We start from the raw sequence: 62,592 nt of genomic DNA on the forward strand, positions 1-62,592 counted from the left end.
ACAATAAAAAATTCCATAAAAGGAAAAGTTATTGATACAAATATTAAAATATAAATGTACAAATGGATGAATAAATTTATAAATTGATAAAATAGTAAATGAACAAACAAATGCATTCATACAAACATTAAATAAATAAACATCTGTTGATTGAATTAAGTGTTTCAGCTCGCCCTTAGGCCTGTCCACATGGGTTGTGGAAGGAAGCCACACTCCCACATACTACAGAAAAAGCAGAAGAGAGGAAAGTGAAGGGTGATGGCAGGGTCAGAGAAGAAAGGAGAGGCAGGTGTACCCCCAATCTTCTCCAGAAGCCTCATTTCTGTACCTCACTGTCACATCATAAGAAGAGAAAAGGGAAAATGGGAAAATAAAACAAGACTTTTTAAGGGCCTATTATGTGCTAGGCTAAGTGTTAAACACTTTACAAACATTACTTCATTTGATCCTCTGAAGAACCCTGTGAGCCTGATGTTATTATTGGTCTCATTTTACAGTTGAAGCACCTGAGGAAGACAGATGCTAAGTGTCTTGTCTGAGGTCACATAGCTCATGTAACAAATGAAAAGTCTGAGAGACATAATTTCTGGATGAAAAATAACCAATTTATTAACTAGGCAATAACAGAGGTTAATGGTCTACCTGGAAGCCAAAGATGCCTACTAGTGAGCACCGAATGCTTCAAAAGTCTTTGGAAAAGGGAGTGGGCCCAGAGGGTGGAAATCAACTCTGATTGGTTAACAATCAATGAGTGGGTGGACAAGGAGTAGGGCTGAAAGCCTTCAGCTCTACCTGCTGAGGGTGTAATGAGGTTCAGCTGCCTCTAGCTATCTGGACAAAGGTATCCATCTCTACCCAGTCACTGAACAACAACAATGGTGTGGTAAGAATAGCACTTACATAAGATTCTCTTTGTAAGATCTTCTAGTTGGGTGGGGTCCAACTCATGATCAAAAAGCATGCATCCAGAAGACCTGGGCAATCTCGTCTATCAGCAATGTCCTCCAGAGATTGACTGAATAACAGAAGGTCTGGTTTCTGAATGAGGAAATAGGAAGGGTAAGTCTTTATCTGAATTGAATAATTGGTTATTGATATGAGAGAAATAATTATTTATCTCATTAGTAAGTGTCTGAGACTGGATTTTAAGTCATTTCTTACTCTAGGCTCACACCTCTGTGTCCTGTAGCACCACCTAGCTGCCCCTAGAGAGGGAGTGGGGAAGAGGAGCCTCTAACTCTTGAAGGTAGAGATGGAAGTAAATTTCCTTGTCTTTGTGTCCACAGGGCTTCTCAAAGGACCCCGGCTTCCTGGGGCTTGGACCAACCACCATGGCTATGTCCCTCACAGCTGGTCGATTAGAATATGTTCATGACAACTCAACGGAGAGAAGTGCAAATAGGACTTTAGTTCTTCCACAACCTCGAAAATTTTATTTCGATGACTGGATGGTGATCCTCATTCTGCTCATTGCCCTGGTTGGGCTGGGGGGGAACAGCCTCGTCCTGTGGCTCCTGGGCTTCCGCATCCACCTACATCCTCAACCTGGCCGGAGCTGACGCCCTCTTCCTCTGCTGCTCTTTTCTGATCTGCATAAATCACATTTTTTGGTATTTTTATTCTTCTTTAATACACATACTAGAGACCCTTATCCAATTTACATCCTACCTTGTAGGCCTGAGCCTTCTGGCTGCGATCAGCACCGAGCGCTGTGTATCTGTGATCTTACCCATCTGGTACAGATGTCACCGCCCTAAGCACATATCTGCTGCGCTATGCGCTGTTCTCTGGGTTCTGACCAGCCTGATCAGTGTAGTAGTTTACTCGATTTGTTATCATGCGTTTACTCGCCGTTTCTGCGACAAGGTCATCATTATCGAAGCTGTGTGGTTCATCCTCCTCACCCCAGTGCTGTGCGTGTCCAGCCTGACTCTGCTGCTGAGGGTCCAGTGCAGCTCCCAGCGCCGGCAGCCCCCCCCCCCACCTCCTGGTCCTGCTTGCAGTCCTCGTGTTCCTGTTCTTTGGCCTGCCCAAAGGGATGGACTATCTCATAGACCTTGAGGAAAGCTTAGTTTTCATACCGCGTGGGCTCCATATGATCCTGGCCTGTGTGAACAGCAGCTCGAACCCCTTCATTTATTTCTTCCTGGGCAGCCAAAGGCATAAAAGGAGGGAGCCCCTCAGGGTGGTCCTGCAGAGGGCCCTGGGGGATGAGGGGGAGGTAGGAGGTGGGATGAGGGATGCCCCCCACACCAACAGTCTGGAGACATCATTCTGAGGCTAAGAACAAGATGCTCAGACTCCAGGGCCCTTGAAATGAATCCCTGTCCCAGGCCCAGCTGCAGCCCCCTTCCCACCTCCCTGGGAGGGAGGGAAATCAGGCTTTCCCATTCCACCCCGTTTGTTGGTACCTAGGGTTTGAAATCTAAGTGATGAGGAAACATTTTTTAGGTGCCTACTATATGCCAGGCACCCAGACAGTGCAGAGGAAAGATCTCCAGGGCCTGGAATGGGAAGAACTGAAGTGAGATCTGGCCTGAGACACCATCTGTATGACCCTGGGCAAATCATTTGACTGTGTTTGCCTCAATTTCCTTATCTGTAAAATGAGCCAGTCAAAGAAATGGCAAGCCACTTTACCAAGAAAACCCCATATGGGGGCACAGTCACATGACTGAACAAGAAGACTATACCAGGTACTGCGCTAAGTGCTTTACAGACATCTCACTTAATCCTCACAATATCCCTGGGACATAGATGCTCTCATGATCTATCTCCATTTTACACCTGAGGAAACTGAGGCAGGCAAAGGTTCAATGACTTGCCCAGGCTCCCAGAGCAACCATGTATCTGAGACTGGATTTGAACTCAGATCTTCCTGACTCCAAGCCCAATGCTCTGTGCACTTCATAGCTCCCTAGCTTCCTGGAGGCTCCTTTACCTGGGGTGTCATGTCCAGGTGCTCATATCACCAGCCAGGAGGAAGGCTACTCCAAAACAAAGGCCACTGTCCCTTTCTTAAAGAGTACAAGAAGAGGAAATACATCCTCTAAAGCCTCTTGTCTCCTCTCCTCTCCTTGTCAATTTCTGTAAATGAAGGCAGACTCCAGGATCAGACCACTCAGTGTTCTATGGGCCAAGCTCCCCCACTTTGTTTTCTCTCAGGATTGATCCACAAGGTTCCCTAAAGCCTCCTTTCCCTCCTGCCCTAAAAAGGGGAGATTCCAGCTCAGCCATGTCCCCCCTCCATTAATTGCTAGTGTTCCTTTCCCTTTCCCCCTTCCACTCCCATCACAGGACTTGAGACAAATACTTCTCTCCCTCTGAAGGTCAAGGCTGGGGCTCATCCTCTCTTTTTTCCAGTCTATTTCTCCAGGTCTCTATCTCTATGAGTCTCTGTGTTTCTGTTTCTGTGACTCTCTCTATTCCAATCTCTCTTTCACTCTGCATGACCCACTTCCTGGTGAGGGCAGGTATTGAAAGGGTGTTATATGAGAGGGCACACCCTAATGAGACCAATGCAGGGCAAGGGGGACATATCATCTCACGCACATACATATCACACACCCCACACACATGTCACACAACATACATACTCAGCACACATACATCACACACACACACACACACACACACACACAGAACAACAATGGCCTGTGAAATATCCCAACTGTGAGAGCTTCCATTTGATTCCTCCAGTGACAATCACCTTACTCTTTCCTCAGTGGTTTCAGGGCCCATAGTTTAACCTGGTCTAGGCACAGAATGGTGTCATCATATGATTTTTTAAAACTGTTATTATTTATATAATCAATTATGTTAACAGTTTTCTTTATGTTAAACCATCTGTGTATTCCTCATATAAATACCACTTGGTCATAATGTATAATCTTTGTAGCATATTGTTGTCATCTTTTAGTTAATATTTTATTTAAGATTTTTGTGTCCATATTCATCAATGGAATTGATCTATACTTGTCCTCATTTTTATTCTTCATAGTTTATGTATCAATATCGTACCTGTTGCATAAAAGGAGTTTCATAGGATCCCTTCTTTGCCTATTATTCCAAATAATTTATTTAATATTGCAATTAGTTGATCTTTAAATGTTTGATAGGATTCACTTGTAAATCCGTCTAGTCTTGGTGTTTTTTTTTCCTTAGGAAGCTCATTTATACCTGTTCAATTTATTTTTCTAAAACAGGTCTGTTTAAGGGGCAGCTAAGTGGCACAGTGGATAGAGCACTGGCCCTGGAATCAGGAGGAACTGAGTTCAAATCTGACCTCAGACACATAATACGCACTAGCTGTGTGACCCTGGGCAAGTCACTTAACCTCATTGCCTAGCAAAAAAAAAACACACACATAAACAAAATAGGTCTGTTCAGATATTCTATTTCCTCTTCCGCTAAGCTAAGGAATTAAGATTTTTGTCAATATTTTTTAACTTCACTTAAATTATTAAATTTGGTGGTATGTAATTTGGCAAAGTAACTCATCAAAACTTATTTGATCTGGTCTCCATTAGCGGTAGATTCACCATTTTCATTTCTAATACTAGTGATTTGGTTTTCTTCTCTTTTTTTTCTTCTCTCTTTTTAAATCAAATTAATCAATTGTTCGTCCATTTCATTGGTTTTTTAATCAACTCCTAGTTTTATTTATTAATTCAATGGTTTTTTGTATCAATTTTATAAATCTCATCTTTCAATTTTAGGTTTTCCAATTTAGTGTTTGATTGTGGATTTTAGTTTCTTCTTTTTTTCACTTTCTTTATTTGCATACCTATTTTTTCTGCTCTTTATTAATGTAAGTATTTAGAGATATAAATTTTCCTCTAATTCTTGCTTTGCTGTACCCATAGGTTTTGGTATGTTGTTTCATTATTGACACTTTCTTTAATGAACTTTTCAATTGTTTCTATGATTTGTTCTTTAACCCACTCATTCTCTAAGATTAGGTTGTTTAATCTCCAATTAATTTTTAATCTATGTTTTTCTGGTCCCTTATTAAATATAAATTTCATTGCATTATGATATGAAAAGAATACTTTTAATACTTCTGTTTTTCTGCTTTTAAGTATAAAATTTTTATATCCTAATATATGGTCAGTCTTTGTAAAGGTACCATAAACAGCAGGGTAAAAAAGGTATATTTCCTTCTATTTCCATTTGCTTCTCTCCAGATATCTATCATATCTAACTTATCTAAAATTCTGTTCATTTCCTTGACTTCTTTCTTATTTGTTTTTGGTTAATTTGTCAAGTTCTGAAAGGGGAAGATTACAGTCCCCCACTATTATAGTACTACTATCTGTCTCCACCTATAATTCATTTAACCTTTCTTTTTAAAATTTACATGCTATTGTATTTGGTACTTGTAAATTCAGTATGTTACTTCATTATCGATAGTATATTTTATCAATATATAATTACCCTGCTTATCTCTTTTAATTAATTGATTTTAGCCTTATCTTTGCCTGAGATCATGATTCCTACCCCTGCCCTTTTTTTGCCTCAGGTGAAGCATAATAAATTCTATGCCAATCCTCCATTTTAACTTGACATGTATCTCTCTTTTTCAAATGTATTTCTTGTAAATAACATATTGTTGGATTCTGATTTTTAATTCATTCTGCTATCAGTTTTCCATTTTAATTTACCTAGCAAAGTTGAGTAGTGTCTATAATTTTTTTTAAGTGGACACTTAGTGAACTGAAAGACTTTCAGTTTTTTCTGACAAAAAGACCAGAACTAAATAGAAAAATCGATATAGGAGATCCATCATTTCAGAACATCCTTATCTTTCAGCTCTGACTCACATCATGGCTAGAAGCAGACAAAGAGGTCATCATCTCTGAATTACCAAAGTGTTAAGCCAGCACATAGAGAGGAAGGTAGGCAGGGAGGACCACCATGAACATGCTCCATGGAATGACTCAGACAGGAGACAATCAGTCATCAGACAGACAAGTAATCATTTCCTTTGAATCCTGACCAGTATCAGCTGCATCCTCCCCTGACAGAAGAGACAGCATTCCTCCCACAATCCTGGTAGCCTGAGTAGGGGGCTAGAAGTAACCCTGAGGCTGGAGAAAAAGGAGTTTGTTTAGGGAGTGCAGCCTAGGGCCTCCTGTGTTGTCGGCCCAAAGGAGGAAAACAACAAATGGATCCTTTCCCTGTCTGAAGAGAGGAGGAATGTCATCTCTCAAGCCCTTTACTATTCCTGCCCTCTCCTGGTTGATCTCTGCATGTGGAGGGACATGTTGCCCTCAGGCCCACTGCCTTTCTCTCTGCTTTGAAGAGTTTCCAGGTTTCATTCCCAGTGTCTGCTCCACTCCTTTCCTTCAACAACATCTCCACTCTCCTCCATCACAGAAAATGATTCTTTGTGTCTCCTCAGCAACACTGAACTTTGGTGTCCTCTCTCCTTGCTGTTTTCACTCTCCATGACCGAGTTCTAGATCTGATCATTGTACTGTGTTATTCAGATGATATGTGTCAGGTTACCTTATTGCAGCCAAAAAAGGAACTTTTCTCTCTCATGTCCATATGCATGAATCTCCTCTCTCCCTCTCTCTCTCTCTCTCTCTCTCTCTCTCTCTCTCTCTCTCTCTCTCTCTCTCTCTCTCTCTCTCTTTCTCGCACACACACACACACACACACACACACACACTTTCTCTGCCTCACTTTCCTCCCTCCCTCTCACTTTCTTTGTGTGTCTCTCTCTCCCTCCCTCCCTCCCTCTGTCTCTCTCTTTCTCTTCTGTCTCTGTCTCCCTGTCTTTCTCTGTCCCTCTATGTCTCTCTGTCTGTCTGTCTGTCTCTCTCACTTTCTCTGCCTCACTGTCTCTTCCCTTTCCTCCCTCCCTCTCTCTTTCTGTGTGTGTCTCTCTTTCCCTTCCTCCCTCTATCTCTCTCTTTCCCTCTGTCTCTATCTCCCTGTCTTTCTCTGTCCCTCTATGTCTCTCACTTTCTGTGTGTCTCTCTCTGTCTCTCTCTGTCTCTCTCTGCTCTCTCTCTCTCTCTCTCTCTCTCTCTCTCTCTCTCTCTCTCTCTCTCTCTCTCTCTCTCTCTTTCCTGGTTTTACACAGAGAATATAATATGCAGAAGCACAATAACTTAGTTTCACATGCAAGATTGGAATCTGAGTCTTCCTGACTCCCAGACCAGCATTCCATTCACTCGTGTTCAGAAAACATCTGTCAAGTTGTTTGTAATATGTTCTACCATCTGAAGCACCTGGGCTCAACCACCTCATGGGAAGGACACTGAGGTGGCACTAAGAAAAGGAACAGATCAAGAAGATCTGAAACAGAGGCAGTTGGCACAAAGGAGGTCCCTTTTAGAGGAAATATGATATTGAGGGTTCTCCCTGTGAATCTGAAAGTTGGAAATGTGCCAGATATTTGGGAAAAACATCATTGCTAAATTTCTGCCTAAAAAGGCAGTTGAGGTAGTCATCACTGAATGCTGCCTTATGGTTGGCTCTCTTCTCTAGTGGAACCTTTAGGAGAATTTGTACAGACGCATAAGAGCTTCTTCATTTAAAAAAAAAGGCAATAGGAACATCATCTGACAGTATCTTGCCACATTAAGTCAATCACAGCCAGTAGATTAAAAAGGGGGGACTATTAAGCCAGGGAGTAGACTTACTCATTGTGTCACAGGGCAAAAACAACAGAAGGGTGCCCGCACAAATCAGCAGACACAACTCCTTGCTGGAATAGAGGTAATGGGTACTTGATATAGCACTACAGTACACACTGACGTATATTAATTACACTCTACCATTCATCATCCTTCCTAGGCATCCTTCATTCCCTGCCTACCCATGCCTTTCAAGATATTTATACATTATACACCTCCATGCCTTCTATAACCTGAGGGGAAAGAACCCTTTGTTGTTTAGGAAAGAAGAAAGGAAGGAAGGAAAGAAGTAAAGAAGGGAAGGAGGGAGGGAGAAAGTGAAGATGGGAGGAAGAAGAGAAGGGAAGAGAATGGAAAGAAATATTTAGCAAGTGGGTACTCTGTGTCAGACACTATATTAAGAGCTTTATACATATTATCTCCCTTGATCCTCACAGCAACTCTAGAACGAAGTGCTGTCATTATCCCCATTTACAGTTGAGGAAGATAGAAGTCAAGTGAATTTCCTAGGACTGCATAATTGGTTGGTTGTTGGCCTTCTTTTCAAAGAGGACCAAAATGATATCACTATGTCGGAGTCAAGGTACAGTGTATCTGACTGTGACTGATCAGACCAATATGAGCTTAGAAGGCTCTGCCACAACTGGGCCCATATAGCCCATCTGAACATTTGGAGTGGAGTCATCTCAAAGTTTGTGCATCTCACTTTTCTTTTGAGCCACTGCAATTCTGCTTCACTTATAGATCATGGTCCTTCTTTGATGCAGCCATGCCATGCTAGGAAGTCCTTTGCCAAAGTCTCCCATTTTACAAAATTGATTCCAAAGTTCTCCAGCTAGAATTTGACAGTGCCCTTGTATCTCTTCTTATGACTTCCATGTGACTGTTTGCCTTGTGTAAGTTTTCTGTAAAATAGTCTTTTATGCAAATGTATATTTGTCATTCCAACAATGTGGCCAGCCCATCAGATGTGCACTCTCTGCAGCAGAGTTTGAATGCTTGGCAGTTTGGCTCAAGAAAGGACTTGGTGTCTGATACCTTACCAGGGGATCCACATAGCCTTCCTAAGACAATTCAAATGGAAACAATCCAGTTTCCCGGCATGGCGCTGGTACACTATCCAGGTTTCATAGGCATACAACAATGAGGTCAGCACAATGGCTCTGTAGACCTTCAGTTTGGTAGGCATTCTAATGCCTTTTTGCTACCACACTTTACTTAGGACCCTCCCAAATACGGAGCCAGCTCTGGCAAAGTGTGTGTCAACTTCATCATATGTATGGACATACCTGCGAAGTTACTGCCAAAGGAAATTAATTTATGCACAGCATTCAAAACTACTCCATTTGTTGTAACCAGTGGTTCCATGTAGGGACAGTGTGGTGCTGGCTGGTAAAGAACTTGTGTTTTCTTGCTGTTAATTGTCCTGGCAAAATTAGCACAAGCAATAGAGAATTGATCTGTACCTTGTTATATCTCAGTTTCAGAGGCTGCATTGAGTGCACAATCATCTGCAAACAAAAAAATCATGCACCAACACTCCCTCCACTTTAGTCTTGGCTTGTAGCCTTTGCAAGTTGAACAATTTACCATCAGCACAGAAGCTGACCTTGATGCCATTTTGGTCCTCATTGAAGGTGTTTGACAACATGACTGAAAGGACCATGCTAAAAAGCATGGGAGCAAACACACAGCCTTGTTTCACTCCCTTGGTGACTGGGAAAGCACAAGAGCATCTTTCTTTATCCATAACTCAGGCAAGCATGCTGTCATGAAATTGATGTGAAATGCTGCTAAACTCCAGGCAACCAAATTTTGACATAACTTTCTATAACCCTCACAACTGACAGTATCAAAGGCCTTACTCAGACTGATGAAGGTTCTGTACAGACCTCTAGTCTGTTCCTGGCATTTCTCCTGGAGTTGTTGCAACAAACACCATATCAACTGTTCCTTGGCCCTTTCTGAAGCCACACTGGCTCTAAAGTAGATGACCATCTCCCAGGTGAAGGATCAACCTATTTAGGAGGACTGTGGCAACAATCCTGCCAGCAATGACTAAGAGAGAGACCCCCCTGTGATTGTCACAGGACAATCTATTTCCTACTTTTATAGAGATGGACAATGGAGGTGTCCTTGAACTCCTAGGGGATAACCTCCTCTTGCTTCATAACCCAGAAAATTTCAGTCAATGGACACCCCACTTTGTAAATCTCAGCTGGAATAGAATTAGTACCAGGTGCTTTATCACAGCAGAGGAGCTTCATGGCATTCCAAACCTCTTCTTCAGTTGCAAATTTGTCTAGAGAGGGACTGAATTCAATCTGAGGTAAATGATCTATGGCTTCAGCATTGATTGATGGCTGTCTAGAGAACACTAAGGAAGTGTTCAGCCCATCTCTCCAGGATCATGTCCTTATCATTAATCAATACGGTTCCATCAGCACTGAGTAGTGGAGATGCACCATAGGTCTTTGGCCCATAAATAGGCTTCAGGACATCATTAAAGCCTTTTGGATTGTTATTATCAGTGTAATGGTGTGGGTTATATCTTTAGATTTGCACATAAATTGGATTAAAGTGAGGCTGAGTTGCACAAAGTTGTTGGCCTTACTCTCTTCCAGAGTCATCACAGTCCAATAGCTTGACAGAGTCAAGATAGTCAAGGTGATGGCTCGAGATGCAGTGAATGACTTTGATGCATTCCATACCTAACCACACTCTAAGTGCTGTACAGTACCAGCTTCAGCTGCCTTCATGGCCATTGGAACAAATTATTCTTATCTACCCATTCTACCAGGGGAAGTCTTCACATTCATGGGTAAATACCTCCCCTCTAACTCACCAATGGGTTTGAGAGCCCTCAGTTACCCTAAACCTGGGTTAGTCTGTTTGTCAAAACAATTTACTGGGGTGTGGCCAACTGTGCATGTTACAGTTCCTTGGAGCAACAGGTGAGAGTCAGGTGAGTTAGGTAGAAACCAAAGGAGGAGAGCAGCCCTCACACCAGAGGTACTCATCTTCCCTGAACACACCTTACACCCCTAAACAATCTAATCTTATTGCTTTTCCCAAAATGAATTTAACTAATGCAATAAAATGTAAAACTTTTACAACTTTATCACATTGCATTTATCCTATCCCCACTTAGAGGACTTATGTTATCCTTACATCATTCAATTAAGATAAAAAACTTCATGGATATAATCTTGTAAATGAATATATAACTATTATAGTAATTTTATTAATATATGTTATAATATATTAAATGGACATATAGCTATTAAACATAAAAAAAAATTAAGGAGATGGCATTTCTAAGAACTCCTTTGTCTTGGTTGCCTGAGTTGGGAACTTGACAATGACTAGGCCTAAATTCAGAACAAAGCAATAAGGTACTTTATATTAACAGCCCACTATAGTAGTTCAGATATGCTAGAGGACTATAACGTAAGATCCACTATAAAATATTTACAATTCTTCTAAGTTTACTTTGAAGAGAGGAAGGACACAGTTGTAACATGATGAAGACTGATCCCATGTGCTTAAGCCTAAAGTCATAGACTGACCTACCTTAGGTATTCCAGGACAAAATTCCCTTAGCTTTGCTTGATTTTTAAGTAAAAGTCACAGATACCATTTGGAACACCCAATCATGCAGCAGTGTTCCACATTATTCATAGAGCGTCATAGCCAGGCTCAAAATCAACAAGATGAGAAATAGTTCTATTCAAAAAGGAAGTGACACAGAGAGACATTGAGTCAAGAAGCTATTTTCACTACCTTCCTAAGGTCATCTTCTCAATCTTTCCAGATCTTAGATTCACAAATAGCATTTTAGGTTCCCAGGAGTTCTCCTCTGCAAACTTAAAATAATTAATCTCCAAACTCTTTAATAATTCATCTCTAAAACTCCTTAAAATATGCCTCCAAAATCTGCTAAGATGTTTCTTTTCACAGTCCTACAAATTTTGATCATGACTTTATTTCTGTGATTCCAAAGTGGCCAAGGCTGAAAGGATAAAGAAAAGTATCTTTCAGGTTTTTTTTTCCATTTTCTTTCAACCTAAAAGCCTAAAGGAGAAGTCAGTCCTGCTTACTGGGACAATTATTTCAAAAGTGAAACTTCATTAATCTTTCCCAGAATTCTACACTGTTTGGCTGCAGAATTTTAGCAGTTTTTCTAGCTGGCTGCATTTTCCCTTTAAAAATCCTACGAAGACACAATAATACAGATAAAATGATAAAGCATGACATATAAACAGGATATCGAGAAGAAATTCTTTGAGAGGAAGATAGGCAGAAACCATCAAATACAGCAGGCCTGGAAAACCAAAAGTGCATCTAATAAGAAGATTTTTTCAATGAGTAGCCCTAATTTCTTAAATTTGCAACAGTTGAATTAGCTAAAACAAATTATCAGCTGAATCCTCAGGACATACCTTTGGAGGGTACAAATTTGGTTTCCTGCCTCTTTGTTTTCACTCCTCAATTTGTTTCATATTTTTAACAGAGATTAAATTACTTTTGTCTTCTCAGTCAGTGGTTATGAGTAACCATTTATTGAAAACATCCCACTTGGAGCAGCTATGTGGCAAAGTGAACAGAGCACCAGTTCTGGAGTCAGGAACACCCAAGTTCAAATCGGGCTTCAGCCAATTGACACTCACTAGCTATGTGATCCTGGGCAAGTCACTTAACCCCACTGCCTAGCAAAAATATAAAAAAAAAAAAAACACTCAGCATATTTCATTTTCTTGCCAGGTTCATCAAGTCATTTCTTAAGGGAATTTATTTTGCCCCAATCAAAAATATCTCAGGTTGGCCAACAATGGGTTATATTTGGTTAATTTCTGCCAGTTTTCTAAATACATTTTCATTTCTGAGCCATGGAGTATTGACATGTGACCCATAGTTGTCACCTTGGGGGGGGGGGGATGGAATGTTTGATTACCCATGGGAGAAATCAAGAAAACCTAACCAGGAAAATCCATTTCTGCAAATACAGGGTCGGCTAGCCAGGACAGATATTCTGAGGAAATGAAAGTAACCTCCAATTCAATGAAAGCGGAAAAGCTGAGCTAGGCAAAGGCACTTGCTTCACTCATATGGCTTGGATCACCTGAGAGCTCTCTAAATTTCCAGAGGCGGAGATTTTTCTACCCCAATTCTGAGGGGCTTATAAACGTCTTCCCTACTGTCCAAGGTGTTTATAAATTTCCATAGGTGGTGATTTTTTTTGGTCCCCAACACCAAGAGGACTTATGGGTTTCACTTTTAATGAAGAACTCAACCAAAAAGAGAGTTTGAGATTTGAGTGGAGAAGCAGTACTCACCAACCAAAACAACTGGAGAGCAGTTGGATACAAGGGATCCTTGATGGTACCCAGCCTCAGGTTTGAAATGAGGCCAATAGTCTACTCTATCTTTGTCAAATACCACTTCTGGCACTAGAAATGTCCACCACAAAAACCCACCTTCCAGATATAGAGGACTTCTGTTTGTGTCAGGACTAAATTATTTATTAAAGGGGAAAGAAGTTAGACATGCATGCTGGGGCACCTAGGTAATGAAGCCCACACCCTAAGAGATACCAAGGCAATTTATGCTTGAAAACCACAAAGGGGAGGTTCAATGTAGGGTTAGGGTAGAGAGTAGACAATCTTTTCCAGTAACAAGCGGGACACAGAAGCAGCTGGTTTTGCGGTAACAGTTGACCACAAGACTGGTTTAAGGTGGTGTGAAGTGCATAGCATGACAAGCAAGCACCAGCAAAGACATCTGGGAGTAAGCAAGACTTTTGGCCCCTTTTGGCAAACAAGCTTACTCTGTTTCTTCTACCTCTGTATAGTAATGTAGCTGATGGGGAAGAGACATGTTAGTCTCAGGAGTATTTTCACAGCCACTGTTATAACTTTACTACAAAGAAATAAAAGGAAATAGATCTATTTTAATTAGGTTATATATGCATATACAAAATATTTATAACACCTTTCTCTGGTGGTGGCCAAAAATTGGAAACTAAAGAGCTGTCCTCCTACTGAAGAATGACTAAACAGATTGCATTATGTGATTGGTGCAATGGAATATTATGAGGTCATCAGAAATTTTGAAATTTGCACTTTCAGTGGAAAGTGGGAAGACCTCTAAGAACCAAGGCAGATGGAAGTGAGCAGAGCTAGAGGAACAACTTATACAGTGATTACAATGTGGGGCAAAAACAACTTTCAAAGGCTTTGAACTCTAAGCAATGAAATGATAAATCATGGGCAAAGAATGAAGATGAAGCACATCACTAAGAGAGGTGAATATAAAATGAATGTAAAAGGCAAAGAGAGACATACATTTTTAAACATGAAAAATATAGGAATTTGTTTTGCAGGAATATACAGTCACATATCAAGTGCTTCATTCTTCAAGTTTAAAAAAATGTTCAAGAGAAGTCAATGGGAAAACAGAGTAATTTTAAATGCTTGTTAAATAAATTTAAGAAATTTAGAAACATTTTTAAAAGAACTATGAAATATTTCACAAAACTTCATATAATTTATATTTATTATTTGGCTTCAGGTAGAAAAAGTTTTGACTACTTTTAACAACCTGTTCTTTTTAGAATTCTGTTTCTGACTAAATACTTGGCTGTTCCCTGCCAGAAAAATTTCCTGACCCCTTTCTTTCCAGCAGACATCCTCCTCCAGGCTGCTTCCTGTACTTCTTCATCAGGGATCAAAATGCCCTTTGCTGATCTACATTTTGAAGTCTGCTATGTTACTCAAAATCTCTATCTGTCCATGACCCATTCGAACAGCAAAGAATAACAAAGAAGAATGTTGTTATACCTGGGGACTTTGTGGAGGCAGCAAAATTAGCACTGAAAAAAGAGTGAAGGTATGCTTATTTATGTGGCAATATTCTAAAAATTGTCAAGGTGTTAAGATCGTAATTGTGTGACCTCAGTCTTACCCATCTATTAACACTGATTCTAAAACATCAAACTATACAGTTTTGTGAAACCGAAGGAGGAAGAGAGAGATAGAATAAGACAGAGAAATTATAGAGAAATGAAGAAAAACAGTCAAACAAAAGACAGAAGTGTAGAATGGGATCCATAAGAATATACACCACTGGGAAATGTTAACTGTCGGATGAAGATGTTGTTATATAATGTGCAAACTGAACCACAAGGCAGAGGAGACATTAGAAGCATTTGTCATTTTAGGAAAGAAGGTGGCATGGTGGATAGAGTGCTGGGTCCGGAGTCAGGAAGACTCATCTTCTTTAATTGAAATCTGGCCTCAAGACACTTACTAGCTTTGTGACTCTGAGCAAGTCACTTAACCTGGTTTGCCTCAGTTTTCTCATCTGAGACACCTGTTCCCTATACATTAGGCTAAAAGGAATGAGGTCTGCCTCAGGGGGCAAGATCAATGCTTGCTTATGGCTTCAGACTAAACAAGGTCAAAAATTCACTCATGTGTTCCCTCTCACTGGCCACAAGGTAATGACTTCTTCCTTTTCATAAAAGGCTTTGCCAGTGCAAGGCACTTTAGAAGTCTGATTCCCATTAAATAACAAGAATCTGACTCCTCACAGCACTGAGCCAAGGTGATTCCTGAACTATGTGATGTGAAAAAGTCCTCTTCATTGGTGATCCACTGGGATGTGTACCTGTCCTGACAGGAGCTAGGTGAGCAAAGACAGAGTCTTCAACTTCTTTTGTTTTTCCAATGGCCAGAAGGTGTGGAGTGCTAATTGCTAGACTGTCTCGTACACTTTAGCTTCATGATACTGGAGAGATTGGCCGTGACCATCATTGTAACCATCCTATCTCAAACTAAGGGGAAGAGCCAAGGACACCACCACTGAGTATTAGTTAATGAACATGATGTGGCCGAGGAAAGAGGAAGATCAGAGACACTTGCTCCCATTTGAGGGGCTTTGATGCCTGTCAACATTCCCATTCAGTAAACTTCGGAAGGCGCTGCTGATGTCCTGCAGTCCTTCTGAGCCAGGACCAGGGGACGGATGGGACCTGAAAGAAGGTAAGGTCAAGGTCACTAGAGGACTTCAAATGTCAGCAGGATAAACCTTCACACTGGAGATGTTACCGAGAAGATTCTAGTTCTGTGTGTGTGGAAATTAATACTCTGCTCCTGGCTTAGCTTCAATGGAGTGATGACTGTAACTTAACATCTCTATAAAACCTTCCCCAAAAAAATAAAAAATAAAAAAAACCTTCCCCCAATAGAGTGGCCTCATCAGGAATTAAGTCATGCGGAGGAAGAAATTAGAATGTAGAAATGTCACAGAGACAAACATAGAGATTCAGAGACCCTGAAGGGTGAAGAGGTAGAAACCAAGCCTCAGCACTGACTTTTAGAGTCAGGGAAGCATCTAACTTAGCTCCTGTGCTGATACACGGGAGGGTTAAAAAGAAAAGAATGGTGACTGTGAGGGGTGGCTGTGAGGGCTGGTAAAAGGCACACAGCTGAACTAGGGTCTCTGAACATCAGCGGGGAGGATGCCTAACAGAACCTTGCTAGTCAGACAAGCTAGGGCAGCCTGGCCAATAGAAGCTGGGGGAATCTGACCCTTCATCCAACCTGTCATTTATAGAAACTGACAAGAAGAGGGCAGGGAGACCGAGGGCACTGACAGGATGTCCTTCCACTTCTTCTCTCCAGGACAGACACAGTGGACATGTGTTGAAGTTTCACTCCTCTGACTTAATGAAACATAACATCCTGAACCTCACTCTGTAAGCAAAGCCTGGAGCATCCAGTCTTAGGAATATTACTAGCCCCAGAGAGGAGAATTCTGGCTTCTTTGGAGAGGAAGGGAAAGAGTGCCCTGGGGACTGATTAAAGGGCAAAAGGTTCATTTCATGGGTCTACATGAGCATCTTGTTGACAGAATCAAGATGAAGGGCCCATGGTGATCATACGGGGCCTATAGTTCCTCCCATCACCCAGTTCTAAGGCATCCAACAGGGCCCTCTGGAGAAACGCCCCGAGTTTTGTTTCTCCTTCAATGACTGAAATTGCCTAGGAAGAAGTACATGAGCAGTCAGGGCTGCTGATTACGCAGGCCAGGAGAACAAACTGAAGAGGAATGACATGGAATTTCAATTACCTCCTTAAACTTTGGCTCTCCATCCCGGGGCAGGCCTCAGAGCAGTGGCAAGAGAATGGTGAGGGGGAGAGAGCCTGAGGGGCTGCTGGCACTTGGAGCTGCACTGCATCTGAGCAGCAGTCAGACTGGAGCCTCAAAACAGAGAGGGGAGGAGGATGAAACACACCACACCCAACATGTGCAATTGATGACGGATTATATTACTGGATACATACCAAAAAGGGCAGAGCCACCTCATTGGCCACAACTGTCAAAGGCCAGACCAGAGCCCAGACAGTGGCAGGCTATGCTTGGGCCAGTGAAAGTGGTATCAGATGAGGAAAAGGACAGAAAAGGCAGCTCTCGGTGCTGGTAACAGTCAGAAGACTCCAGCGTACAATGTAGGACAAGAGTGTGATGCTGATACCTACCATGTGATAAAATGATAAAAATGTCCAATCATGATTCTTATGTAGAAAATAATGAAGCTGCAAAAAACAAGGAAGTCAATCCCAATCACGCTGAGGATGGAGATGAAGAGCTTCCTCTAGATGTGGCAAACAGGATCCTGCAATCAGCACTGATCCGAACTGGCCCATCCAGGTTGATGAGCACAGAAAGGATCTGTGTCCAAACAAGTTCTAATTTGTGTTATAAGCTCTTTTCCATTCCTCCTCTGTTCTGGTGTATCCACAAGGACTGAAAACTTTTGAAGTAACTGGTAAAGTTTCTTCTAACTAGTTTTTGAATCATGATTTTTTGATATTATCTCATCATACCATTATCCTGCTCTGATTCACTTGTTTTTCTCTTTTCTTTTTTTTAAATTGAATTATGTTTTTAATTTATGGAATAACACAAGAATTTCTATAACATAGTACAAGAAAACAATAACTGCACATCTGCTATGCACAACTTGTAATTTATTTCAAATATACAACAAAATTACCACATAAATTTCTTTTTTCTTCTTCCTTACCCCACATGCCCTAGAGATGTTTACCATTAGATGCAAATAGGTATGTGTGTGTGTGTGTGTGTCTGTATGTGTGTGTATACATATATATGCATATGCATATATTTAGAATTATTCCATATACATATATATACACATATATATATTCATCAGTTCTTTTTTTGAATGCAGATAATGTCTTTTTTCCTATGTCCTTTACAGTTAATTTGAGCATTTATAATAGTCAAAATAACTTATTCATTCAAAGTCATTCTTAAAACTATATTATTGTTACTGTACACAATATTCTCTTGGATCTGTTCATTTTACTCTTCATTGTTTCATCCAAGGCTTTCCATGTTTTTCTAAAATCATTGAGCTCATCATTCCTTATCACAGTAGTATTCCATCACAATCGTATACCATGGCTTGTTCAGCCATTCCCTAACTGATGAGCATCTCTGCAATTTCCAGTTCTTTGCCCCCACAAAGAGAGTTGCTATAAACATTTTAGAATACACATTATTTTTCCTTTTTCCTAATTGTCTTCAGAAATAGGCCAAGTACTATAACTACTGAGTCAAAGGATATAGGTGGTTTAATAATAATTTGGGTATAATTGCAGATTGCTGTCCAGAATAGTTGTATCAATCCATAATTCCACCAACAATGAATGAGTGTTCCAATTTTTCCACAGCCTCTCCAACATTTGTCACTTTCCCTTTCTATCATTGTAGCCAATCTGATAGGTATAAAATATCTCATTTGTTTTAATTTGCATTTCTCTAATCAATAATAATTTAAAACACTTTTTCATATAACTATTAATTGTTTTGATTTTTCATTGGAAAACTGCCTGTTCACACCCTTTGATATGAACATATCAATTAGGGAATGTTTCATATTCTTACAAATTTGACAAAGTTCTTCACATATTTTAGATATGAAACCTTTTTCTGAGAAGCTCTCTGTAAAAAAAAAAATTATTCCCAATTATCTGTTTTCTTTCTAATCTTAGTTATATTTGCACAAAAAAAATTTTAATCTAATGTGATAAAATTACCCATTTTATACCTCACTTTGCCCTTTATCTCTTCATTATTTATAAATTGTTCTCGTATCCATAAGTCTGATAAGTAATATGTTCAAAGTTCTTCTAATTTTCTTTAAAAATCTCTATATCTAGGGCATGTATCTATTTTGACCTCATCTTGGTAAATGGTGAAAGATACTGGTCTATGCCCAGTTTCTGCTACACAGCTTTCCAAAAATTTTTACCAAATAATGAATGCTTATTCCAACATTTTAAGTCTGTATGTGTGTCAAACACATGGTTATTATGTTTATTTACAACTATAAATGTTATATATATTCTATTTCATTGATCTACCTTTCTCTTTTTTAGCCAACACCTGATAGTTTTGATAATTACTGCCTTACAATATAGTCTAAGATCTGATACTGCTAAACCTCCTTTCTTTACACTTTTTTTCATTATTTCAATTTTTATTCTTGATTTTTGTTTTTCCAAACGAATTTTGTCATTTTTTTTCTAATTCAGTAAAAAAAGAATGGTAATTTAGTTGGAATGGCATTGAATATATAGATTAGTTTGAGCAAAATTGTGATTTTATTATGTTGGCACTGCCTACACATGAACAAGCAGTATTCCTTCAGTTATTTAGATTTGATTTTATTTGCATAAAAAAGTTCCTTTTTTTATAATTTTGTTTATATGTTCTTGCGTTTGTTTTGGCGGGTACACTCCCAGGCATTTTATACTGTCTAGAGTTATTTTAAATGGGTTATTTTTTACTGTCTCTTCTTGCAGAGTTTCCTTTGTTACATATAGTAATGCTGATGATTTATGGGCATTTACATTATGTCCTGCTAGTCTGATAAAATTGTTAATTGTTTCAACTAACTTTTTAGTTGAGTATTTGGGATTTTCCAAGTATATCATCCTATTGTCTGCAAAAAGAGATAACTTTATTTCCTCATTCCCTGTTCTGATTCCTTCTATTTCTTTTTTTTCATTGCTATTGCTAGGATTTCCAACAAAATGTTGAATAATATTGGTGACATTGGGCCTCCTTGTTTCACACCTGATCTTACTGGAACAGCTTCTGATTTATCTCTATTACAAAGAATGCTCACTGATGGTTTTACATAAGTTATTAATCAATTTGCAGAAAAATCCATTTATACCAATACTTTCAAGTTTTTTTTAAAATAAATATGAGTGTTGAACTTCAACAAAAGCTTTTCCTACATCTAATGATATAATCATGTGATTTTTGTTTTACTTTTGTTATTGACGCAATCAATTATGTTAATAGTTTTACTTATGGTAAACCATCCCTGACATAAATCTCACTTGCTCATAATATATAATCTTTTTAATATATTATTGCAATCTTGTAGCTAGCATTTTATTTGAGATTTTTGGATTCATATTCATTAAGGAAATTTGTCTATCATTTTCTTCTTCTGTTTCAATCTTCCTCATTTAGGTATCAGCATCATATTTGTTTCATAAAAGGAATTTGGTAAGATCCATACTTTACCTATAATAATTTATTTAATATAGAAATTAGTTGATCTTTAAATGTTTGATAGAATTTACTTGTAAATCATCTGTTCCTGGTGCTTTTCTCTCAGGAAGCTCACTTGTGGCTGTTCATTAAATTGTTAAGTTGATTGGCTTGTAATTGGGCAAGATAACTCCTTATAATTGCTTGAATTTCATGATCTTAATGGTATATTCACCCTTTTCATTTTTGATACTAATGATTTGATCTTCTCTCTTTTTCTTCATCATATTAACCAATTGTTTATTTATTTTCATAAAACCAACCCCTATTATAATTTATTAATTCAATGAGGGTTTTTAATCTCAATAATGTTTACAGCAGCTCTCCTTGTGGTGGCAAAGAACTGGAAATTGGATGGATGCTAATCAATTGAGGGATTGCTGAATAAGTTGTCGTATATGGTTGTGATGGAATACTACTGTGCTGTGAGAAATGATGAGCTGAATGATTTTAGAAAAACATGGAAAGACTTGCACAAAATAATAAAGAGAAAAAATGGGCAGAGCCAAGAGAACGTCGTATACAGTAACAGCAATATAGTTTTAAGAAGGACTGAGCTCATCAAATCTAATCCACAGTTCAGTTCAGTTGCATAGTCAATTCAATGGACCATATTCACAGTCCTTCAGCTATACAAGAAATAGAAATGCATTTTCACCATGCATTTCTGCATGCCAAGCTTGGTCATTACAATTACATAGAACTCAGTTGCTTTTTTTCCCCCCAAGTATGTAGTTATAGTAATTGTATATATTCTTCTCCTGGTCCTACATACTTTGATCTTCTTCCTTTTATCTCTTTTCCCATGCATTGTTGAATCATTTTTTTCCCTTAATTATTAATAAGTCAGTAGCATTTCTCAGGGAGAGGAATAACTTAACTAAGAAATAAGAAGACAAAATATGCAAGATAACTCTGATTATATGAAATTTAAACAAAACACATGGCATATAGTAGGCACTTAATAAATGTTTAATGACAATTTAGAGAAACATGAGAAAACAAACTGATACGAGTTCAAGTGAGGTGCATGGAGAAAGCATGTTCATTTGCAGCAAAAATACAAATAAAAAGGGGCAAAAATAAAGAAAGTGAACATGTATAATTACAATGCACAAGAGACTTGGTCTGAGAATAGAAAGTAACCTTCCTTCTCTTCTTTCCAGAGCTGGGGTGGGGGCGGAGAGTGTTATGTTGTAGTTGTTCATCCATCGTCAGTCCTGTCTGACTCTTTGTGATGTCATTTGGGTTTCTCTTGGCAAAATACTGGAATGGTTTGCCATTTTATTTTCCAGCTCATTTCACAGATGAGGAAACTGAGGCAAATAGGGTTAAGTGACTGAGCCAGGGTCACACAGATAATAAGTGTCTGAGACCAGATTTTAACTCAGGAAGATGACTCCAGGCTCCAGGCTCCATGACTCCAGGCCCAGCACTCTATCCACTTGCACCACCTAAGTGTTGACTAGTTTAGTTGAATTTATTTTTTTTTCCTCTTTCATTTACAATGACTCTCTTGCTGTTTAGGGGAAGGGAAGGGATACTTAAAAATAAAGATGATGTATAAAAAAACCAGAATGTTCATGAAAATATTTTGGGAATAAAATTAAATAAGTTATATTACTAATATAAGAAAAAAGGAAAATCATATTTCACAAATGAATTCGGAGTAATTACAAAACAAAGAAAAAGGAAGGGAAGGAAAGGGAGAGGAAGTCACTTAAGTTCCCCCATTCCTCAGTTTCCTCACCTGTAAAATCAGTGTATTGGACTCGATGGCCTCTTAGGACCCTTTCAGCTCTAAATCTATGTGCCTGTGATGCACTGGAGAAAGGTTTCCTTACGTTAGCTGTAGCTCCTTTTCTAAGCAAAGAGCTCAGACAAAACTGGAGCTCAGGAAAAATTACTGGTGCCTTAGTCACACCTGTTGTATGGAAGAGTTGGTTGGTAAAAATGTTAGATTTTTAGATAACATTAGCCTGAGTGACCACAAAGTTTGGGGATGGGCAGGTCACAAGGCATCAGAGGAAGAGGGGGAGATGAACAGTTAGCAGAGATAGTGAGATATCTCCCCTGAGAGGACATCGTTTAAGATTCCCCAGAGTCTGATTGGCCAGTGATGTTGCACAGGAAATCACAGGATTGTCCAAACTTTTGATAGGTTTGTTCTGTCTCCAAGTCTCATCAGAGTGTTGTGAAGACAAACTCATAGTCAGAGGACAGAAGATTATCTCCCGATCAATCACTGCAGGGAAGTCAATTCTGGTGAGTGATTCTTGACTCGAAGCCTTTTATCCTTTGCCTTTTGGAGTATAGTATTTAAAGCTTTTCACTGCATCTTAGTAGTAATTACTAATTCATGTTTGATCCTGACTGTGTCTCTTTGGTACCTGAATTCTTTCTGACTGTTTGCAACATTTGTTCTCTTTGACCTGGTATCTTTGTGTTCGCCCTGTAATGTTCTTGTGAGGCTTTACTGGGGAGTTTCTTTCAGGAGCTAAACAGTGAATTCCTTTTATTCTCCCTTTTACATTCTCCTAAGAAATCTAGGCAGTTTTCTTTTAAGATTTCATCAGATATTGTGTGTAGGTTCTTTGGTTTTTGGTCAGGGATTTCAGGCAATCCAGTGATTTTCACTATATGTTTTCTCGGTCAGCTGTTTTTGCTATGATATAACTTATATTGTCTTAGATTTTTTAAACGCTTTTTTCCTGTGGTTATTGAGTGCGGTGCTAAGCAGGAACAGTTCACATTGGGGGAATACAAGCTATCAGGGCTCCCACAGCGGCCTGAAACAGGGCGAAATCTAATCACTGGCCTGCTGGTCTGAGGTCTTCAAGTTCCCAGTTGGGTTTGGATGACAGCAAACGAGACAACTAGGTGGCCCAATAGACACAGTGTCACACCTGGAGTCAGGAAAATGAATTCAAAATCTGGCCGCAAATCAAACAATCCTGTTATGCCAAGACCCGATGCCCTTCACCACCCTCTTCACCCTCTTGAGTGGCAATGACAAGGCTCAAGAACTCATCTCTCACAGCCTGGACGTCTAACATTGGGAAGTCAAAACAACTGTTACTTATGTTGGTTTGTTAAAGAGCTAGCAAGATGCAATTTGGGGGGTTGTTTTGCTTTGTTTTGTTTTCCCAGCAAGAAGTCACCAACCCTCTGTGTGACATTGGGCCAATCACTTTGCATCTCTGGGGCTCCGTTTATTCAACTGTAAATGGAAAAGTTCTCTAGAAATTCTCTAAAGCAGAATACAGCCCCAAATCCTACAATTCCATAAATGTATCCAGATTCCTTGTAGGTAAATGCTCTTCAATAGTGACTAGGCCCCAAAGTCAGTGGTGGCCAGGCAAAGTCGTACAGATTGAACAAAAGGCTAAATATCTGCCATGGGGAAAAGACCAGCTTCCAATCAACCTGTACCCTGGCCCCCCAGGCGTATTCAATTCAATGCAGTGAACATCTATTAAGTACCTACTGTGTTCTGGGCAATACACCATTTCCTTCTACAACTCATTTTACAAATGAGGAAACTAAGGAAAATGAGATTAAATGACTTACCTGGAGTCACGCAGCTAGTAGGCGTCAGTCCAGAAGTGAACTCACAAAGGTGAGGCCGTACACTCTATGCACTATGTCGTCTAGCTTCCTACCACTACCACCACCTCCAAAAAAAACAGCACTTATTTAATCCTCAAAAACTTGTTTTCATCAACCCCCTCTCCACTAAGTTTCTCTGCCCAAGGAAGAGAAAAGGAAACTCACCAAGAGTTTCCTGCAATCCCCCAAAGATGGCAGGATTCAGACCTCTTCCTCTCCTGCTTCCCTGCCTGACATTAGAGTGAGCCTAACTCCATCCATGGGCTTTGGGGATCCAGGAAGTCCTGCTGGTCCTGCCCTTACCTTCTCAATTAGGTTGCTTTCTCATGAGCCCTGAAGTTCCTCCTCCACATAGCTCTGATGAGGCAGGAAGGGCTCTTGGCTACCAATTCCCCTCTTCTATGGAAGCCTGAGTCTAAATGACTCATAAATACATTAAACAAATTAACATCCTGTCACCGATCATTACAGTCTATGTCAAGTGAGCTGGGAAGTGGGAAGAGTAGAATAAATCCTGATTATATGGAATTAAAGGAAGACCAAGTGGACAAAGTTTTGTTTGTCTTCTAATCCTTGATGATAGTTTCCGTTACCCCTAAATTTTCTCTCTTCCAGATGAAACAACCACAATTTCTTCAAAAACTCCTGATATGCTAAGATCCAAAGCCTTTCACCATCCTCATCACCTTCCTGGGTGGCAATAACAAGGCTCAAGAAGTCATTTCTCTTATCCTAATGATAAGGTGTTTGGGTGCTTGTACTGGAACCCCAATTTCATGACCATGTTTCTCCCTAGCCTCAGAAACACTGTCCCTGTCAGTTTCTGCTCAGCCCAAGGACACTGTGCCTAGCAATTACTCATGAGTGGGCCCCAGCAAGGCCCTTATCTCTCTCCCTGGTGCAGTTACAAACAGCATCTGAAGGAATTATCAATTTGAACTGGCTTTGCACTGAGTCATAAAGATATTCTTATGACTGCCCTACCTCATTATCTACATCCTAGACTCCTCATTATCTATATTCTAGACCTAAGATGGATGTATATTCCCTCCACCATCCCTACATCTATCTTTTCAAACAAGACATTGACTTGTAGCAGACTGGACAACTCTCAGTTACCCCTGACTGCTGGTTAACTTAGTGATGTAGCAGGCCTAAAACTAAACCTCCATGTGGCCCCCTTTGTGGGCTTTTCCTAGTGAACTCTGGGTAAAATGCCTATGCATTAGATACAAAAATTGCATGTTCCTTTAAGAACTGACCACTTCTTAACCACTCCCTAATCCCACCCTGAATCACCCAGTTAGCGTATTTGGCACATGTTTTATTATATTTTATCCTATATAACCTTTAAGTGTACCCCTCTAAGGTCGCAGGTTCCTTAAGAATCCTTGCCCGCTATATAGCGTAACAATAAATCTTTGCCAACTTGACTCAGAGAATGCTTGAGTCTGTGAATTCATTCCAGACGACACCATCCTCTGCTCCAGTCTTTGAGCAGTCTCAACCTCTCAGACCACAACACTAACATTGTCTAACATTGGGGAGGCAGGCCATCTCTTCATTATTTGTGTCCATTTGTTAAAGAGCTACTTGGAGAGGACCAGTGTCAGTTTCTGCTATTGATTATGACCAACCAAGAGTCATTATCTCTGCTTGCCTGCCAGAGAGATTGTGATAGAAACGAGTACGTATGTCCATGAATACATGTATTTGTTATAGATAGATACACATATACACATATACATACACAAAAATATTGGCAGCATATATAATAATATGATAATATATATTACTATAGTTCTGTGTGAATATATGTACATCAACATGTTTTCACATGAATATGTATGTGTATCTTTGCATTACGAAGATTTTCTGTAGTCTAAAGATGCCTATGGACTCCTCCTCTAGAATAATTTCTTAATAATATAAGAAAAAATGGAAATTCAATTAGAGGTTAGTGAAGATAAAGATAATTTCCCTCCCTGAAAGTTCACAGAACAGCTAAAAACTACTCAAGGACACTAAGTTAAGATTGCCTAGAATACATAGAAATGTATGTACATACATAAGTGGGTACGAATATGTGCATTATATTGCGTGCATATATGTGTGCATTACTATATGTTCATATATGTATATTGTATGTATATGTTTATTACTGAATAAGTGTATGTGTGTATATATCTTCATAAGTGTATATATATACTTTTTCCTTATTACCACCTTAAAATCCAGGACTCTTACCTGTACAAGCCTCACCCCAATACCCACCTGTTGTCTAGGGAAATCTGAGGCTCTTGGATTTCCACAGACAGCTGAGCCAGCAGGAGAATGTCCAATTTCACTTTCAGAAAAGTTCTGTGAGAGCTAGAAAGGGAGCTAATGAACCAGGGGGCCCACAGGGGATATTTCTTCCCTATGTTTCAGGAACCATGACTGATAACTATGCAAGGATAATGAAAAGACCAATAGATTGAAGATAATGGACCAGACCAATCCAACAATAATTCCCCTAATGCCCTTGTGGTGGTTACCTTGGTGGTTAGAGAGAATCAAAGTCTTTACCAGAGAAACACCATTTAGGAAGCTTTGCTGGACTTGAAGGCTTTGGGGATTTCATCTAGTGAGGCCAGTGTCTGGAAAATCCCCACCCTTGGTGCCTGAAAGCAAATAGAAAGTCTTTTTCTGTTGGCCTATATAATTCAGAGAAGATGGAGTGAAATATAAGGATAAGAGGGTAAGGGCCAAATCCTGCCCCTATCCCACCCCTCATGCTCCAGTGTCTGGCCAGGAGATTCCTAAGGACAAGTACAGGCATCAGCAGCAGGACCAGGCACAGGAGTCATCAGGAAGCTGGAGAGGAAAAAGGGAAGTTCTCCATCTGAATCCCTTCCTTGTAATTCTTTGTCATCCTTGGATCTACAGAAGTTTTTTTCTGTGAGTTTAATTCTTTGTTTATACATTTACACTGATGCCTTCAATGTGCACAGCTGGAAAACCGGTCAGTTTGGGAAATGGGGGTGGCAGATGTTTCTGCTTCTATGTTCTGTTTTCTTTTTCCCTTGGAGACAGGAGCAGCCCCCAACCTTCAGACACTTTTCTTATGGCCCCCAGCAGGGAGGGAGAGGGGTTTTTTTTGAGTGCTTCAGAAGCCCTTACAGCCTGAGGGTGTGAAAGTTCTTGTTCCCAATCCTCCAGGCCCAGGATCTGGCTCAGGGGGAGTGGACCCCATATCTCCTTGATTTTCTTCTGTTCTCAGTCTGGATGAACAGACCCACCCTTTTACAGGCATTTGTCCCAAAAGCAAATCATGTCTCAATACAGAGGTGCCGAAGCCACAGCCATCCGCAGTCCTGACACCTGCAGTTGGCCATGTTCTGTGCTGGTCAATTACCGGGTTTGGCAGAGGTGTGCACCTGCTGCTGCATGCTCCTCCCCTCTGCCCACCCTCAGTAGAACATCAGCTACTTCAGGGCAGGGGCGGTTTCATTGTCTCTGTATTCCCAGCCCCAAGCCCAGGGGTGCAAATCATTCTGGGCTCACTATCCGCAAACTGTATTGAGCAAATGTTTTTACAGTTTGGCACAGAAAAACAATAAAGAAATAATTGCATTTCCTTCCCTCCTACCCACAGATGAGTGTCTGTGGATGCAGAACACTGTGCAGTACACTGTTGGACTCAGTTCATATGATGGATTGTTCTGCTGAAATGTTTTTCTCTTCTTTTCTTATTCTTCCTTTTTTGAAAAAATTGACTCTATGGGAGGCAGTATATAGAATAAAAATTATGTAAAAGGAAAATTTATTTATAGGCATTTTAAAATATAAATAAATGGATGGATGAATTTATGAATTAATAAAAGTAAATGGATAAATAAATGAAATCATACATGCTTTAAATGAACAAACAAATGCATGTTACATTGAATTTAGTGGTTCAGCCCACCTCTAGGCCTGTCAATATAGGTTGTAGAAGAAGTCAAACCCCCACATCCTAAAGAAAGAGCAGAAAAGAGAAGGCAAATGGAGGGTGAATTGAGTGTGGTCAGAGAAGAAAGGAGAGAGAAATCCAACCCCAGTCTTCTTCAGAAGACTCTTTTCTGTGCCTCACTGTCACATCATGACAAGAGAAAGGAGGAAGGGGAAAATGAAACAAGCTTTTCTTGAGGGCCTACTATGTGCCAGGTAGATTGCTAAGCACTTTACAAATGTTATCTCCTTTGATCCTCTCTAAAACCCTTTGAGGTTGATGCCATTATTGATCTTGTTTTAGTTGAAGAACCTGAGGGAGACATATGTTAAGTGACTTGTCCGGGGTCACACAGCTAATGTGATTAATGAAAAGTCTGAGACACACACTTTCTTGGTAATTAATAATCAATTTAGCAACTGTAGCTAGCAAATAAGAGATTGCGGTCACTGGCACAGCCTAGAAGCCAAAGATGTGTCATGCCCCGCCCCCACCTCCTCTGAGAGAATAGAATGTTTCAAAAGCCTTTGGAAGGGTGGGAGGCCTGAAGACAGAAATCAACTCTGATTGGTTAAAAACCAATGAAGGGGTGGACAAGGACATGGGCTAAGAGCTTCACCTCCACTTGCTGAGGGTGTGATGAGGTTCAACGGCCTCAGTATCTGGACAAAGGTATCCATCTCTACCTGGACAATGAGCAATGAACAATGATGGAGCAAGAATGACAGCTACAAAAGATTCTTTTTGTAAGATCTAGTTGGCTAGGGTCCTACCTATGATGGAAAAGCCTGTACCAGGATCTCATCCATCAGCAATGTCCTTCAGAGACTGACTAACTAACGTGCAGGTGGCTGGTTTCTGAATGATGAAATAGGAGAGGAAAGTCTTAATCCTAATTGAATGTTTGGCTGTGAATATTAGAGAAATACTCATTTCTCTCACTCATAAGTGTCCTTGCTGCAGCCTCATACCTCTGTGAACTGGTGTACCGCTTAGCTGCTCCCAAAGAGAGGGAGTGGAGAGGAGGAGGCTCTGCCTCTTGAAGGTAGAAATGAAAACTCCCTGACTTGCTTCTGTGTCTGTGTGTCCTCAGGGCCTCTGAGAGGAGCAGGGCGTCCTGGGGCTGGGACCAACCACCATGGCTGCGTCCCCCACATCTGAACAGTTGGAATATGTTCACAACACCACAGGGGAAAGAAGTGCAAACGCGAGTTTCGTTCTTGCAGCACCTAGACAATTTGGCTTAAGTGACTGGATGTGGGCCCTCTGCCTGCTCATTGCCCTGGTTGGGCTGGTGGAGAACAGCATCGTCCTGTGGCTTCTGGGCTTCCGTATCCCCAGGAATCCCTTCTCTGTCTACATCCTCAACCTGGCCGGGGCCGACGCCCTCTTCCTCTGTTGCTCCTTTCTGATCTCCATAGATAAAGTTGTTGCCTATTTGTACAATTCTGTCACGTACAAGGTAGTGGCCTATGTCACATACATGTTCTACAGTGTGGGCCTGAGCTTCCTGTCAGCGATCAGCACCGAGCGCTGTCTCTCCGTGTTCTTCCCCCTCTGGTACCGATGTCACCGCCCCGAGCAGATGTCTGCAGCTATATGCGCTGTCCTCTGGGCTCTGGCCAGCCTGAGTGGGCTAACAAATTTCGTTGTTTGTTTTTATGTGCATACTCCACATTTCTGTCACGACTTCTTCATCATCGAGTTGGTGTGGTTCATCCTCTTCACATGTGTGCTGTGCGGGTCCAGTCTGACTCTGCTGCTGAGGGTCCAGTGCAGCTCCCAAAGCCAGCAGCCCCCCAGGCTCTACCTCCTTGTCCTGCTTACGGTCCTCGTGTTCTTGTTCTTTGGCCTGCCCCTGGAAATAGGAGATTTCATAGCGCGCTACGACATAGTTTTCATGCCCCTTTGGCTTCCTTGGCTCCTGGCCTGTGTGAACAGCAGTGCAAACCCCCTCATTTATTTCCTCCTGGGCAGCCAAAGACATAAAAAGAGGGAGCCCCTCAGGGTGGTCCTGCAGAGGGCCCTGGGGGATGAGGGGGAGGTAGGAGGTGAGACTAGAGACACTCCCCACGCCAACACCGCTGAGATGTCATCCTGAAGCTAAGAACGAAAGATTCAGACTAGAGAGCCCTGGAAATGAGCTCCTGCCCCAGGCCTTTCTGCAGCCCACCTCCTACTTCCCTGGGAGGGAAACCATGATTCCCTTTTCCATTGCTTTTGTTGGTGCCTAGGGTTTGAACTCTAAGTGATGGACAAACATTTACTATGTGCTGGGCAGTGCAGAGGATAGAGCTCCAGGGCCTGGAATGGGAAGACTTCAGTTCATGTCTGATCTGAGACACTTACCAAATATATGACTTTGGGCAAGTCAGGTAACTCTGTGTGCCTCAGTTTCTTTATCTGTAAAATGAGCCAGCAAAAAAAAAAAAAGAGGCAAACTATTCCAGTATATTTGTCAAGAAAACCCCAGATGGGGTCACAAACAGTCACATGACTGCACAAGAAGACTATGCCAGGCACTGCGCTAAGTGCTTTACAGACATCTCACTTAATCCTCACAATATCCCTGGGACATAGATGCTCTCATGATCTATCTCCATTTTACACCTGAGGAAACTGAGGCAGGCCGAGGTTCAGTGACTTGCCCAGGCTCCCAAAGTAAGTAAATGCCTGAGATTGCGTTTGAACTCAGATGTTCCTGGCTCCAGTCCCAGTGCTACTTTGGAGACCTCTAGCTTGCTGGAGGCTCCTTTGCCTGGGGAGTCAGGTCCAGGGCCTCATGTGTCACCAGCCCAAAGGAAGACGATGCCAATAAATGACCACTGGCCCTGTCTTGAAGAGTAGAGAAAGAGGAAAGACATCCTCTAGGGCCCCATGTCTCCCTGTCCTCTCCTAGAGAATCTCTTCAAATGAAGGCAGAGTCGGGGGTCAGACTCCTCAAGGCTCTGTGGGCCATGCTCCCCCACCTTGTCTTCTCTCAAGCTAGATCCACCAGGTTCCCTCAAGCCTTATTCATCCTCCCCTTGCTCTAAAAAGAGTAGATTCCAGCTCAGCCATGTCCCTATCCATTCCCTGCTAATGCTCCTTTCCCTTCCCCCCTCCCTCCATCATAAGAGTTGAGCCAAATGCTTCTCTCCCTCAAAAGGTCAAGGCTGAGGCTCAGCATCCTCTCTTCTTTCCAGTCTGGTTCTCTAGGCCTCAGTCTCTCTGAATCTCTGTTTCTATGTTTCTGTGACTCTCTCAATTCCAGTCTTTCTTTCACTCTAAATGACCCAGTTATTAATGAGGGCAGTTATTATAGGTTCTCATATATAGGGCATACCCTAATGAGACCAAAACAGGGAAAAGAGACAGATCATCTCACACACATACATATCACACACACCCCAAACACACACCTACTCAACATATATACATACCACACAGTGCAGAGAGAGAGAGAGAGAGAGAGAGAGAGAGAGAGAGAGAGAGAGGCATTGAACAACAATCTCCTATGGAATATTGCAACTGTGAGAGATCATTCAGCCTCCATTTGGTTCCTCCAGTGACAATGACCTTACTATTTTCTCAGTGGTCTCAGCTCCCATATTTTACCTTTTTCAGCCATGAAATGGTCTAATTGTATGGTGTTTTTCACTTCTATAATTTATATAATCAATTCTATTAATAATTTTCATCTAGGTAAACCATGCTTGCATTGCTTGTATAAATCTCACTTGGTCATAATATATAGTCTTTGTAATATATTGTGATTTTTTTAACTGGTATTTTGTTGAGAGTTTTTACATACATACTCATTAGTGAAATTGGTCTGTAACTTTATTCCTCTGTTTTTAATTTTCTTGGTTTAACTATCACTATAATATTTGCTTCATAAAAGGAGTTTGGTAGGATCCCTTCTTTGCCTATTATTCCAAATAATTTATTTAGTATTGGAATCAATTGATCTTTAAATGTTTAATAGAATTCCCTTGTAAATCCATCTAGTCCTGGTATTTTTTCCCTAGGAAGCTCATTTATGGCCTATTCAATTTTTTCTAAAATGGGTCTATTTAGATATTCTATTTCTTCTTCTCCTAATTGGGCAATTTATATTTTTGCCAACAGCCTTCCATTTCACTTAGATTATTAAATTTATTGGCATATAACTGTGCAAAATAACTCCTTATAATTGATTTAATTTCATCTTCATTGGTATTAGATTCACACTTTTCATTTTTAATACTAGTGATTTGGTTTTCTTCTCTCTTTTTTAATCAAATTAACAAGTTGTTTATCTATTTCATTTTTTCCTTAAAATCAACTCCTAGTTTTATTTGTTAATTCAATGTTTTTATGATCAATTTTATTAATTTCATCTTTAATATTTAGGATTTCCAATTTAGTGTTTAAGTGGGGATTTCTTGGGGATTTTTTTAACTGCTCTTTCTCTATTTTATTGATGGAAGTATTTGAAGATATAAACTTTTCTCTCATTCTTGCTTTTGCTGTATCCCACAGGTTTTGGCATGCTGTCTTGTTATTGGTATTTTATTTAATGAAATTATTAATTGTTTCTATGGTTTGTCCTTTAACCCACTCATTCTTTAAGATTAGGTGGTTTAATCTCCAATTAGCTTTTAAGGTATGTTTGGGTGGTGCTTTATTAAGTATAATTTTGTTGCATTGTGATCTGAGAAGGATATTTTTAATATTTCTGCTTTTAACTCTAAAATGTTTGTATGCTAATATATGGTCATTCTTTGTAAGGTTACCATAAACTTCTGAGAAAAAAAAGGGAATTTCTTTCTATTTCTACTCACTTCTCTCCAGATATCTAACATATTTAGCTTATCTAAAATTCTATTTTTTTTACTTCTTTCTTATTTACTTTTGGTTAAATATTGTCAGGTTCTGAGAGGGGAAGATTAAAGTCCCCCATTATTATAATACTACTATCTATCTCCACCTGTAATTTATTTAATTTTTCTTATAAAAATTTAGATGCTATTGTATTTGGTGCATATAAGTTCAGCACTGATATTGCTTCATTGTTGATGATATCTTTTATCAAAGTATAGTTACCCTGTTTGTCACTTTTAATTGAATCTATTTTAGCCTTAACTTTGCCTGAGAACATGATTGCCACCCCTGCCTTTTTTGCACCTGATGAAGCATAATAAATTCTGTCAATCCTCCATTTTTAACCCTATATATCATCCATTTCAAATGTTTCTTGTAAACAATATATTGTTGGATTCTGATTTTTAATACATTCTACTATCCATTTTCCATTTTAACTTATCCAGGAGAGTTGAGTATAATCCTTCATTTTATAAAATGGATATTTAATTGACTTAAAGACTTTCAGGTATTTTTGACAAAAAGACCAGAACTAAATGGAAAATTTGACATAGAAGATCCAGAAGAAATATAAGGAAAGCTTTAAAGACTAATTATAAGGGACTCATTAAGTTAAAACACTTTGTTTCTTAGGTATGAAAATGTTGTCGTCATTCCTAAGACTGACATCATTACCAAAGTAGTTTGAAAGAAAGGCTGGGCTGAGTTAAGTATGATAGGATAATTCTAAAAAACAAAATTGGTTTTTTTCTTTTACGTCATTTTATTGTTCAATATCATGCTCAATATCACCACCCCATTCAGAATCCATTTTTTAAATGAAAAAATAAAACAGAAAAAGAAAAATACTTCATTAAGACAAACTATCTTATGAATTATGTCCAAGAGTATACACAGTATTCCATAGCCCAATCACCCACCTGTGCAAAGGAGGGAAGGAAATGCAGTTAACACTTTATTGTTTTTCTGTGACAAACTCAAAAAGTATTTGCTCAAAACTTACTCTTAATTTTTTTACTTTTTTATTTCTTTAAATTAATTTTTAGTTTTCAACAATCACTTTCCCACACTTTTGAGTTTTAAATTTTCTCCCCCTTTTTTCCCACTGCCTTCCTCAAGATGTCATACAATATGATATAGGCTCTACCTTCATTCCTATTAAACATATTTTCACATCAGTCATGTTGTAAAGAAGAATTAGAACAAATAGGAGGAACCACAAGAAAGAAGAAACAAAACAAAAGGGAAAAAAAGATCAAATAGTATGCTTTGATCTGCATTCAAACTCCATAGCCCTTTCTCTGGATGTGGATAGCATTTTCCATCATGAGACTTTTGGAGATGTCTTAGATCCTTGTATTACTGAGAAGAGCTAAGTCTATCAAAGATATTCATCACACCACATGGCTATTATTGTGTACACTGTCCTCACTGTTCTGCTCACTTCACTCAGCGTCAGTCCATACAAGGCTTTTCAGGCTTTTCTGAAGTCGGCTTGCTCATCCCTTCTTATATCGCAATAGTATTCCATTACATTCATACACTTGTTCAGCCATTCAAGGCACAAGTGGATGTGACTTGAAGGGCCAATTGATTAAAAATCACACAAGTTGGACAAGTGGCTGTCATGCATGTTGCCACTAGGGTGGTGTCTGGAGTAACCCACTCTTGCTCAATGAAATCTGTTAACTCTTGTGTGCCACAATGACACCCCTTTAATGAACCAAAGAATATATACCTGGTGATAGAATTTCTGGGGAGGAGTGGCTTACCTTCCTCAGTCCACTCAGACCCAAGAGACCTGTATAACTTCTTCACTACAAGTTCATGCACAGCAAATAGTTGGTTCAAAACAATAGCACTAAAAGGTACACTTACAGAAGTTTACAAAGAATCTCAAATGATACCCACTTATTCAAAAATTTCACTTCTCCACTTTCAGAGGCAGTTTCTTAGATGGCAGTGCTGATAGGTTTCACACTACCCTGTGATCAGGGCTCATCCCAAGGAACTTCACAGACAAAGATCTCCTAAAAGGACTTCACCATACTTTTCTCCCAACAGTAAGTTATTTCTTATTGTTATCATCATCATTATTACTACTACTACTACTACTACTACTACTACTACCACCTAGGTTTTTTACACAAAATATGTTCTAATAACCATATAAGAGATATATTTATAATGTTACAGTATTCATATTGAAAAGAGGAAGAAATATGCTTTAAAAACTTTTCTTAAGTGATAATAATTTAACTAAATACCTTCCAAATGTATTAATCCATAGAAAGGCATTTCTCTCATTACACGTGGCATTTTCATGCTAATCATAGCAGTTTACATAGCCCCCATGCAGTACCAAGCTTTTTCTGTCTTGAAAGTTGCTTAATCCTGTTTTTAGTAACACTTTAAAATATTTAGTCTATGATTTCCAAATTCAGTCAACATTACATGCCAATTAGAAACAAGTACCTGTAAATGAGATGACATTTTGTTCACTTGTGTTCCTACAAGGTCTGAGCACTGCAGTGCTCACCCTTTACACAAGCCAGGTGCTGTGGTAAGCACTGTACAACCACGTATTTCTTCCAACCCTGGCAGATAGGTGTAAATATTTATTATTCCCTTTGCACATACAAGGACTGATTAGATTCTCTCATTTATTACCATTACAATATTTTCAGCCCAATCAGTTTTGACTTAGAATGATTAGTGACAATAACTCAACTTCATTTTTCTCAATATTCCATTATTTTTATTTTGCTTATATTCAAAATATTCATGGTGCTATTCCCAATTTCTCATTACTGTACCTTTGTTTCTTTGAGTTACCCAAAGAGCCAAACCCATTCCTCTAAATTTTCAATAATTGATCCTTTACCTTAAGTATTTATACCAGAGCAAAGAGACAATCCTTTCTCTATCAATCAATTAATATGCATTTTACGAAACTTACTTGGTACTCTTACATTGATTAGGGAAGAAAGACACCTAGCAACTATCAAAGGGCATTGCTTTCAAAAAACATTCTGAAATCTTTTCTGTTTCAGTGGGATGAAGATGCTCTCTGAAATCTCCTTTTCAAAACTCTAAAACCCTTTACTTTGAAATCCTGGATTTACCCTCTCAGTGCAAACAAACTCCAACTTTGTTTACCCTAGGACTCATCCTTCACTTTTCTTATTTCCTCAATGCAACATTACTCTTTCTTTCTTCTACTCACTGAATTCCTCTAGTAAACCCCTTTTTGGTCCTTCAGTGGTTACAAAGGCTCAGTTCATCTCAATTTCTTTAAGGGCTTTTGGGCAATTAGAATTAGTTACAGTCCCATAATTTTTTGTAAATTGCAGGCAAATAGACCCCCAAAACAACTCACTTAGCACAAGTTCCTCATTATAGGGTGACACAGATTTCAGTAAGCAGGATGACTTGAGAAGAAATCATCTTTCTCCTCAACTTTGATGTCTTTTTTGCTGGAAAGGCATTCATTCAGCTCTTTTGGCAATGCTCAAGGGGATCAGACAAAGCCTAGCTATGGCACAGGAATAGAACAGAAATTGAACTACTGCAAAACTATCTGATAGAGATTGGATTTTTCTGAAGGGCTCAGGGTGCAACTTTTTCTCCATTTCCTTTCAAATCACTCAAAATTAAGTCCATTTATTTTGGTTTTTAAATAATTTGCAAGCTCTGCTTTTCCTCTCTAAATTTCAGGATTTTATACCTTTACAAACCATATGCTCATTTCAATCCAATCTTTAGTGATCTTGGCATTCTTGACCATCAGTGACTATGCTCACTTATGGCTTTTGATGGTTTTCAGAGTAGCCAGCCTTACTTTTAAAGCTGCTGTCACTGTAAGCTGCTCCAAATGGCCTTGGTGTGGTTGTTATAAGTGCTAATACCATGAAAGCTCCTAAGCACCTTTCTCTCCTATTAAAGGGTTACAGGGCTCCACCCCCAGCACCCACTCTCTGGAGTTGGTCTCACAGTGCTCTGCTCCTCCAGTCACAGGTGCCACTGCCAGCAATGTTGCCTTTTCCCCATTCCCCTTGTTGTGTAAACTGAACTATTCCTTATATTTTGAAGGCTTGGGAAACAGGGGATCCCTGCCCTGAAGTCACATGGTTCAATCCCCTTCAGCCTTTATGAGAGGTTTCTAGAGATCTGTTCACAGGCTTGGTGTCCTGGCTCAGGAAGACTAAGATTCCCAAGGAGGCCCTACCTAGTGGCACCTCTATTAGGTGTTCATGCACTTAATTTATTCCTGTATCTATCTTTCTTTCAGGACATATTCTTGTTTAATTCTATCCTCAATAATTCTTTGCTTAACTTACTATGGCTTCATTTATGTAATTTAAACTTACTTTCACTAACCAGTTGGTTTCAACACAAGTTGTACTGTGTTTTTAATTTACCTAAACAATTGCCTTAAACTGCAGTAGAATCATTAAGCTTCACTTACCTTCCGTTACTATCTGATTTCCAAACAAGTTTTCTTTCTCTGGGAGCACTTTGGAATCTCCTTCTATCTGGATTCCTAATCAGGACTTTTCTGGTGCCCTTGGATTGGTTGTTTAAAGGCAGTAAACAGAAGGGTAACTGAACCCCAATTCTACGCACTTTCATTTTTTCTGAACATGGTCTAAAATTTCTTTGTCCTCGCTTCTAATAATGAAAATTCCTTCCTGCAATAAACTTAACCCAATTTCCAGTAGTTTTTAAATTTGCCTTTATTCTACTCTAAAATTAAAACCAGTTTCACAGATTGATACCCAAAACTTCAGACCTAGAGATTGGCTACCAGAAACTTCTTCAGGCTCTGCAAATGGGTTTCTTCTTTAAACTCTGAGTTGCAAAATTATTTAAGCTGACACGAGTTTTATTCTAATTTCTCCTATACTGTACCAAAAGTTTTTCTTATTCTAACACTTCTCTGAATTCCTATTTCACTGAATCTCTCCTGAACATGTCTCCTGACTAACAAGACAGTTCTTAGACTGCAAGGCTCCAAATCAAGTTTTAGCCATTTTCAAAGTTCCTTTTAAGAAATAAAGGATCTGTGAACTTGTTGTTTTGGTTACTGTTGTTTTCCTTAAACTCTACAGAGTTTGATAGTACCTTGTAAGCACATCAAAACACTTTATGAAGACGCCTAAATTATAATTTAGAAAGGAAAGAAATTTCATTAGTCTTTTTTCACAAATTTGGTTTCCAATCATTTTTTAAACTTAGTTTACAATTAATTTCTGTATCTGTCTTTCATCTCAGCAGTCTCCAACATGGCCAGTATTGTGAACAGAGAAAAAAGAGAGATTTGTCCTCCTTTAAGCCCTTTTTCATTTGTTTACAGCCTGTTTCATTTGATCACACCGAAAGAAAAGGTTTAGGTAAAACATGTGTTAGCTATGAGTTAGCATAAAGCATGATTGGCATGACTCAAACAGACACTAATTTCCCATTCTCTTAAAGGTCCCTTTCTATCTGACGTAAAGATCCCGTTATGCCTGAACTTGGTTTTATCATTTACAAAGCAGACCCACACAGAGCATAGAACAAGACACAACATGAAATCAGGACTGAACTTCTAGTTTTTTCTCCAGAAGATTTTGGAGTCAAGATCTTACCTGTCTCCTCTATTAAGTAGAGAACTTGTGACCATCTTGTGGTTGGGGTCCTGCTGCCAGCCTAAGATAATTCTTCTGCTTCCCAATTATGTTAATGCGTTTAGAATCTTATCAATAAAACGTGTAATTTAGTAACAATACAAATTGCTTTACTCTAAGTTGCCAATTGCGTTCACCCATTTAAAGTTCATCTTATATTTAGAAGTCCCTGCAAGATAGAAGAGCTGGTTAAAGTTCCATTCCTCTAGACCATAGGTTTCCAAAGTGGGTAAAACCACCCCCTGGGGACACTGGAATGATTGGGGGGGAGCAGTGGTAGTAGCCTCAGGGGCAATTAGGGGTTATTGAATAAAAATAAGGGGGAAGGGGAAGCATAAGAAAAGAGGAGAAGTTAAGGAAATTTTGAAAAACAGTATATGTCTCATTGTTGTGTAACAGAGTTAAATACATAATGATTATATTATTTTCCAAATAAACACACAAAACGCCAGTTATAACTGATCTGTGGTCAAGTCTGTCTTAACAAGCAAGTGTTGGAGTACGTGGAGCATTGTCAGGAAGTCCAGCATGCATCAGCAGGAATATGTGCTTATAATGACATGTTTACCATATGACACTATATGATTACATGACACAATACTGTGTCACCAAAATTTCTATGCAGGAAAAAACAACAAATTTATAATGAATTATTAAATTTGAATTGTGTCATTTTTTAAAAATTGGTTTTTTTTTGAAATGATGCAATTTTTTTTAAAATGGTAAAGAGTTAAATGAAGCAGATTTCTGGAGGGGTGTTGAGTAATATTTTTTAAAAGTGGGTGGTAGAGCAGAGAAGTTTGGGAACCTCTGCTCTAGACTTTTTGCCAAAGTTCCTTTATAAGTGAATATTCAGCAAAATTTCTCCCAGTTCCCCTTTCAAACTTGCTGAACATTTAGTTCTGATTGTCAATGACCAACTTCATCCTAAGGCAGTAGAAGTGACAATCACCTTTCCCTCTCCTCATCTCTGTAAAATGAAAATGAGCCTTCTTCCTGGGCCAGAAGAGGGGCGGATTGCTCTCTGATTGGTCACAGCCTTGACAGTGAGGTGAGGAATCTCTCCCCAAAGGCTGTCAGGTCTTCCCTGAATTACTGCTCCCTCAAGGTGGTGTCAGAGCACTGGGGAATCACTCCCCCAAGCCCTACCTATCCAGTTACTGGTCATAGGGTCCTCTAGATGGGTACCTCACTCCACTATGAGCCACTGAAAGTTCCCCTTAAACCAATTTCAGAGATTTCTCCACTAATGACAAAAAAGATTTAATAACTGCTGGTTGAAAGAATTTAAAGTCATAAAATCTATTTTAATCCTGCCAACCAGAAGTTTTAAAATCAGCTAGGTGGCCAGCTGGCTGAAAATGAGGCCCTAGCAATTCCACTGCTGAATCTCTCTAGTCTTTACAAAATGAAAATAAGAAAAATGGAGGGGGAAAAACAGCAGTCTGTGTAGAAAAATTGGGGCCATATATTTTAAAAATAAAATGAAATATGAGTGCTCCAGACCTTATAAATTTAGACAGATAAGTCACAAGCTCAAATAGTCCCTCTTAGCCCAATCGAGGGCCCTTCTTAAAATGAATTTGGGCTAAATCAAGGTGGACTCACCAATCTTGAAGACTTACTTCAGGCTCAGAGAATGTGGGTGCAAACAATGAGGGGAGTCCAACCTTCCAGGACCCATGTCTGTGGGGAAGCCATCCTCAAAAATCTAACCCCTTAGGGCAGCTAGGTGGCACAGTGCATAGAGCTCTGGCCTTGGAGTCAGGAGGACCTGAGTTCAGATCTGGCCTCAGACACTTGACACTTACTAGCTGTGTGACCCTAGGCAAGTCACTTAACCCCAATTGCCTCACCAAAAAGAAAGCAAAAAAAAAAAATCCAACCCCTTATGCACTTCCTTTTTGGGTCCCTTGAAGGGACTGGCCCAAAAAAGTTGAGGTCCACACATTGCAGTCCCATCTCAGAGTGCCATTAATGTGGAGATTAAAATTGTTCAACCTACAACAAGAGAGACTGAGGCACAGCTCTGATCCAATGGTACTTTGTTAAAGTGTCATTGACCCCTCTAATGAAGTAGACCTCATATCTTCCTCCTGATCTAAGATGACCCATTCTTCCAGTTTCTGATATCTATAGAGTTTAATACCCAAAAGAGGCACGGCAAAATACAAAATCTCATTGGTTGACAAATGATGCATAAGCTTAAATAAGTAAAAGTGATATATCATCAGGGTCAAGAGTTGGGTACAGTAAGGAATATCTCCATTTACTAGGTGGTCACAAGATGGTCACTTGCTCTGGGACAAGTGACAGAGATCTGGAGGTACAAAAATAAGTTGGAAGATTTTCTACATAATTTAGTCATCTCTGCCACACTGGGTCACACTGCCACCATGACAAGGAAAAACAAGGGTGAAAGAGCCTCTAGTTAACTTCCTATGATTAAGCAACTGAACCTACAATCTGAAGCTCACAGCTCCGGAGCCTAATATACAGAACTTATAATCACTACACCTTTAGAATCACATCAAATTGATTAGCACTGATTGGAATAGAATACAGGTCCAAAGGAATTATTTCTCAATACAAGTGATTGGGGAACAGTCACCCCATCTCTCTGTCACTGAGGATCCCTGCCTAAAGATGATGTTGTAAAGGAAGGAAAGAAAAGGACAAGATCTGAGACCCTAAAGATAGCAAGAGGACAAGTATCAGATTGGATCTTCATGGACAGCTGAGCAAAAAGGAAAATACACAATTTCAAATAAACTAAGTGGCCCACAAGGGATATTTCATCCTTACACTGTAGAAACCATGACTGATAAATACCCAAGGACAATGGGAAAAAACAGTGGATTGGGGATAATGGGCCACACCAATCCAACAGTAACTCCACTGATACACTAGTAAAGAGACAGGTGTTTAGAGAGAAGCTTTATCTGGACTTGAAGGCTTTGGGAAGTTCATGTCCTGAGGCCAGTGTTTGGGAAATCCCCACCCTTGGTGCCTGGAATGCAAATGGAAAATCTCTTTTCCTGGGCCTATGTAATTGGGAGTAGAGGGAGGGTAATATAGGGGTAAGAGAGGAACTGTCCTGAATCCTGCCCCTATCCCACCCCTCAGGCCCCAGTGTCCGGCCAGGAGATTCCCGAGAAGGACAGGTGCAGGCATCAGCAGCAGAACCAGGCACAGCAGTCATCAGGAACCTGGAGGGAAAAAAAAGGGAAGTTGACAATCTGGGGCCCTTCCTTGTAATTCTTTATCATCCTTGGATCTAGTGAAGATTTCTCTGTGAGTTTAATCTTTCCTTTATACGTTTATATTGATCACTTCAAAGTGCATAGCTAGAAAACTGGTCACTCTGGGAAAGGGGGGAGGGCACAGAAGTTTCCCCTATTGTGTTCTGATGTTTTCTCTTTCCCTTGGAGACAGGAGCAGACGCCAACCTTCAGACACTTTTTCTTATGGCCTCCAGCAGGGAGAGAGAGTTTTCTTTGGAGTGTTTCAGAAGCCCTGCAGCCTGAGGGTGTGAAAGTTCTTGTTCCCAATCTTCCAGGCCCAGGATCTGGCTCAGGGGGAGTGGACCCCATATCTCCTTGATTTTCTCCTATTCCCAGTCTGGATGAATAGACCCACCCTTTCACAGACAATTGACCCTAAAGCACATCATTTGTCAATAAAGAGGAGCTGGAGGTATAGTAATCAGCAGTCCTGACACCTGCAGTTGGTCATGTTCTGTGCTGGTCAATTACCGGGTTTGGCAGAGGTGAGCACCTGCGGCTGCATACTCCTCCCCTCTGCCCACCCTCAGTAGAACATCAGCTACTTCAGGGCAGGGGCGGTTTCATTGTCTCTGTATTCCCAGCACCAAGCCCAGTGGTGAAAGTTATTCTGGGCCCAGTAGCTCAAAAGATTAAGTACTGAGCAAATGTTTATTGCCATTTGACACAGAAAAAATAAAGAGATCATTGCATTTCCTCTCTTGTTTCCAGAGGTGGGGGACTACGGCCATAGAACACTACGTAGTACACTGTTGCACTTAGTCCATATGATGGTTAGTTGTCCTGAAATACTTTTTATCTTCTTTTTTTATTCTTTGATTTTAAAAAAATTCACTCTATAGTGGGACAGTATATAGAACAATAGAAATTATGTGAAAGGAAAACTTATTGATAGAAATTTTAAAATATAAATAAACAAATGAAAGATTTTATGAATTAATAAAATAGTAAATGAACAAATCAATGCATGCATGCACACATTAAATGAATAAATAGATGTCTGTTGCTTTAAATTAAATCGTTCAGTCCACCCTATCTTGTTCACATAGGCTATAGAAGGAAGCAAAACTTGCATATACTTTAAAAAAAAGCCAGAACAGAGAGAAAAATGAAGGGCAATTTGGAGGTGAAGACCATTGCGTGTGGTCAGAGAAGAAAGGAGAGACAATGTACTCCCAATCTTCTCCAGAAGACTCATTTCTATACTTCATTGTCATTATGACAAGAGAAAGGGGGAAAGGGGGAAATGAAACAAACTTCTTTTAAGGGCCTACTGTGTGCCAGGCACAGGCTTAAACACTTTACAAACATTATCTCATTGGATTCTCTGAAGAACCCTGTGAACTTCGTGCTATTATTGGCCTCATTTTACGGTTGAGGAACCTGAGGGAGACAGATGCCAAGTGACTTGTCCAGGGTCACACAGCTAATGTGACTAATGAAAAGTCTGAGAGAAGTAATTTCTGGGTAATTAATAATCAATTTATTAACTATGGCTAGAAAATAGCAGATTGAGGTCACTGGCATTCCTAGAAGCCAAAGATGCCTCCCCTACCCTGAGAGAATTGAATGCTTCAAAAATCTTTGGAAGAGGGGGAGGCCTGAAGGTAGAAACCAAGTCTAATTGGTTAACAATCAATGAGTGGTGGACACAGAGATTGCCTGAAAGCCATCAGCTCTACCTACTGAGGGTGCTGCGGTGAGGTTCAGCTGCCTCTAGCTATCTGGACAAAGGTATCCATCTTTATCCGGTCGATGGATAATGAACAATGGTAAGGTAAAAATAACAGCTACATAAGATTGTCTTTCCAAGATTTTCTAGTTGGTTGGGGTCTCACCCATGATGGAAAAGCATGTAGCTGGATGAATTTGGCAATCTCATCCATCAGCAATGTCCTTCAGGGATTGACTGAAAAACCTAGAGGGGCTGGTTTCTGAATGAGGAAATAGGAGGGGAAAGTCTTAATCCTAATTGAATAATTGGTTATTAATATGAGTGAAATTATCATTTCTCTCACTAGTAAGAGACTAGGTTTTAATTCCTTTCTTAGTCTAGAGGCCAATACCTCTGCGCACTGTGGTGCCACCTAGCTGCATCCTAGAGAGAGGGAGAGGGGAAGAGAGGCTGTAACTCTTGAAAGTAGAGATGGGAGTAAACCTCTGGAAAAGTCCCTGATGCACTTCCTTGTCTTTGTGTCCCTAGGGCTTTTGACCTGGGGCTAGGACCAACCAGCATGGCTGCGTCCCACTCACCCGAGCTGTGGGAATATAGTCATGACAGCGCAACGGAAAGAAGTGCAAATGGGAGTTTAGTTCCTGGGGCTGAGACACCAGGAAAACTTTTTTCGGGTGACTGGATACGGATTCTCATTCTGCTCGTTGCCCTGGTTGGGCTGGTGGGGAACAGCTTCGTCATGTGGCTCCTGGGCTTCCGCATCCAGAGGAACCCCTTCTCCGTCTACATCCTCAACCTGGCCGGGGCTGACTCCCTTTTCCTCTGTTGTACCTTTCTGGTCTGCATGTATGAATTGTTTAGATATTCACTTCTTTCTTTCATGTACAATATAATGCGGTACCTCATGCACGTGTTTTACACTGTGGGCCTGAGCCTCCTGGCTGCAATCAGCTCCGAGCGCTGTCTAGCCGTGCTCTTCCCCCACTGGTACCAATTTCGTCGCCCCAAGCATACATCTGCTGCTGTGTGTTCTGTCCTCTGGGCTCTGAACGGTCTGTTTGAGGTAGCAGATCATGTCAGTTGTTTTTTTGAGCATCTCTGTCTCCCCTACGTTATCATCGAGTTCGTGTGGTTCATCCTCCTCACCTGTGTGCTGTGTGTGTCCAGCCTGACTCTGCTGCTGAGGGTCCAGTGCAGCTCCCAACACAAGCAGCCCCCCAGGCTCTACCTCCTGGTCCTGCTCACGGTCCTCGTGTTCCTGCTCTGTGGCCTGCCCCTCCAGGTGCAAGATTATATACATCCCTTAGACGTAGTTTTCGAGCCTTATTGGATCTGTCAGCTCCTGGCCTGTGTGAACAGCAGTATAAACCCTGTAATTTACTTCTTCCTGGGCAGCCAAAGGCATAAAAGAAGAAGGGAGCCCCTCAGAGTGGTCCTACAGAGGGCCCTGGGGGATGGCCAAGAGTTGGGAAATGAGACTAGGGACACCTCCCACACCAACAGCCAGGAGACATCTTTCTGAGGCTAAGAACAAGATGCACAGACTCCAGAGTCCTTCAAATGAGTCCCTTGCTCCAGGCCCACCTGCAGCCCCCTTCCCACTCCCTGGGAGGGAAACCATTGTTCTCCCTTCCAACCCTTGTGTTAGTGCCTAGGGTTTGAACTCTAAGTGATGAACAAACATTTATTCGGTGCCTACTACATGCAAAGCAACTGGACAGTGCAAAGGATAGAGCTCCAAAGCCTGGAATGGGAAGAGTTGAGTGCAAATCTGGCCTGAGACACTTACCACCTGCATGACCCCGGATAAGTCACTTAACTCTGTTTACTTCAGTTTCCTCCTCTGTAAAATCAGCTAGCAAAAGAAATACCAAACCGCTCCAGTATCATTGCCAAGAAAAACCCAGCTGGGAATGATAAAGAGTCACATGACTGAATGACGAGACTGTACAGGTACTGTACTAAGTGTTTTACAAATATCTCACCAAATCCTCACAATATACCTGGGAGGCAGGTGCTCTCGTGACCCACATTTTACACTTGAGGAAACTGAGGCAGGTAGAGCTTCAGAGAGGGACTTGCCCAGGATGCCAAAGTAAATATTTGAAACTGGACTTGAATTCATGTCTTCCTGACTCCAGGCCCAATGCTCTGTGTACTTTGGATCCCCTGTCATGCTGGAGGCTTCTTGACCTGGGGAGTCAGGTCCAGAACCTCATGTGTCACCAGCCCAAAGGAAGACAAATGGCCACTGGCCCTGACTTGAAGAGTACAGGAAGAGGAAAGACATCCTCTAGGGCCTCATGTCTCCCTGTCCTCTCCTAGAGAATCTCTTCAAATGAAGGCAGAGTCAGGGGTCAGACTCCTCAAGGTTCTATGGGCCAAGCTCACCTACCCTGTCTTCTTCTCTCAGGCTTGATCTACCAGGTTCCCTCAGGCCTTGTTCCCCCTAGCCCTGCCCTAAAAGGGGGAGATTCCAGCTCAGCCATGTCCCCCTCCATTCCCTGTTAGTGCTCCTTTCCCTTTCCCCCTCCCACTCCCATCATAGCAGTTGAGTCAAATACTTCTCTCCCTCTGAAGGTCAAAGCTGTGGCTTATCCTCTCTTCTTTCTAATCTATTTCTCCAGGCCTTTGTCTCTCTGAGTCTCTGTGTTTCTATGTTTCTGTGATTCTCTCTATTCCAATCTCTCTTTTACTCTGAATGACCCAATTCCTGATGAAGGCAGGTATTGTAGGAGTGTTGTAGGAGGGGATGCACCCTAACAAGACCAAAGCAGGGGAAAGGGGACCCATCATCTCACAAACATATATATCACACACCCCATACACATGTCACCCAACATACATACTCCACACACACACACACACACACACACACACACACACACATACACACATACACACACACACACAGAGGCATTGAACAACAGTCTCCTATAGAATATCTTCACTGTGAGAGATCATTCAGCCTCCATGTGATTTCTCCAGTGACAATGACCTTGCTCTTTCGTCAGTGGTTTTGAGTCCCAAAAAATTATCTGGTCCTGCCGTGGAATGATGTGATGTGATTTTTTTAAACTTTTTTTATTTGTATGTTCAATTTTTCTATTAATTTTCCTTATGTTAAACCATCCTTGCATCCCTGGTAATAACGTATCCATTTCATCATGATCTATAATCTTTGTAATATACTCCTGTGATCTTTTAGCTAGTATTTTATTTAAGATTTTTGTATCTATATTCATTAAGGAAATTGGTCTATAATTTTCTTCATCTGTTTTGACTCTTCCTAGTTTACATATTGGTATTATATTTAGCTCATAAAGGGAGTTTTGTAGGATCCCTTTTTTGCCTATTATTCCAAATATATATTTTTTGTGTCAGAATTAGTTGATCTTTAAATGTTTAATAGACTCCATTTGTAAATGGATCTAGTCCTGGTGCTTTTTTCTTAGGAAGCTCATTTATGGCCTGTTCCATTTCTTTTTTTTTTCTTTTTTTTTCTTTTTTTTTTTTTGGCTAGGCCAAGGAGTAAACTGACTTGCCCAGGGTCACACAGTTAGTATGTGCCTGAGGCCAGATTTGAACTCAGATCCTCCTGACTCCAAAGCCAGTACTCTATCTGCTGTGCCACCTAGCTGCCCCCATTTATTTTTCTAAAATACATCTAATTAAATTTTCTAATTCCTCTTCTGCTAATCTTGGCAATTTATATTTTTGCAAACACTCTTGTATTTCACTTAAATTATTAAATTTATTGGCATGTAACTGGGCAAAATAACTCCTTATAATGATTTCATTTCATCTTCATTAGGGTTAGATTCACACTTTTTATTTTTAATACTAGTGATTTAGTTTTATTCTCTCTTTTTCAAAATCAAATTAATCAATTATTTATGTTTCATTGACTTTTTTCTAAAAATCAACTCCTAATTTTATTTATTAATTCAATGAGTTTTTTACAATCAAATTTATTAATCTCATCTTTAATTTTTAGGATTTCCAATTTGTGTTTAATTGAGGATTTTTAGTTTGTTCTTTTTCTATTTTTAAGTTCATAATAAATTCATTGGTCTGCTCTTTCTATACTTTTTGATGTAAGTATTTAGACATATGAATTTTCCTCTGATTCTTGCTTTTGCTATATCCCATAGATTATGTATGTTGTCTCATTATTGGCATTTTCTATAATGAAATTATTAATTGTTTCTATGATTTGTTCTTTAACCCACTCATTCTTTAAAATTAGGTTATTTAATCACTGGTTAGTTTTTAATCTATATTTCTGCAGTCCCTAATTAAATATAATTTTTATTGCATTGTGATCTGAAAAGGATACTTTTAATATTTCTACTTTTCTGCTTTTAAATATGAAATTTTTCTATCCTAATATATGGATGGTCTTTGAAAAGATATAATAAACTGCTGATGGGAAAAGGAAAGGTGTATTTCTATTTCAATTCTCTGCAGATATTTATCATATCTAGCTTATCTAAAATTCTAATAATTTCCTTGACTTCTTTTTTTTATTAAATTTTGGTTAGATTTATCAAGTTCTGAGAGGAGAAGATTAAAATCCCCCACTATTATAAAATTAATATCTGTCTCTCATTTAACTTTTCTCTCAAAAATCTGGATGGGGCAATTAGGGGGTGCAATGGATAGAGCACTAGCCCTGGAGTCAGAAGGACCTGAGTTCACAACTGGCCTCAGACGCTTGACACTTACTAGGTATGTGACCCTAGGCAAGTCACTTAACCCCATTCCCTAGCAAAAAAAAAAAAATTAAATAATAATAATAATAGAAATATAAATGCTATTGTATTTGATGGATATAAGTTCAATATTGTTATTGCTTCATTGTCTATGGTATCTTTTATCACAATATAGTTAGCCAATTTATGTCTTTTAATTAAGTTTATTTAACCTTAACTTTACCTGAGATAATGATTGCTACCCCTGCCTTTTTTGCACTAGGTGAAGCATAATAAATTCTGTGCCAACCCACCATTTTAAATCTGTGTGTATTTCCCATTCTTAAATGTGTTTTTGTAAGCAACATATTGTTGGATTATGATTTTTAATTCATTCTGCTATATGTCTTCCATTTTATACTACCCAGCAGAATTGAGTATAATCCTTAATTTTTAACAATCAACATTTAATGAACTGAAAGAATGGTCAGGTATTTGTGACAAAAAGACCAGAACTAAATGGAAAATTCTATATAGAATATCCAGAAGAAATATAAGGCTAACATTAAAGATTAATTTTAAGGGATTTATTAAGTCCAAACAGTTTACTTCTTAGATATGAAAATGTTATCAGTATTCCTAAGAATGTCATTATTAACACAGTAGTTTGAAAAAAAGGTTGGGGCTGTGTTAAGTATTATGGGGTGATTCTGATAAACCTGATTGGGGAGCAAAAAGTAAAAAGGAGTAATTATCTCATACAAATGGGACATAAAAGAAAGAATTGATGTAGAAGAAACGGGGGCAGGGGTGTGGGCGCATGAGATCTGATAGTGCTGGAACCTTACTCTCATAGGATCTGTGTTAAAGAGGGAACAACATATACATCTAAAAGGGTATTAAAAAGTCTTCCAGCGAGCAGAGCCAAGATGGCAGAGTAAAAGCAGTGACTTCCTTGAGTCCTCCCCAAAACCTCTCAAAATACCTGTAAAAATGGCTCTAAAAAATTCTAAAGCAGCAGAACCCACAAAAAGACAGAGTGAAACAAATTTCCAGCCCAACACAACTTGGATGGTTAATTGGAAAGGTCTATCGCACTATGCAGGGAGAGGAACACAGTTTGGCATGGGCATGCAGGCAAACCAGGCCTCAGCAAACCTGGAACAGGCCTCACAGGACTGAATCACAGGCAGCTGTGGCATTGTCCAGACCTCTCAAACCATGAACGCCAAAAAGAACTTAGAAGGTCAGTAGGAAAAGTCTGTGTCTGCAGTGAGAGAGAAGCCTGGTCCCAGCCTCAGTCCCTGAGTGTGGTGCTGGGGCAACAGCTGCTTCTGGAGCTTCCAGCCAACAGACTGAGGGAGAATCAAGTGACTGATCAGAGGGAGATTGTAGGGATCTCTTTGCTGGTGCAGGATTCTCTTGCTTTGCCCATGCTTGGATCTGGGTCATGCTTCTGGGTGGCAAAGAGGAGCACTGGCATGGTGGAGTTTGTAGTGTAGAGAAAATCCTCCTCACAGTTCCAAGACACAAAAGAGTGCTTGTGGTCACTCATAGACCCAAGCACAGGACAGGAAAGGAGTAAACACTTTGCCCTTGATCATAGCACTTTGGAAGAAATGAATATTTATAGGTCCCTAGAAGTATCTCTGAAAACAGCTGCACAAAACCCCCGAAGCTTGGGACAGTACATTCTCCACAATGGAAGCAGACCTCTCCCTTAATGAGGAGTTTTTAACTCAAATAATTGTCTGGGATCATGAGCAAGCAGAGCAAAAAGAGTCAGACCATAGAATCTTACTTTGATGACAAAGAAGATCAAAACATACAACCAGAAGAAGATGACAAAGTCAAAGCTCCTACATCCAAAGCCTCCGAGAAAAATATGAATTGGTCTCAGGCCATGGACAGTACACGGACAAAAAAATTGCGAAGAGAAATGAGAGTGATGCAAGAAAAACAATCAAAACAAGTCAACAGCTTGCTAAAGGAGATCAAAAAAAAATACTGAAGAAATAACACCTTAAAAAAATAGCCTAAAAAAAATAGCCTAACCCAAATGGCAAAAGAGGTCTAAAAAGCCAATGAGAAGAAGAATGCTCTAAAAAGCAAAATTGGCCAAATGGAAAAGGAAGTCCAAAAGCTTACTGAAGAAAATACTTCCTCAAAAATTAGAATGGAGCAATTGGAAGCTAGTGACTTTATGAGAAGTCAAGACACTGTAAAACAAATCCAAAAGAATGAATCATTAGAAAACAATGTGAAATATCTCATTGGAAAAACAGCTGACCTGGAGAAGAGATCCAGGAGAGCGAATTTAAAAATTATTGGACTATCTGAAAGCCATGATCAAAAAAAGAGCCTAGACACCATCTTTCAAGAAATTATCAAGGAAAACTGCCCTGATATTCTAGAACCAGAGGGCAAAATCAAAATTGAAAGAATCCACTAATCACCTCCTGAAAGAGAGCCCCAGAGGAAAACTCCTAGGAATATTGTAGCAAAATTCCAGAGTTCCCAGATCAAGGAGAAAATATTGCAAGCAGCCAGAAAGAAACAATTCAAGTATTGTGGAAACACAATCAGGATAACACAAGATTTAGCAGCTTCTACATTAAGGGACCAGAGGTGTTGGAATAGCATATTCTGGAGGGCAAAGGAGATAGGATTACAACCAAGAATCACCTACCCAGAAAAATTGAGGGGGGGGGGGGGAATCGACATTCAGTGAAATAGAGGACTTTCAAGCATTCTTGATGAAAAGACCAGAGCTGAATGGAAAATTTGACTTTCAAATACAAGACTCAGGTGAAACATGAAGAGGTAAACAGGAAAGAGAGAAATCATAAGAGACTTATTAAGGTTGAAATGTTTACATTCTGCATGGAAAGCTGACATTTGTAACTCATGAGTCCTTTGTCAGTATTAGAGTAGTTGGAGGGAAAAAATTATGTGTATGTAGATAGATAGATACATAGATACATAGATACATAGATAAAAAAGATGGCACAAGGTGAGTTGAAGATGAAGGGGTGATATCTGGAGAATAAAATTAAGGGGTGAGAGATGATTATACTGGAAAAAGGAGAAAGGGAGAGGATGGGGTAAATTATCTCGCATAAAATTATCTCACAGACAAGAAAAGGCTTTTATAGTGGAGGGGAAGTGGGGGAAAGTGAGAGAGAATGAGTGAATCTTATTCTCATCAGATTTGGCTTAAGGAGAGAATAACATACACACTCAATTGGGTATGGAAATCTATCTTACCCTACAGGAAAATAGCAGGGGAAGGGAACAAGAGATCAGGAGGATGATAGAAGGGAGGGCAGATTGGGAGAGGTGCAATCAGAAGCAAACACTTCTAAGGAGGGACAGAGTCAAAAGAAAGAATAGAATAAATGAGGGTGGGATAAGATTAAGGGAAATATACTTAGTTTTTCACAACATGATGACTATGGAAGTGTTTGCATGACTACAAATGTATGACCTGTATCAAGTTGCTTACCTTCTCAATGAGGGCGAGTGGGGAGAGAGGAAGGGAGAAAATTTGGAACCTAAAGTTTTAAAAACAAAAGTTAAAAAAAATGTTTTCACATGCAACTGGGAAATAAGATATATAGGAAATGGGGTGTAGAAATCTATCCTGCCTACAGGAAAACTGAAGGGGAAGGGGATAAGAGAAGGGAGGGAGAGATAGAAGGGAAGGCAGATTAGCAAAAGGGATATTCAGAATGCATGCCATCTTGGGATGGGGGAGGGACAAGATGGAGAGAAAATTTGGAACTCAAAATCTTGGGGAAGTGAATGTTGAAAATTAACAATTAATTAATTAATTGATTGATTGATTGATTAATTAAAAAAACTAAAATAAAAGAAGCACACCTGAAATAGAAAGACTCACACAGAGACTTAAAATAAGGGTCCAGAGTAGAATCTATCATGCTTCAGTGGAAATAAAAAATGGCAGGGATTATAATCATAATCTCATAAAGTGCAAAAGGAAAAATAGACCTAATTAAAAAGGGATAATCTGGGAAGCTACATTTTACTAAAAAGTACCATAGACAATTATGTTATATCAAAAAATATTTATAGAAAGTTTCTCTAAGAAAGACCTCGTCTCTGAAATATATAAGAACTGTGTCAAACTTATAAAATATATAGATAAATATAATAATATATGAATAAACATTTAAAAAGTTGTAAAAAAATTAAAAAGTTTTCCAAACTTATAAAGAAATAGAGGTTGTGGAGTTAGGATAAGGAAGGCACTTTTAGCAGGTTGTATAGATTAAGATTTAGGAGGGTATGGGAGAGGATAAGTGGGGGACTCCTAGTGGGGTGGGTAGAATACAGAGTAGGAGGGTGGGGAAGAGGATAAGGTAATAAGGATAGACAAAAAAGAGAGGCTGAGAAGGACAATAATGAGTAAAAATAGGATGGAGGGAAATCCCCAAGTTGGAATTATAACTTTAAATGTGAAATGATCTATTTTCATGTCAATGATGTATAACCTAGAGCAGAGTTAGATAGGAACTCTACATGTGGAACAAGTCCATTCAGAATGGTTTTGGCTGCTCTGAGAGATGATCAATAAAGTTCTGTAGCCATCAGCACTTACTCTATGTTCTTTTGAGGCTCCACTGTCCCCCGACATGAAGGGGAACACAGCAGCAACAACTTTACTCAGAAATCTGGGCCCAAAAAGTGGAATGTTTGACTCAGGGGGAGAGGTCCAAAGAGCAGCCATCAGGAAGATGCTCAATGAAGAAAGGGGAGCCAGGGAATTGCTCAGGAAGTTGTTTCTGCACGAACATGGTTTCTGACATTTTTTTAGCATAGAATAATAATTGAAACTAACAAGAAGATTTGCAAATAACTTTGCATAGCTTTCAAGCTAAGGAATGGGCTTATTCCCTAGAGCTTGCACAGTGTGCCCTGTCTTGTACCAATACAGAGCATTGACACTGCCAAATAAAAGGGGAATTTCATTATTACATCAGAAGCCAAGAGGACCTACTCAAGGAATTGCTGTCCATGCTCTGAAAGGGGCAGATAAAGGTCTTCAGTCCTTCAAGCACACCTAGAAGCAGCCTCATCAAGCCTCTGAATGAGTTGTCACAAGATTGGACAGTTCCCTCAGTATACCTAGAGTGTAGATGCTACTACTTTCCCCATTTAGACATAAGGAAACTCAGAGAGGCTTAGAGAAGCTGCATTAACTGCCCAGAATCACACATTCAGTAAGAGGCAGAATTTTAATAAAGATTTTCCTGACCCCAAGTCCAGGAACTTAATCATTATCCCAGAGCCCCTCACATCATCCAAGGGAACCAATGCATTGGGATTGAGGCATGTGTAGATGAAACAGATTGGCACTGAAATGATGGGATTGTTCCTGAACCTAAGAAAGGAGTGAGTGAGGTTTCTGATCCTCGTTATCATCAGGAGACTGACAAAAGACAAAGGCAGTTTGTATGCTCACTACTTAGGCATTTTTAATTGTCACTCAGTCTCAATATTGTCCACACAAACTTTGCTATAGGCCTGTTGGTAAAATGAGCAAAATCTTACACCACTTCTCTGATTAATAGCTGCTTTTGTTGATGAAGAAAGTTTCCTTGCTCCCAGCCAGGTCCACTCCTTGGACTCTGAACCTCAGGAAATCAGGAGGTTGCTTCATATCCTGGTCACATTTCCTGGAAGGTTGAGGTTTGGCCACCCAATCAGGACAGGGTAGCTGGTGCAAAGATGTATGATTGAGTCTACTTTCCACATGGGGATGGCAGCAGGACAGGAGGAAAGAACACATCCCCCTCACCATGGGAAATTGGGAGACAAGAGTGCACTATTTGTCACAAAGGAGATTTGAATCAAGAGTCTAAGATAGAAGCTGTTTCCCCCTTTTTTACATGTCTGGGGAGTATCAAGGCCTCCCCCTCTATAGCCAATGAGACAATGGCTTCATCATTTCAAAGTATCCTTATCCTTTAGCCGTGAGTCACTCCATGGCTAGAAACAGCCAAAGAGTTCATCATCTTTGAATTACCAAAGTGTTAAGCCAGCACACAAGAAGGAAGGTAAGCAAGGAGGATCACCATGAACAGGTTCTATGGGATGATCCAGGAAGGCCCAGGAAAGCAATACCTTCCTTAGAATCCTGACCACTCTCAGCTGCATCCTCCCTCCCAGAAAAGACAGCATGCCTTTACAATCCTGGTAGCCAGGGTCACCTCAATGGGGCTAGAAGTATCCCTGAGGCTGGAGAAACAAGAGTTTGTTTGGAGAGTGTGATCTAGGGCCTCACGTGTGCAAAACCACAAATGAGTCCTCTCTCTGTCCTGAGGAAGGGAGGAGAAAGAATGCTATCTCTCAAGTCCTTTACTCTTCCTGCCTGCTCCTGGTCAGTCTCTGCATGTGGTGGGACATGTTGCCTTCAGGCCCCCTGCCCTTCCCTCTGCTTCTTAAAAGTTTCCAGGTCTCATTTCCAGTATCTGCTCCCCTCCTTCCCTCCTCAATACCACCTCCACTCTCCTTCATCACAGAAAATGATTCTTTGTATCTCGCCAGCAATGAAGAACTTTGACATCCTCTATCACCTTTTGTTTTCACTCTCCATGACCTGGTTCTAGATCTGATAATTGTACTGTTATTCAGATAATATGTGTCAAGTTACCTTATTGTAGCCAAAAAAAGAATTAATCCTCTTTCTCTCTCAGGGCTCACATAGGAATCTCTCTTCTTCTTCTTCTTCTTCTTCTTCTTCTTCTTCTTCTTCTTCTTTTCTTCTTCTTCTTCTTCTTCCTCTTCTTCTTCTTCTTCTTCTTCTTCTTCTTCTTCTTCTTCTTCTTCTTCTTCTTCTTCTTCTTCTTCTTCCTCTCTCTCCCTCCCTCCCTCTCTCTCTTTCTTATATTTCTTTGTAATAAAAAATGGCTCCACTATTGAAAAATTGACAAAGCATATCAACAGGCAGTTCACAATTTGAAGGAATTCTATCACCTGTTTATCTATTCATCTGTCTATCTAGAGCTATTGTTTTTCTATTTAAAATATTCCAATTCACTAATAATCAAACAATTATAATAAAAGTAGTTTGTGGTTCCACCTCAGATTTTAAAGATTGGCAAAATTGACAAAATAGTGAAATAATAAATATTAGTGGGACTCAGTGAAAACTGTCATTTAAAGCACTATGGATGGGTTTTTCATTTGGTCTAGCCTTTCTGAAAAACAACTGGAAACTCAGTGCATAGCCATTGATCCGGCAATTTAACTTTGAGGCCTTGACCCAAAAGACATGACAGAAAGAACAAAATGTTCTATCCATAATATTTCCAGCACCTCTTTTTTGCAGTAACATATAACTGGAAATTAAAAAGGTGTTTGTGAATTAGACAATGCCTGAACAAATTATGGTACAAGAATGTAATAGAATGCTATTGTATGATAAAAAAATAAAAACAGCAATAATAACCACAGAGATGGTTGCCCCGCAAATCAGTGTCCCAATTTTTCCAAATCCCCTCCAACACTTTTCACTTTCCCCTTCTGTCATTTTATTCCATCTGGTAGGTAAGTGTGAGATGATATCTCAAGGGTGTTTTAATTGACATTTCTCTAATCAATAACGATTTAGAACATTTTTATATGACTATTAATTACTTTGATTTCTTCAGGTAGTAAGTGTCTTAGGGCAGGTTTGAACTCATGAAGAAGAGTCTTCCTAACTCCAGGCCCAGTACTCTATCCTCTGTACCACCTTGCTGCCCTCCCCCAAAAAAATACACTTCCTTAATCCTCCAAAAACTTCTTTCATTTCTATAACACCCCCTCCACCAAGCTCCCATGCCTGAGGAAGGAACAGGAAAATTCACCAAGACACTATTCCCCAAGAATGACAGAATTCAGATCTCTTCTTCTTGTGCTTTCCTGCCTGGCATTGGGGTTGGCCTAAGGGTTGTGCCTAATCCAAGTGCCCATTCAGTGATTAAGGCTTAACAAGAAATGAGGCAAAGAATGGTCTCTTTAAAAAATAAATCAGGGAAGGGAAGACCCTCAGGGTTTTGGACCAAAACAGAAACAAATCACTGAATGGACACTGCCTCAATCAAACTGACCTGTAAAAGACCTTAGCTTGAAAAGGCCAAGGTTCCCCACTGCATCCTGCACCATCTCCAGTTGTCCTGATTCATATCTGGCCCCTGTACTCAGATGGCCCTGGAGGATAAAGTGAGGCTGGTGACTTTGCACAGCCCTGCCTCACTTAAATACAACTCACTTGCATGTCAAGACATCACGTCCCTGGTGTCGTGGTCCTCTTTGAGAAATAAGGACAAACAGCAGCAGAGTTACCAAAAAAAAAAAAAAGGACGCCAGTGTGCTCTGATCATCTTCAAAAGCATTTCAGATTGAGGACACAATGAGATTTGTTCAGGGATTTGTGTGTGTGTGACTCAGGGGGATGAATGAGAGAATCCCCATACCCTATAACTTCCGGTCCCGTGTCTGGTTTGAGAAGAGGCAGTGGGATATGGAATGAGGAGTCTCTCTATGTAAGCCCAGCTCATACCATAGAAAATACCTAGAACCACTCCATACCCAGACTTCCCTGGCAAAGAAGAGAATGAAATTTCCGCAGGCTTGAAAGGCCTCTCTAGATGTCAGCTATCATCATCAACAATACAAATTTTCTTGGTCTCATTCCATCTCCATGAGCACAGAAATCTTCCAGAGGAGTCAGACACACAGTCCCAGGGCCCAGGATTAAATTGTCATTAGGAAATGTTGAACAAAATAAACAAAAACACAACACAACATAGACAATGTTAAATTTTTGTTCTTCTAAGTCAATATGTGATTCTCAGGCATCAGTTTCTGTTTGAGTTTGACATCACTGTGAAGATTCTATTGGTGCCTGGGGAGAGTGGAGGCCATTGATGACCAAGTGGGGCTGCCATGACCATTTATGGATTCAATACAAATCTTCTGTCCTCTGGGTTGTGTTTGTTTCTTGTTTTGTTTTTGATCACATTAAATAAAGCCTGTCCTGTGATCTCTACACTGCTAGATTGCATCTTTCCATGGTGATTAAGGCCCCTTTGCTTTTTTAATACATTACCAAGATGACCTAAATCAGTAGTTTCTAGATGAAACTCAGGCAAAAAAAAAAAAACTGTGTCAAATCACCAAGATTGAGTTGGATCCTTTTAGAGTCAGAAGGAACATTAATTCAGGGATGTGGGTTACACCTTTCTGCACGTCTAAGTGGTGAATAAGGGCTTGGATCAAGGAAGCCAGAGAGGCCTCTCATTAGCACTTAATGGATACTTAGAGTTGAAAAATTCCCTTCCTATTATCCTAACTCATGAGTAGGGTAATTGCCTCCAGGAAAGGAATCTTTGGAAAGATCTCTCCCTGGACAAGGCATTTTGTTGTTGTTTTAATTTTGTTTTTAATTTATGGAATAAAACAAGAATTTTCATAACATAGCATGATAAAGAAAAGATGATCAATACATGAACTGCCAATCTACTATGTACAACCTACTATTCCTTTCAAACATACAACAAACTTATTATGTAATGTTTTTCTTCCTTCCCCATCTCCTGCCCTAGAGATGGTTACCATTAGACCCAAATTGGTATACAAATGTGTGTGTGTGTGTGTTTGTGTGTAAAATTATGCTATACATATTTCTATTTATCAGTTCTTTCTCTGGATTCAGAAAGTATATTTCCTCATATATTCTTTGTAGTTAATTTGGGTATTTATAATATTCAAAATAACTTACTCAAAGTCATTCTTAAAACAATAATGCTGTTATTGCATACAATGTTCTCGGTTCTACTCATTTCACTCCTCATTATTTTGTACAAGTCTTTCCATATTTTCTCATCATTTCACAGTAGAATTCCATCACAATAATGTACCACAACTTGTTCATCCATTACCCATCAATGGACAATTTTGACATTCCCAGTTCTTTACCACCACATAGAGAGCCGTTACAAACATTTTAAATCATGTAGGTTATTTTCTTTTTTCCTTCATCATCTTGGGAAATAGACCAAGTAGTGGTCAAAGGGTATAGATAGTTTAATAACTCTTTGGGCATAATTCCAGGTTGCTCTTGATGAGATATTTTATTACAACAAATGGGCTTCATTTATGTCCAGGGAAAGAGGAGACAGGCATCCATCCCTTGGTCTCGCTGTTTCTTGAAACAGGATTCTTTCTAGATCTACCTAGCTATCTAGGCAGCTAGGTACCATAATGAAGAGAGCACTGGGACTAGATTCAGAAACACTTGAGTCCAAATCCAACCACAGATCCTAGCTAGGGGACTCTGGACAAGTCACTAAAACTCTTCCTGCCTCAATTTGCCAACTATAAAATCATGATAATAATGGCACCTACCTTACAAGGGTGTGGTTAGGATCGAGTGGAATAATATTTGTAAGATCTTTAGCATAGTGCCTGGCACATCGTAGGCACTATATAAATGTTTATTCTCTCTCTCTGTCAACCTATGTGTGTGTACACACTGCGCATATGTACATGTGTATATATACACATATATAACAGAGTTTTTAAAAACACTATTTCTCTTCTCACATTAAATAATTGCTCTTTAATCTATGCGCTGGGTGAAGGGCACAGAAAGAAGGACACAGAGAGAGAGAGAATAGATATAAACATTTACTAAGAACCTACTATGTGCTACCCACTGTGCTAAGCATTTTATAAATTTTACATCATTTGTTCTCACGACAATCCTGGGGGAATATATGATATCATAATCCTCATTTTACAGCTGAGGAAACTGAGACAGAGTTGAAGTGGCATGTACAAGTTTGGCCAGGAATGTCTCACACTGGATTGGAACTCAGACAGGTCTTCCTGATTCCAGGCCCAGCACTCAACCCACAGGACCACCTAGCTGCCACACCAGCCGTATCACCTGATAAGTTCGGTGTCCTCTTGTTCATAGAAAAGCAATGTTAAAATAAGGCTTTGCCCTCCATAAATAAGTGTGAGTCACTGGTGAGTGGGAAGAGAAGGAGAAGGTCTCATCCAATACAATAAATTGGTACAATAATGAGGAGAGAACACTCTCAAGGGAATTGTTGCTTCAGAGTCTGCCATTCCTGTGGCAAGTGGAGGCAGAAAACCAAGAAGTATCTAAGAGTTAGGTTTGGAAGTCCCCTATTTTGTTAAATTTCCATCTCCTCCCCTAAAAGATTGTGCTCAATTTCTCTGGGTAGTTGATCCTTGGTTATCATCCAAGCTCCTTTGCCTTACAGAATATCGTATTCCTCCTCCTACAATCTTTTAACATAGAAGCTGCAAGGTCTTGCATAACCCTTGTCTCTCTTGGATCTATTTTCCAGGTCAGTTGTTTTAACAATGAGGTATTTTAGGTTTTGATCTATTTTTTCATTCTTTTGGATTGATTTGTGCTCTCTCATAGAGTCATTAGCTTCCATTTGCCCAATTGTAATTTTTAACAAATTGTTTTCTTTGATAAGGTTCTGCACCTCCTTTTCCATTTGGCCCATTTTATTTTTTAAGGAATTCTCCTCATGGAGTTTTTGTGTCTCCTTTTCTACTGGGCCAATTCTGCTTGTAAAGGAGTTGTTTTCTTCAGTTAATTTTTGTCCTTCCTTTTCCAAGCTATTGCCTCTCTCTTGCATACCTCTTATTTCTTTTCCCATTTTTTCTTCTACCTCTTTTATTTGACTTTTAAAATCCTTCTCAAGCTATTTCAAGAAGTTTTTTTGGTATTCAGACCAGTTCATATTCCCTTTTGAGGTTCCAGATGTTGGTTTGTTGACAATGTTGTCCTCTTCAGAATTTCTGCCTTGATCTTCACTGTTCCCATAATAAGAATCTATAGTACATTTCTTTTTTCTCCTGGTGTTTACTTATTTCCTGGCCTTTAAAAAGACTGAACTCTCCTGCTGGGGAACAAGGGGCACTGACCCAAGTTTCTTGTGTTGGAAGCCGGGGGCCTGGTCACTGGCTTTGTGTGCTGGGGCTTCCAATGTTGGTAGTTGGAGGCTATAGGGTTCTGGCAGCTTACCTGGTGTTGGGCTGGAATCCACAACACTGGAACTCCAGGGGTAGGATTGGTTACCTGGTTGCCCCTGGAGGTTGCCTGCTCACCCAGGCCTTTCCTTTCACTTTCTCCAGCTCCTTTCAGATGGATGTTCACTGCAGCAAGATGTTTCTCCATCTGGGGCTTTCCCTCTTGGAGTGCTTTCCAGAGTTTTGCTGAGGTACTGGGAGACTTAGCTGTTATAGAATGACATGGCATATGGTAGTTTTCCAAGCCAGTTTCCACTGATTCCCTTACCTGTACTGAGGCACTTGGGGGCCCTGATGTTGATGTTTCCCTCCTCCACCACCTGGGGTCCAGGATCTCCCCCCTGGTATGCTGAGGTGGGGCTTTCCACTAGCCTGCTGGGACACCTCGAGTTCTGTACTGCTCCCCCTCCCCCAAGGCAAAAGGGGCCTTTCCCATTAATCCCTCAAGCTTCCTGGGCTACTGGACTGCTGTACCCCATCTTTCTGCTGGTTCACATGTTTCAGGGTTTTTCCTGGGGTGATATTTTCTGGGCTTTCAGAGGTTAACAAGGGATGGTGAGAGCAACTTACTTCTTACTCCACCATCTTGGCTCTTGGAAGCAGAATGTATCTAAGGATTAGGAAGAAATGTCAGGCCTGGACTGGGAATGACCAGAAGAAAACTCTGGGGCCATCTTGAGCTCTTCATTCTCATTTACTCTGTATATTCAAACTATTTCCAAGTCTTGTTGTTTCTACCTCCACAACACTACTAATTTATATCCCATCTCTCCCCTCAACCAGTGACAATCAGAAGGCAGACCCTCAGGGTCCAAATATGTTTTTCTATAATACAAATCTGCACATATCACTCTCTAATTTCAATTAACTCCAAAGGTTCCCTCTCATGACCAGGATCCAACAGAAACTTCCCCATTTGGGATTAATACCATTCCTAACCAATTCAGAACAGGCTTGACAGCATGGTCAATCACCCCTCCTCTCTCCATTCACAGTAACACAGCCAGAATTGCTTCCTGTTGGTTGTCATCATGCCTAGCACTTTCTTTCATCTGTGCATTTGTAGTGCTCTCCCCAATGCTTAGAATGCACTCTCTCCCCAGCCCCATGCCTCAGAATCCTTCATGTCTTTCAAGGCTCAGCTAGAGCAAACCTTGACTGCCTGAGTCATCCTCCAATTCCTACTGCCTTCCACCCCAATATTGTCTCTATCTACTTTCAACATAAGACCCCCTTAAATGGTCCCTCCAAAAGATAGGCCTGTGTTGTGTGCTGCATGCAGCATATTCAAAGAAATGCTTGGCCCTCAATTGATGAGAGAATGCTGGCCATGATGTTTCATACCTACCATCAGAGACAGACATGAGGTGATTGGAAACAGGTCAATAGAGACCTCCTGGAGGGTAGTTAAAGATAGGGACTGAAGGGCACACTGAGGCCCTTCTAGATGTAAACTGGTGTGAAAGCCTGGCCCATCAAGTTTCTTGAATTCCAAGTCTTGTAAGCCCTAGAGACTGCTAAGAGTAGACTTCCCCTAGATTAGAGAACTCCATCTCCTGATTGGAACTGAGACCCAATCTCTCTCTGAATCAGAGGTCACTGACTCTAGGCCATTCCTTACTGTATTCTCATCTGTAGAATTTCTCTGATTTCTGCTGGCTTTTGCTTAGACAAATGATTTACCTGCTTTATGCTATTTCTGTTGGTCTTTGTATGTGCAGGCAGCATGAGTATGGCCCATTTCCTACCCGCTGCAGACTTGACCTCAGACTATATCTATCCATGCCACCTGTGAGCCATGTTTATATATTCACACAGCTCACACACATTTATAGCCTACAAACTCCTCTCTTGAGTAAGTTCTTTGAGAGTAGGAACTGCTTTCTGTGTTTTCTCTTTATCCTCAGCAACTAGCTCTTAGTAGTTGCTTTACAAACACTTCTTGATAGATAGACCTCCATTTGACTGAAGAATAAACTGAGTCTAAGATAAGGAAAGTGACTTGTCCATAGTGTTAGGGCATGATTCAAACCCATATCTCTTCTGGGACCAAGGACACCACTCTATTCACTGTATCATGATGTACCTTGTAAGCACATTTCCCAGGAACACAGTTTTATTGATCACCATATGACTGATGGACAGATCTAATGGTACACTTTATTACCCGATCTCTCTGTCACTGGGGACACTTCCCTAAAAATTGTGTTGTAGAAGGAGGAAAGATTAGGACAAGAGAATAAGGAGCAGAGTCTGTAAAGAGAGGGAGAGGACAAGTGGCAGTTTCTGCTGTTGGCTAAGACTGACCAAGCTGCATTATTTCTGCTTGCCAGAAAAAGAAGTGGTAATAAAGGTAAATGGAAACATACATTCAGTAACATATGTACATGTGGGCATATGTCTACACATGTATGAATAATATTAATATTTTACATGTGTGCATGGTA

The 62,592-nt window shown here is 40.0% G+C and overlaps 3 protein-coding genes across 3 annotated transcripts; all 3 read left to right on the forward strand.

Moving 5' to 3' along the window:
- The first annotated feature begins 1,292 nt into the window (after positions 1-1,292).
- LOC110197154 (mas-related G-protein coupled receptor member B2-like) lies at positions 1,293-2,278 on the forward strand. Its single transcript, XM_020970831.2, is given in 3 exon segments — positions 1,293-1,522; positions 1,524-1,979; positions 1,981-2,278. Coding segments are annotated over 3 exon segments (945 nt in total). The 5' UTR covers positions 1,293-1,331.
- Positions 2,279-28,990: 26,712 nt separating this feature from the next.
- LOC110197187 (mas-related G-protein coupled receptor member X1-like) lies at positions 28,991-29,992 on the forward strand. Its single transcript, XM_020970877.2, has one exon. The coding sequence runs from the start codon at positions 29,030-29,032 to the stop codon at positions 29,990-29,992; it is 963 nt and encodes a 320-aa protein (XP_020826536.1). The 5' UTR covers positions 28,991-29,029.
- A 13,906-nt stretch (positions 29,993-43,898) lies between these two features.
- Positions 43,899-44,886, forward strand: LOC110197155 (mas-related G-protein coupled receptor member A2B-like). The gene has a single exon (XM_020970833.2). The coding sequence runs from the start codon at positions 43,924-43,926 to the stop codon at positions 44,884-44,886; it is 963 nt and encodes a 320-aa protein (XP_020826492.2). The 5' UTR covers positions 43,899-43,923.
- Positions 44,887-62,592: the final 17,706 nt, after the last annotated feature.

Source organism: Phascolarctos cinereus, unplaced genomic scaffold (genome assembly GCF_003287225.1).
Source record: "Phascolarctos cinereus isolate Bilbo 61053 unplaced genomic scaffold, phaCin_HiC Scaffold_9;HRSCAF=440, whole genome shotgun sequence".
Classification (NCBI taxonomy): Eukaryota; Metazoa; Chordata; class Mammalia; order Diprotodontia; family Phascolarctidae; genus Phascolarctos; species Phascolarctos cinereus.

Bases quoted from the DNA above. Each gene is read 5' to 3' on its own strand.
- LOC110197187 (XM_020970877.2), top strand. From the start codon at position 29,030: ATGGCTGCGTCCCCCACATCTGAACAGTTGGAATATGTTCACAACACC.
- LOC110197155 (XM_020970833.2), top strand. From the start codon at position 43,924: ATGGCTGCGTCCCACTCACCCGAGCTGTGGGAATATAGTCATGACAGC.